Source organism: Salmo trutta, chromosome 2 (assembly GCF_901001165.1).
Source record: "Salmo trutta chromosome 2, fSalTru1.1, whole genome shotgun sequence".
NCBI lineage: Eukaryota > Metazoa > Chordata > Actinopteri > Salmoniformes > Salmonidae > Salmo > Salmo trutta.
The window spans coordinates 63,878,267-63,947,357 of NC_042958.1; the positions used below are offsets into that span (position 1 = coordinate 63,878,267).

General features: G+C 41.6%; 8 protein-coding genes and 1 long non-coding RNA gene across 16 annotated transcripts; 3 read left to right on the top strand and 6 right to left on the bottom strand.

The window, feature by feature from the left end:
• Window positions 1-11,607: 11,607 nt before the first annotated feature.
• LOC115160798 (uncharacterized) lies at window positions 11,608-16,376 on the bottom strand. Of its 4 annotated transcripts, none has more exons than XM_029711233.1 (7): window positions 15,514-16,376; window positions 14,726-14,837; window positions 14,411-14,509; window positions 13,977-14,190; window positions 13,416-13,525; window positions 13,133-13,307; window positions 11,608-11,662 (listed from the first exon to the last, which is right to left on the bottom strand). In XM_029711233.1, the coding sequence occupies exons 2-6, from the start codon at window positions 14,786-14,788 to the stop codon at window positions 13,137-13,139; spliced, it is 657 nt and encodes a 218-aa protein (XP_029567093.1). In that variant the 5' UTR covers window positions 14,789-14,837; window positions 15,514-16,376; the 3' UTR covers window positions 11,608-11,662; window positions 13,133-13,136. The 4 variants fall into 4 exon arrangements, with proteins under 4 accessions (XP_029567093.1, XP_029567102.1, XP_029567083.1 ...); XM_029711242.1 differs by having other exon boundaries at window positions 11,626-11,665; XM_029711223.1 differs by lacking the exon at window positions 11,608-11,662 and having other exon boundaries at window positions 13,039-13,307.
• A 4,015-nt stretch (window positions 16,377-20,391) lies between these two features.
• Window positions 20,392-36,691, top strand: LOC115160833 (beclin-1-like). 2 transcript variants are annotated; one of them, XM_029711303.1, is made up of 2 exons: window positions 20,392-20,647; window positions 36,117-36,691. In XM_029711303.1, the coding sequence occupies exons 1-2, from the start codon at window positions 20,568-20,570 to the stop codon at window positions 36,283-36,285; spliced, it is 249 nt and encodes an 82-aa protein (XP_029567163.1). In that variant the 5' UTR covers window positions 20,392-20,567; the 3' UTR covers window positions 36,286-36,691. The 2 variants fall into 2 exon arrangements, with proteins under 2 accessions (XP_029567163.1, XP_029567170.1); XM_029711310.1 differs by lacking the exon at window positions 20,392-20,647 and adding an exon at window positions 32,543-32,927.
• LOC115160825 (zinc finger C2HC domain-containing protein 1C-like) lies at window positions 20,998-22,202 on the bottom strand. Its single transcript, XM_029711290.1, has 2 exons — window positions 21,744-22,202; window positions 20,998-21,406 (listed from the first exon to the last, which is right to left on the bottom strand). The coding sequence occupies exons 1-2, from the start codon at window positions 22,140-22,142 to the stop codon at window positions 21,188-21,190; spliced, it is 618 nt and encodes a 205-aa protein (XP_029567150.1). The 5' UTR covers window positions 22,143-22,202; the 3' UTR covers window positions 20,998-21,187.
• LOC115160810 (uncharacterized) lies at window positions 25,330-27,953 on the bottom strand. 3 transcript variants are annotated; one of them, XM_029711265.1, is made up of 6 exons: window positions 27,792-27,948; window positions 27,004-27,115; window positions 26,690-26,788; window positions 26,256-26,469; window positions 25,695-25,804; window positions 25,352-25,586 (listed from the first exon to the last, which is right to left on the bottom strand). In XM_029711265.1, the coding sequence occupies exons 2-6, from the start codon at window positions 27,064-27,066 to the stop codon at window positions 25,416-25,418; spliced, it is 657 nt and encodes a 218-aa protein (XP_029567125.1). In that variant the 5' UTR covers window positions 27,067-27,115; window positions 27,792-27,948; the 3' UTR covers window positions 25,352-25,415. The 3 variants fall into 3 exon arrangements, 2 of the variants coding, with proteins under 2 accessions (XP_029567133.1, XP_029567125.1); XR_003869122.1 differs by having other exon boundaries at window positions 25,354-25,586; window positions 25,910-26,469; window positions 26,993-27,115; window positions 27,792-27,953; XM_029711273.1 differs by lacking the exons at window positions 27,004-27,115; window positions 27,792-27,948 and having other exon boundaries at window positions 25,330-25,586; window positions 25,910-26,469; window positions 26,690-26,959.
• On the top strand, window positions 28,097-31,934 carry LOC115160843 (uncharacterized). 2 transcript variants are annotated; one of them, XR_003869126.1, is made up of 3 exons: window positions 28,097-29,200; window positions 29,382-29,444; window positions 29,689-31,934. It is a non-coding gene; the product is annotated as an uncharacterized LOC115160843 (long non-coding RNA). The 2 variants fall into 2 exon arrangements; XR_003869129.1 differs by having other exon boundaries at window positions 28,097-28,839; window positions 29,090-29,444.
• On the bottom strand, window positions 33,123-35,102 carry LOC115160793 (uncharacterized). The gene is made up of 2 exons (XM_029711210.1): window positions 34,024-35,102; window positions 33,123-33,686 (listed from the first exon to the last, which is right to left on the bottom strand). Exons 1-2 carry the CDS (start codon window positions 35,092-35,094, stop codon window positions 33,468-33,470), a joined length of 1,290 nt encoding a protein of 429 aa, XP_029567070.1. The 5' UTR covers window positions 35,095-35,102; the 3' UTR covers window positions 33,123-33,467.
• Window positions 36,692-45,093: 8,402 nt separating the features above from the next.
• LOC115163363 (uncharacterized) lies at window positions 45,094-49,792 on the bottom strand. Its single transcript, XM_029715192.1, has 5 exons — window positions 49,771-49,792; window positions 49,300-49,472; window positions 48,924-49,046; window positions 48,237-48,434; window positions 45,094-45,249 (listed from the first exon to the last, which is right to left on the bottom strand). The coding sequence occupies exons 1-5, from the start codon at window positions 49,790-49,792 to the stop codon at window positions 45,094-45,096; spliced, it is 672 nt and encodes a 223-aa protein (XP_029571052.1).
• A 7,336-nt stretch (window positions 49,793-57,128) lies between these two features.
• Window positions 57,129-58,708, top strand: LOC115160875 (zinc finger C2HC domain-containing protein 1C-like). The gene is made up of 2 exons (XM_029711371.1): window positions 57,129-57,899; window positions 58,237-58,708. The coding sequence occupies exons 1-2, from the start codon at window positions 57,315-57,317 to the stop codon at window positions 58,453-58,455; spliced, it is 804 nt and encodes a 267-aa protein (XP_029567231.1). The 5' UTR covers window positions 57,129-57,314; the 3' UTR covers window positions 58,456-58,708.
• A 616-nt stretch (window positions 58,709-59,324) lies between these two features.
• On the bottom strand, window positions 59,325-63,063 carry LOC115160858 (beclin-1-like). The gene is made up of 9 exons (XM_029711346.1): window positions 62,978-63,063; window positions 62,766-62,899; window positions 62,584-62,648; window positions 62,399-62,457; window positions 62,029-62,256; window positions 60,734-60,928; window positions 60,051-60,197; window positions 59,625-59,774; window positions 59,325-59,431 (listed from the first exon to the last, which is right to left on the bottom strand). Exons 1-9 carry the CDS (start codon window positions 62,980-62,982, stop codon window positions 59,428-59,430), a joined length of 987 nt encoding a protein of 328 aa, XP_029567206.1. The 5' UTR covers window positions 62,983-63,063; the 3' UTR covers window positions 59,325-59,427.
• Window positions 63,064-69,091: the final 6,028 nt, after the last annotated feature.

Genomic DNA, 69,091 nt, shown 5'->3' on the forward strand with positions numbered 1-69,091 from the left:
AACACTCTGACATTAATTTACAAACAAAGCATTTGTGTTTAGTGAGTCCACTAGATCAGAGGCTGTAGGGATGACCGGGGATGTTCTCTTGATAAGTGCGTGAATTGGACCATTTTCCTGACAAAATGTAAGTAGTACTTTTGGCTGTTAGGGAAAATGTATGGAGTAAAAAGTACATTCTTTTCTTTAGGAATGTAGTGAAGTAAAAGTAAAAGTTTCAAAAATATCAATAGTAATGTACAGATACCCACAAAAACTCCTTAAGTAGTACTTTAAAGTAGTTTTACTTAACTACTTTACACCACTGCTGGAGAGGAAGTAAACTGCTCAGGAATTTCACCATGAGGCCAATGGTGACTTTAAAACAGTTACAGAGTTGAATGGCTGTGATGGAGGATGGATCAACAACATTGTAGTTACTCCACAATACTAACCTAATTGACAGAGTGAAAAGAAGGAAGACAGTACAGAATAAAAAATATTCCAGAACATGCATCCTGTTTGCAACAAGGCACTGAAGTAATACTGCAAAACATGTGGCAAAGCAATTCACTTTTTGTCCCTAATACATGCGTTATATTTGGGGCAAATCCAATACAGCACATTACTGAGTACCACGCTCCATATTTTCAAGCATAGTGGTGGCTGCATCATGTTATGGGTATGCTTGTAATAGTTAAGGACTGGGGAGTTTTTCAGGATAAAAAAGAAAGGGAATGGAGCTAAGCACAGGCAAAATCCTAGAGAAAAACCTGGTTCCGTTAGACACTGGGAAATTAATTCACCATTCAGCAGGACAATAACCTACAACACAAGGCCAAATCTATACTGGAGTGTCACGTCCTGGCCAGTATAAGGGTTAATTAGTATTGTAGTTTGGTCAGGACGTGGCAGAGGGTTTTTGTTTTATGTGGTTCAGGGTGGTGCGTTTGTTTAAAGGGTGTTTGATTTAGTATTTCCGGGTGTTTGGTTGATGGTCTATGTTTATGTATTTCTATGTGTAGTCTGGTGAGTGTGTTTCTATGTTGTGTTGATTGGGGTTGGGACTCTCAGTTGAAGGCAGGTGTTGTCTATCTGCCTTTGATTGAGAGTCCCATATATTAGGGTGTGTTTGTGTTTGTTATTGGTGGGTGATTGTTCTGTGTATAGCCTTGTGCCTTACCAGACTGTTTTTGTCGATCGTATTTCGTTTTGTTATTTTTTGTATGTTCATTTTGAAAATAAATAAACCTCGAGATGAGCCTACACGTACCTGCTGCGTTTTGGTCTACCTTGTCAGACGACGATTTCGCATTATCGTCAGAAGACGAAGACAGCCGTGACAGAATCACCCACCAACTATGGACCAAGCAGCAGAGGAAGGAGCAGAGGGACTTCGAGTTGGACTGGCGGGAGAAGTGGACCTGGGAGGAAGTTCTAGACGGGGCCGGACCTTGGCACCAGGCTGGGGATTATCGCCGCCCGCAGTGGGAAATTGAGGCAGCCAAGGCAGAGAGGCGGAGGTACGAGGCCATGGATGCGCTGAGGGAGAAGCACGAGAGGCACCCCCAAGAAATTGTTTTGGGGGGGCACACGGGTAGTTTGGCTAGGCGTAGGAAGAGCCGGAAGCCAGCTACCCGTGGTTATATGGAGGAGCGTATGGGGTGGAGAGCGCTATGTTTCGCTGAGAAGCGCACTATCTCACCCATACGCACGCACAGTCCGGTGCGAGTTATTCCAGCCCCTCGCAGGTGCCGTGCTAGAGCGGGCATCCAGCCTGGTAGGAGGATGCCTGCGCAGCGCATCTGGTCGCCGGTACGCCTCCGAGGACCAGGCTACCCAACTCCCGCTCTACGCACTGCTACCATCAGGCCCCTGCACAGCCCAGTCTGCCCTGTACGAGCACCCCGCTCGTACAGGGCTACTAGTTCCATCCAGCCAAGGCGGGTTGTGCAGGAGGTAAGATCTAGACCGGCTGTGCGCCTCCATAGCCATGGGTTTCCAGCTCCTGTCTCTCGTGCGGACCCGGAAGTGCGTCAACCCAGTCCGACTCGTCCTGTTCCCGCTCCCCGCACTAGCCTTCAAGTGCGTAAACCCAGCCTCACCAGTCAACAGTCGTCAGAGCTGCCCGCCAGTCAACAGTCGTCAGAGCTGCCCGCCAGTCAACAGTCGTCGGAGTTGCCCGCCAGTCAACAGTCGTCGGAGCTGCCCGCCAGTCAACAGTCGTCGGAGCTGCCCGCCAGTCAACAGTCGTCGGAGCTGCCCGCCAGTCAACAGTCGCCGGAGTGGCCAGACTGCGCTGAACTGCCGGAGTGGCCAGACTGCGCTGAACTGCCGGAGTGGCCAGACTGCGCTGAACTTCCGGAGTGGCCAGACTGCGCTGAACTTCCGGAGTGGCCAGACTGCCCTGAACTGCCGGAGTGGCCAGACTGCCCTGAACTGCCGGAGTGGCCAGACTGCCCTGATCTGCCGGAGTGGCCAGACTGCCCTGATCTGCCGGAGTGGCCAGACTGCCCTGATCTGCCGGAGTGGCCAGACTGCCCTGATCTGCCGGAGTGGCCAGACTGCCCTGATCTGCCGGAGTGGCCAGACTGCCCTGATCTGCCGGAGTGGCCAGACTGCCCTGATCTGCCGGAGTGGCCAGACTGCCCTGATCTGCCGGAGTGGCCAGACTGCCCTGAACTGCCGGAGTGGCCAGACTGCCCTGACTGCCGGAGTGGCCAGACTGCCCAGACTGTCCCGAGTGGCCAGACTGCCCAGACTGTCCCGAGTGGCCAGACTGCCCAGACTGTCCCGAGTGGCCAGACTGCCCAGACTGTCCCGAGTGGCCAGACTGCCCAGACTGTCCCGAGTGGCCAGACTGCCCAGACTGTCCCGAGTTGCCAGACTGCCCAGACTGTCCCGAGTTGCCAGACTGCCCAGACTGTCCCGAGTTGCCAGACTGCCCAGAGCTGCCAGACTGCCCAGGCTGTCCCGAGCTGACAGACTGCCCAGACTGCCCCGAGCTGCCAGACTGCACCGAGCTGCCAGACTGCCCCGAGCGGCCAGACTGGCCAGACTGCCCCGAACTGCCAGAGTGGCCCGACTGCCTGGAACGGCCAGAACCGGAGCCACCTCCTGATATAGGTGGGTTGGGGAGGGGGGGTGTAGCACAGTGCCGTCGTTGACGGCAGCCACCCTCCCTTCCCTCCCTTTAGAAAGGGGGACATTTTTTTGTTGTTGTTGTTTGGGGTTGTTGTTTTTTGTTTTTAAGGTGCTTCCGGGGTTAGCACCTTTAAGGGGGGGGTACTGTCACGTCCTGGCCAGTATAAGGGTTAATTAGTATTGTAGTTTGGTCAGGACGTGGCAGAGGGTTTTTGTTTTATGTGGTTCAATGTGGTGCGTTTGTTTAAAGGGTGTTTGATTTAGTATTTCCGGGTGTTTGGTTGATGGTCTATGTTTATGTATTTCTATGTGTAGTCTGGTGAGTGTGTTTCTATGTTGTGTTGATTGGGGTTGGGACTCTCAGTTGAAGGCAGGTGTTGTCTATCTGCCTTTGATTGAGAGTCCCATATATTAGGGTGTGTTTGTGTTTGTTATTGGTGGGTGATTGTTCTGTGTATAGCCTTGTGCCTTAGCAGACTGTTTTTGTCGATCATATTTCGTTTTGTTATTTTTTGTATGTTCATTTTGAAAATAAATAAACCTCAAGATGAGCCTGCCGTACCTGCTGCGTTTTGGTCTACCTTGTCAGACGACGATTTCGCATTATCGTCAGAAGACGAAGACAGCCGTGACATGGAGTTGCTTATGTAACAATTGCTAAACACTATGTTTAAGCTTAAACTCTATTGGACCAGTTAGGTTCACTACTGGAGCAGTAGGGAGAAATGAAAACTACATAACTGAATAATTTAGAAAAAGAATGCCGGCTTGTATTTTGTAAACAAAAATACTTACAAAAAAAATGAATCACCTTGAGGAAATATTGATATGTGAAATTTGTACAATGAGCTCAATATGAATGAAATACATCAATAGTACAATAGACTTAGATACCGGCCATATATCCTGCCTATAGTTTACTAGGGTGCACCCAACTCTATCTTAATCTGAGGGTCTCTCAGATTTCAATGGTCAAAGTTCAATAGCAATACAATAAACATGAATCCACAGAAAAACACAACCCAATTCACAAATACTGACTTATAAACCACTATGAAATGGGTCAAATAAAAAAAAGAATAAAATAAATATATGGCAAGACTTCACAATGGTTGTCTATCAATGATCAACAATCAATTTGACGGGGGAACAAAATGGCGCCGTAGAGAGAACACGGTGTTTCAGCGAGCTCACGCGGTATTCGTAAATTTATATTCTTACATTAATCTCCTAGCTTGAAAAAGTGGTAGAATTGGCTAAATAAGTCACCCTACAATGATTCTTGGCGACTATTTCTCAAAAATCATGCCCAACAGAGCTACTAAGAACTCGACCAAAACCACCATCCCTGTAGAGGTGCAGGAGGAGCTAGCTAACGTTAGCGAATCTAACAACATTGCGGATCCAGGCACAATGGACCTGGTGATTCAAAGGATGACAGATAACATTACTAAAGTGATCGTTGTTAAGATAAGAACGGTCCTGGAAGCAATAGCAGGCCATTCAGCTGAACTACAGAGGGTTGTCAAACGTGTTGATGAGGCGGAAGGAAGAATTGCTACTGTGGAAACTTCAACTACATCCATGGACACTAAGATAAAAGCACTTGAGAAGCAGGTGCGCGAAATGGCGGAGCACATTGACGACTTGGATAATCGAGGACGCAGATGCAATATCCGTGCTGTGGGACTCCCGGAAAATTCTGAAGGGACACGTTCAGTAAAATGTTTTGAGGAATGGATCCCTGGCTACCTACAAATGGACACTAAGGCTGGTCGTGTGAAGCTAGACAGAGCACATCGCTCTCAAGCACCGATACCCAGTCCCAATCAGCGCCCACGACCAGTGGTTATAAAGTTCCACAACTTTACCGACAAGCAGCGCGTCATGGATGCGGCTAGAAACACCGGTTCTGACGGTAGTCAACGTAAAGGTCCAAAGGTCTCATTCTTCAATGATTATTCCACAGCGGTTGTACGAAGGCGCAAAGCGTTTGATGAGGTGAAGGCTCGACTCAAGAGAATGAAGATCGACTACGCACTGCTGTACCCGGCCACATTGAAGATTATGGTCTACGGATCGCCTAAAAAACTCTACACATCTGAAGAGGCTGCTGCGTTTATTGACTCTCTCGGGTAAATAACCTTAAGCTGCACCTCCGCAGCATTGGATAACGTCTTATTTTATTTTGAATCTGATCATGAAACAGTGATGTAAGTTCTCATGTGCTCCTGTTCAGTAATATTCGTATCGGTATTATTTTTCTTGCTAAAGTAACTGCCGCCGTAGCTCAGACTGAGATATGTGTGAACCTATATTGGTGCCCAGGCTTGGTTTTAGGTGGAAGAGCCTCAATCTTCTATTGATTTTAATTTCCACATATATAAAGGATGAGGCTATTGAGTGGCAATGCGGACTTAAGAGTCTACATTGGAAAGTTGAAATCCCCTGCATGTTAGCTAGTGGGAAAACCCCCTTTTGGATTTTTACATGTTTAATTTTGGGGTTTTGTATAGTTCGAGTTCAGGGTTCATATCGTTTGTTTACGCTCAGTGAGATAGAGGAGAGTTCAACACATGGAAAAAGGTACCACCCCATTTTTACAGTAGGATTCAGTCTGAATATTGAATGGTCAAAGCGCAATGGCAGGTAACAGACTACGTGTATGTACTTGGAACATTAGAGGGAGCCATAACCCCATTAAAAGGAAGAAGATACTATCCTTTTTGAAAAAAGAAAATATTGATATTGCCCTGTTACAAGAAACCCATTTGAATGATAAGGAGCATCTGAAATTACAACAAGGGGGGTTTGGTCAAGTGTTTTTCTCATCATTTACATCCAGAAGTAGAGGTGTAGCAATTCTTGTGAAAAAGAACCTACCACTTAAGGTCTTGAAGTGTGTGAAAGATAAATTGGGTCGCTTTGTTATAATTAATGGTACTTTACAAGGGCAGAGCATTTCCATAATGAATATTTACTTCCCCCCTGCCCACCCCCCTGACTTCCTCACTAAGGTATTTCTAGACTTTTCAGAATTAAACTCAGACACTGCAGTGGTCGGAGGGGATTTTAATTGTTTGTTGAACCCCCTTATTGATAAGCTTCCCAGTGGTATAGCCTCACTCTCTCCTCAAGCTAAGTCACTTACAGCCATTTGTGATGATCTGGGGTATGCTGATGTTTGGAGAGCTTTTCATCCCTCCAACAGAGTTCACTTTTTTCTCTGCACCTCATGGATGTTAGACTAGAATAGATTACTTTTTTATGCCCAGGACGTCGCTGCAGTCTGTTTTATCCGCTAGGATAGGAAGCATAGTCATATCTGATCATGCGGAGGTGATCCTGGACATAAAACTCAACGGGGCATTCAATCAGTCAAGACATTGGAGGTTGAATACAACCATTCTTAAAGACCATACATTCACATCATATTTTATTACAGAGTTTAAAGCATTTTTCTCTATTAACTCTCAATCAACAGATAACCCCTCACTCCTTTGGGAAACCTGTAAGGCGTACGCCAGGGGTCTGATTATGTCATACGCAGCCACTAAGAGGCGGAAAAAGCGTGAAAAGCAAAAAACACTAGAGGGTGAATTGGGAACTAAAGAGAAGGACTACATTAAAACTCCCACTCCTGCCCTATTAAAGGAAATATCAGTCATTAGATCAACGCTGGACTCCCTCCTAACACAGGACGCTGAAAAGAAAATGAGATTTGTCAAGCAAAAGCTATATGAACATGGCGATAAGCCAGGAAAGTACTTGGCGTACCTAGCTAAAAAGAGAGCTGACTCACAGTCAATTGCGGCTATTACTGATTCTGATGGCAATCATTTATATGAAAATAAATTGATAAATGACTCATTTAAGACATTTTATGCAAATCTTTACGCCTCAGAACTGCCAAATGACGCACCCAAGTTAATGGAGAACTTCTTTTCTAAGATTGAGCTCCCTACTATCTCCGAAGAACAGAAGTCTCTCCTTAATGCCCCTATTACTGAGGAAGAGATAATGTCCACAATTAAGAATCTGCAAAATGGTAAGGCCCCAGGACCGGACGGGTTTTGTAGTTCTATAAAGAGTTCCATGGCCTGATCCTTGAGCCATTGCGTGATATGTTTAACCACTCATTTTCAAATGACCAGCTCCCCCAAACGCTGTGAGAAGCCAACATATCACTTATTCTCAAAAAGGGAAAATGTCCGGAGTCTTGTTCCTCGTACAGACCAATTTCCCTTCTGAATGTGGATAGAAAATTGCTTTCTAAAATTCTAGCCACAAGATTAGAGGACTCACTGCCACTAATTGTGAAAGGAGACCAAACTGGCTTCATTAAGGGACGTAGGTCATGTAACAATGTCAGACGGCTCCTTAATGTAATTGAAGTCTACCAACAAAGTGCTATGGATGGTCTTGTGCTCTCCCTAGATGCTGAGAAAGCATTTGATCGTGTGGAGTGGTCCTACCTATTCTTTGCTCTAAATAAATTTGGTCTGGGGGACAACTTTATAAAATGGGTGAAAGTTTTATATGATGATCCTCAGGCTGCTGTCCTTACTAATGGACTACGGTCAAATAGCTTCTCTATACACAGAGGTACCAGACAGGGCTGTCCTCTGTCCCCCCTCCTATTTGCACTTGTTATGGAACCACTGGCCGAGGCCATCAGGGTAACGCCTGCTATACAGGGGCTGCTCATTGGTGATGTTCACCATAAAATAAGCTTGTATGCTGATGATGTCCTGATATTTATTTCTAATCCCGAGACTTCAATCACATCTCTGATTAACACTATTGAGTTATTCAGCGAATTCTCAGGCTACAAGATTAACCTAACTAAATCAGAGGCTATGCCACTTGGTAACCTTCACTCTGTACCTAACACTTCTCCCCCTTCCCTTTTAAATGGTCTCCCTCAGGTTTTACGTATCTGGGTATATTTGTAACTCCTAAATTCCAACAAATGTACAAAGCCAATTTTGTTCCCTTGTTTGACACAATAAGACAGGATCTGGAGCGCGATTTCATGGTTGGGTAGAATATCCCTCTTGAAAATGAACATTTTACCTAGGCTACTTTACCCAATCCAAATGATCCCAGTATTACTCTCCAATAAGGTAATAAAGGATGTAAATGGATGGCTAAGTTCCTTTATATGGAGTAAACGCAAGCCAAGACTTAAGATGGCAATATTGCAGCTGCCAAATTCTATGGGTGGCTTGGATCTGCCCAATATCAGGCTCTATCAGTGGTGTGCCCACCTATGTTATATCTCGGACTGGATCACAAATGATGACTCCTCTATTTGGTTAGACATTGAGACTTCTCTTTCAAAATACCCTTTACAGGACCTTTTGTTTTTCACAAGTTTCAAGTCTGTAAAAGATCTCTGTAACAACCCCATTACACTTAACACACTCAAAGTATGGAGGTCAGTCCAACGTTTCCTGGGAAGGTCCAAACTAACCTCTGCTCTTACCCCAATTCTTAACAACCCAGATTTTGTCCCAGGATTGCTGGATGCTGGCTTTAACGTTTGGCTTAATAAGGGCATACGCAGACTAAATGACTTATTTGCGGATAAGATTTTATTGTCATTTGAGCAGATGGTCGAGAAATATCAACTCCCAAAGCAGGACTTTTTCCGTTTCCTACAAGTAAGACACTATATTCTGAAGAGCACCACCTTAATTGGTAACCCTGATATGTCTGTCATTGAAAGAATGCTTTTTTTCCCCACAAAGGAAAATGTCTGTAAGTCTGTTTTATGATGCTTTTAAGGTCCTTTTCCGCTGTCGACACACAGAGGGTGAAACAAGTGTGGGAGAAAGAACTGTCTGTTACCATTGACGAAGAGATGTGGGAGGACATTTGGAAATATGCAAAAACAATATCTATATGTAATCGTACTAGAGCAATTCAATTAAGAATAATACACAGATTGCATATATCCCCAAATCGCAGACATGCATTTAGCCCCGCTTCCTCCTCTCCTCAGTGTCTCAAATGTAAAACTGATACAGGCACCCTAACACATTGTTTATGGTCATGTCCCAAAATACAAAGATATTGGTCTGGTGTTCTGCAAGAGATTGAAAAGATCCTAGGGGTCGATCTAGAATTGGACCCAGTTTCTCTACTGTTAGGTCTCCCTAGTAGGCATGTAACTTCTGTGGGTAAGTGGAGGCTTTACAACATCCTCACCTTCGCAGCGAGGAAAAACATACTTTTACAGTGGATTAGTGATAAGGTTCCCTCTATTAAAGATTGGCATAAGATACTATTTGAATGGGTGCCACTGGAATATCTGACATGTACATTGCACTCTAAGACAGATCAGTTCTACAAAGTATGGGAACCTTACCTAAATTACCTAGAACCTGAAGTATCAGCTATTATGCTGCAAGGATTCTCTTAGAATGGTGATCTATGTATTCCAGAATTACACTGTACGGTCCGTGTGGGGAACTCAACTTCTTGGTTTAAACTGAGCATTTTATTTTATTTTATTTATTTATTATGTCTTTATTGTTATTTTTTTCTGTTTATGTTTGTTTAAAATGTATGTATTGAGAGATGCAATGAGGGGGTGGGGTGAGAGAAGCGGGGAGAGGGAAATGGTGGGTGTGTGTACGTGCGTGCATACATACGGATATGTGTAAGCGAGTGCTGTTTTTTTTTGCCTTGTCTTTGTTGTTGTATCTCTTAATATGGGTGAAAATTGTGAAACTCCAATATAAAATACTGTTACAAAAAAAAAAAAAATCAATTTGACAGAGCTTGAAGATTTTTTTTATAATAATGGGCAAATATCGTACAATCGAGGTGTACAAAACTCTGAGAGGCTTACCCAGAAAGACTCACAGCTGTAATTGCTGCCAAAGGGGATTATGACATGTATTGACTTAGGGGTGTGAATACTTATGTAAATTAGATATTGTATATTTTATTTTCAATAAATGTGCAAAAATTTCAAAAAAACATGTTTTCACATTATCATTATGGGGTCTTATGTGTAGATGAGTGAGAAAAAAATATATTTAATCCATTTTGAATTCAGGCTGTAACACAACAAAATGTGAACTGAGTCAAGTGGTATGAATACATTCTGAAGGCACTGTATCTGCACATATCTGACATAGCACAACATTATCAGGAACACTTTGGGCTTGTGAGGGCTATATTCAGAACTACTGGCAAAAAACAAAACAACAGTACAGAAGAATCATTTGTTAAACAATTTTTTTCTCCGAAAAATCTATTTTATCAATTAAATAATGGTTCTTATTCATTTACAACACAACAGTACAACAACAAATCAAAATATTAATTTACAAACAGAAAAAATAAGTCTTCAAAGGTGGCAGTCTCCATGTGATCTCATTTGGTGATTCAATATCTGCTGCTTTTATTCAATGTCACTTGGTTTAAGAAGTAGTCCTCGATCTTAATCGACACAAACCTCAGTGAGTCCGGAATGTGTGTAGCAGGGCTTCTCGGTTGCCTCGTAGTTGGATGCCTCAGTATTGTGAGATACAACTTCGGCTAGCTTGGTGTCGAATGGGTTCAATGCCACCTGGATGGCAGGCTCAGAGTTAGGCACAAGAAAGTTCTCTGGGATGCTAGGCAGAGGTGGGTCACACTCTCTCAGGCTGACGGCACTCTTTCCGGGTCTCTTTACCGTTTCAGATTTGTCCATGGTGGAGATTGACTCCTTTGACTTGTGCAACTCTTTTGCCGACATGTCAGAAATGTGGGCACACTGTGGTGTGGATGATGCCTGTTTCAAACCAAAGTGTGAAGATATGCTCTCCCGAACTCTGGACACAAGTGTCTGTGGTTCATCGGTGGCTGGTTGTCTTTTCTTCAGCCTGGCAGCGGCCATAGCATCAGATCTCCTTCTAGCCTCCTTGGAGATTCTCACAGCATCATAGAGAACCACTATTACGATGAAGCCATAGAAAAAGAGCCCCAAAATCAGGTTCACCTTCACAAGTGGCTCGGAGTAAGAAGGGTCGGTCAATATGTTGACTCTGGGTTTGATCTTCAGGGTGCTCTTCTGAGCTTTTGGAGCTGAAGCCTGAACATTTTCTTTGAAGACGTCATCGTCACCATGTAATGCTGTTTGCTTGTAAGCCAGTAGATAAGGAATAAGTTTCTCCACAATCTTCTGGGGGACTTTAGCTTTACCTGGGAAAGTATCATCTTTCACCCTCTCAAGTTGTTCCAGCATCTGGTCCACTTGCACCATTTTGGTCAGTTTTGCAACATTGGGGATGTCCTGAACAGGGTGGTCCTTCACTGGCATCAAAGGCTTGTGCTCTGGAACAGAAATCAGGGGCTCCACAAGCTCCGAGGGGTACTTGGCAATTTTTGAGGAATATCCTTTTGTCAACTGGCCCACATTACCTGGAGAAGAATCGTCTTTCACCCGTAAACTCTCAAGTTGTTCCAGCAATGTCTTAAAATTGGTCTCTTTTGTAGCGTCAGGGTTGTTCCGAACAGAGTGGTCCTTCACTGGCATCAAAGTCTTCTGGTCCGAAGACGAAGAAGCCAACACATTTGTAGCAGCAGGCGATAGGAGACAGAAAATAACAGCCAAAAATAACATCTTCATGTTGCACAGCCCACCTTTCTGGGCGAGCTGTGCCATTTTGATGAAAGAAATTGTCTTTCAAAAGTAGGCAGTACAAATTACAAGTCAAACTACTAACTGGTCAGCTGTGCTTTGTAAAAGTGATTTGGGTTTACTGTTCACTGTCAAAGATACATAAGATATGGACCCAACATGATGTAATAGAAGAGTCGATTATGACATCAAGAGTTCCAGAATGTTGACAGTGGACAATCAACAACTCTGTAACCTGCTCTTCATTTTATTCATTAATTCAGATAATTAATGAATCTGTAAGGTCCCTCAGTCGAGCAGTGAATTTCAAGCACAAATTCAAGCACAAAGACCAGGGAGGGTTCCAATGCCTCGCAAAGAAGGGCACCTATTGTTAGATGGGTAAAAATAGAAAAAGCAGACATTGAATATTCCTTTGAGCATGGTGAAGTTATTAATGACACTTTAGATGGTGTATCAATACACCGTCACTACAAAATACAGGCGTCATTCCTAACTTAGTTGCTGGAGAGCAGTGTGGGAAAAGTACTGAAATGTCATACTTGAGTAAAAGTAAAGATACCTTAATAGAAAATGACTCAAGTAAAACTGAAAGTCACCCAGTAAAATACTACATGAGCAAAAGTCTAAAAGTATTTGGTTTAAAATATACTTAAGTTTCAAAAGTAAAAGTATTAATAATTTCAAATTCCTTATATTATGCAAACCAGCCAGCACAATTTATATTTTATTGTTTTATTTACGGATAGCCAGGAGCACACTACAACACTCTGACATTAATTTACAAACAAAGCATTTGTGTTTAGTGAGTCCGCTAGATCAGAGGCTGTAGGGATGACCAGGGATGTTCTCTTGATAAGTGCGTGAATTGGACCATTTTCCTGACAAATTGTAAGTAGTACTTTTGGCTGTCAGGGAAAATGTATGGCGTAAAAAGTACATTATTTTCTTTAGGAATGTAGTGAAGTAAAAGTTTCAAAAATATCAATAGTAGTGACCATTGACCTCATGGTGAAATCCTTGAGCGTTTTCCTTCCTCTCCGGCAACTGAGTTAGGAAGGACACCAATGTCTTGGTACTGACTGGGTATATTGATACACCATCCAAAGTGTAATTATCAACTTCACCATGCTCAAAGGGATATTCAACGTATGTTTGTTTTGTTACCCACCTACCAATAGGTGCACTGCTTTGCGAGGCTTGGGAAAACCTCCCTGGTGTTTGTGGTTGAATCTGTGTTTGAAATTCACTGCTCATCTGAGGGACCTTACAATTATCTGTATGGGCCGGGTACAGAGATGAGGTCGTAATTCAAAAATCCTGTTAAACACTTATCAGATGAGTCCATGCAATTTGTGACTTGTTAAGCACATTTTTACTCCTGAACATCATGCTTGAGATACGTCACGCTGGCATAGATGTCCTCTTTTGGGAAGGTCACCACAGGCATGGTTCCAATGGCCAGTACGCAGTTGGTTTCGCAGATAATCACGACAGGGCTGAAGAGTAGTCTCTCCTGAAGAAAGGTGTTGGGGTCTTCTGCAGACTGACACAAACACAAAGAGAAAAACAAATATGACAACAAAGACAATTCACACTTTTTGTATGTTATGGTTAAGTAATGAAAATTCTAATACATGCACACATTTCTTACCTCAAGGATGTGAAGCATAGCCTCACTTGCATGTCCTAACTTCTTTGGTGGAGCCACAGGTGATGGGAATATATCTGGTAAAGCCTTCATCATAGCGATTGAGTGCTTCACTGTTAAAAACAAAAATAGTTTCATTTGATTTACTGCAGCCAGTTATTTAAACAAAAATGAATCTGTTCATGGGATTCTCCATTGTCAACAGAGCCAGTAATTACCTTTGTCCAGCAGCGGTGGCTTCATGACCTTTTTGAACACTACATAAAACTGTGCCTTGTTGTAAAAGGTCCCCCAGCAGGTCTTCAGTTCAGGTATAAAGCAGTTCCCTCGATCGAGGGATCCGCCGGAGTTCATCCATAACATGACAGACATACAGACATACAGACAACCAGACAGAATTCTCGCGAGCTCACTGTTTTACATTTGCCTGAAGTAGTTTACCCCCGTCCCTGCTATGGCTTCTCACGCTGCTCAGTTCCCACACCGCATCTCATTTGAGATTCGGTCTGGTGTTAACCAGGATAAAGAAGCATAGGCCTACTTAAAATGAATACATTTGCTTACATGATCCAGTTCTCTGAAGCAGAGATACAGGGAAGTATCTTGGTAGGCCTGTCCTGCTCCTTAGTAGCATCAGAGTCGATGAAGGCCCGTCTTGCTTGGAATTCAAGGTCCAGGAGCTGGGAAACATCCTTCTGGTTGGGTCTGGCCTTGGTTTTGTACATCTCCTGTAGAGTTTTATAATGTCTCGCCTGGTTCTGTAGGCTCTCAGTAGTTTCTGATGCCAGAAAACATAACAAACCCGACCAATTAACATTTAAAAATGTAGACTGAAATTAAGACCAGTGATTCCGCTGGTACTACCACCCCAAACCTCTCATTCCACAGGAAACACTGAAGACTAAATAGTCACTTGGTTTCTAGTCCCTCATTTAGAGTAGTAGTAGAAGTTGCATTTATAAGGAAACACTATCCACTATTTCAATTTGTGTACTTACCACCCAACTGTTCAACCTCTGGGGTGCTGCATCTAGATAGTGGGGATCTCTCCAGGTCCCAGAGGAGGTGCCTGGTCTACACAGGTCTGATTCTTCACCCTGTATAAGACATACATTTATTCTATAGTAATTATAAAGGCAAAGAACACCACACTGTAACAACAACCTAACAGCAAACACCAAAACAAGTAGATCTGTAGATACATGTATTGTAATGATGGCCAGGAAATGCTACTTTGATAACAGGAAACACTGTCTGCATGGTTAGATTAAATGTCTCCCAAATGTCAAAATTTAACATGACCTCATTATCACCATGAGTAAATCTCCAAATGGTTCTCCTTCTGAAGAAGTGCTCTGGACCGGGAAAGAGATCATGTAAATCCTCCTTAGAGGCTGGGCAGCATGTCTGTGCTTATATTAGCAGCTGAAAAATACATGAAACCACATGGAAAATAGTTAAGTAATTAGCAACTAAATCATAGTTTATAGACGCAAAGTGTCAGGTTGATATAGGTTATGAGACATTAGCATGCTGTCTTCCCTTTCCAGTTAATGCAGGAATGATTTACCAAGATAGCTCATGTTAGCTAACAAAATGAGTTTACTAGTATATCATGAACGGTTAAGTCAATTACTTTAAACCAAAAGATAGTGCAAGCTAATGAAACTAACGTTAACGCAAAATTGTCTCCCATATTGAAAACCTTAGTTAATCTTTGCTTGCCTAGCTAAGATTGTAGACAATGACTGACACCATCGATAATTTAGCTTCGCCGTCTTTGGCGCCATTTCTATTTATTTTCTATTGTCAATAGAAAGGGCGCCAAAGACGGCGAAGCTAAATAATCGACGGCGTCAGTCATTAGGGCACATTTACACCTCATTAACACTATTTCTGGCAATAAAGCACTCAATCTAACCAAAGTTCAAGTTTTTTCAACGAATGGCCGTTCGTGCAGTTATTAACTGCAAAAAAGGCAACGTTACCTAGTTAAAATTAGCATGCTAACTTGGTTTGCCAACTTTCCAATTCAAATGAACGTTAGCTAACGTTAGCTTGCTAAGGAGAAAGGTAGACGGTATAAACAAATGAACATTACCTTTTAATACTGCGGTTGATATATGGTCCATGCCTGGATATGTCATCCATTCCATCTTCATTCATGGTGTTGTTAGATGACTCAAAGATTTGGACCGTATTTGACTTTTTAGTTTTTTAGGCCTCTCTTATTTAGCTAGATAATGTGATGAACGTACGTCAGTTAAGCAATATCACACGAGAGGGAGTGCTGAATATCAGCACGGCTGTGATTCGGTCGTAGGTACGAGGCCGCAGGCCAAAGATAATAATATTCAGTATAACAGCACGACCTCGAGTGTGATATTGCTTTTATACAACACTTCTACAAGCGCAATTTCTTAGTTAACAGTAATACGCGACAACAGATTATGATTTGTTTATTTATTTCATTATTTATTTGGCTCCGCCAACACACATAGTTCCCCAACTGGTCTGGAACTGGACTGTTGCCAAGCAACACATATACATTTTCCTCCACACTAGCTTGCTACTGCTACTTTGTGTAGGTCTACACGTTACCGTCCTCTCCTGACGACCATTCATCATTTAACTCAAATGTTATTTGTGGAAATATGTTCATATTTGCGGTGCGAAGTTTGTTACAATTTAAGATAGAGAACGATTGTTAATGTAATTAACGGTTATTAGAAGACCTGTAAAGCGGAGTGATACATGTATAGTTAAAAGTCCCAGTGGTGTTGTTCTCTACTCCAATAAATTACTTGGTTTTATTATAAATACTGAACATCATTTTCACTTCTTTCCGCCCTTTTCATCGAAAGCTGTGGGAACGTTTTACTTGCGTTTAGTAACGTTCAAGATGCTTTGACGGTGCGTTATCTGCTGCGTTTTTATTACTTTTTCATTGAAACTGTTATTGAGCCATATCAATAGATTTCACAGTGGCAGCCCTGATTTCTGGCTGCTCTGTGGTATTGACGGATGCACTGAGGAATATAGTGTACAATTCCTTCCATCATGTAAAGAGAAACCACCTTCAACACCTACTTGATTGCACCCGACCAGATGAACAGCCATCGGAGGAAAGCCAAGCACCACCGGAACAAGTAGCTAGCTTGCATTTTTTTTGTTCTCTGGATTTAAAAAAATAATTTAATGAACAGACGATACACGGACCAAAATCATACTGTCCATTAGGCTATTCGATCATTGTAGCCATAATGACTCTTATGGCTAAAGCTGGGTTGATGTGAAAATAATCGATGATAAATAGGAACAAAACACTTAAATAGCACTATTGGTGACACTAAATACAATTTCAAATAATCATCTGTTTCTTTGATGTGTGGTACACAGGACAACAGTCTTCTAGCTAACTCCAGCATCACTGATCAGCAACTCCATCCATCTGACTCAGATGATGGGCAAAGGGGCATTGACCAACATGGAGCTGTCACAGTGCAACAGGTAAGTTACTCGGTTGGTGGCAATCTACTGAAATGTACCATATTTTTTTAAGTACTTAGATTTACTAATAGCATTCATAGTAAGTCTTCGCAACCACTTCTCCTGTCACAAACATTATACTTGTCATGAACTTGTAATGTCCAGCCTCAGGATACTACATTCAATGTCAACATTCTTTTAGAATCTGACAACACATGCCACTGCTTTTGTGATAAATACCAGAGCCAAGCATCTTCTCTCACAGGTAAGATGCTTTTTCTGAGCAGAGCATTTGGTTTGTTACATTATGCAGATCATTTTGTAGTGGTTCAGTGATGGTTGAGTTCATTCTCAGTGCTAGGTTGTCTACCTTACTATTGTTGACCCCTTATGTCCTTATGTTAATGAATATGTCATAAGAAAATGTGAATATCATAGGTATACATGATGGTGTGTTCCAACCTCCATGATTGATGACATCCCCACCTCTCTCACTGTCTCATTTTCAGAAAGGTGTGAATGACATTGTTGCTGGGGTACAGCAGTATCAATCATCACTATTGGACAACCTCAGGAAGCAGATGGAGGCAGTGCTAAAGAAGCATTCAGGAAGCACATCAGGTCAACTTGAAAAAGATGCAATGGATATATTTGACAATTTCATTGACCCTTTTGCTGGCGTTGCAACATTTAGACAGGACAGTGTTATTAAGAAGCTGTTTGGATGCAGAGGAAATTCCAATTGGTGGAACCATATGCAGGATGAAATGTGGAGGATCAAAAGACATTTTCATCAAAGACAAATTATTTTATTATGTACCATTAGTCAAAAGTCTAGAGCAGTTCTTATCACACCCAAGGATTCTGTCTATGGTTGAAAAGGGACCCCAGATGTGCAGGGCAAGTTTTTTTCATGACATTGTTGATGGTGCTCTTCTAAAATCACATCCCTTATTTTCAGAGAAACCAAATGCATTGCAGATTGTTCTGTACACGGATGAAATAGAGATCTGTAATCCACTAGGATCCTTTGCATCAAAAAACAAGTTGTTAATGGTGTACTACACCCTAGGAAATATAAATCCAAAATACAGGTCTAAACTGGCTGCTATCAGGCTACTTGCCATGGCTAGATCAGCAGACCTCTGTCAATCTGGTGTAGATGTAATATTGAATAGAATCATGGAAGACATGGATGCATTCATTGTACAGTGGGGTTAAAATGCTAACTATTAACGGCGAGAAAACGATATATGGTGCCATGGTCTCTCTGGAGACACCCTGGCACAACATGAACTAGCAGGGTTCAGAGGGTGTGGGCTTTGCCTACTGTAAGTGCAGACACTGAGTGTTCTTTTGAGGACATGCAGTCACACTTCAATGAGGATGCATATACTGAAAGGACATTGGAGAAGCATGTCAGACAGTGTGATGAAATAGAAAAGGCACAGACTGACTTGCTTCGCAACAGCCTGAGAACAACATATGGGATCAATAGAAGGAGCAAGTTAGTTGAATTCTCAGCCTTTGATATCATACAACAAACTCCGCAAGACATTATGCATGTAATTATGGAGGGCATAGCCCCAATGTATTTTGAATCATCTTGTTGTGTCATGACAGATTGATCTGGACTCAGTGAATTCTGCTATTCTTGGTTTCTCTTATTCCCCTCTAGATGTTAGCGATCGGCCATCCCCAATTTCTGTTAGTACATTAACGTCAAGTGATGGAAAACTAAAACAGTCATCTGGGCAAATGCTTGTCCTGCTAAGGATATTGCCATTCGGTTTGGAGAGTTTGGAAGTCAATGCATATATACGACTGACAATTGAGCTAATAGAGATTGTACAGATAGTATTTGCACCTGTTCTTTCCATTGTGACCGTGTCTAGGTTGAAGTTACTCATTGTAAATCATTTGAAGTATTGGAAGGAGCTTTTTCCAGACCGCAATGTTACACCTAAACAGCATTATATGATACATTTGCCATCACAGATAAAGTCATTGGGTCCAATGGTTAGACATATGTGTATGCGGTTCGAGTCTAAACATTGTTTCTTTAAACAATGGGCTTCCAAGCTCAATTTAAAAAAATATTTGCAAGTCTTTGATCAATCAGAACCAAATATATGAAAGCTGCCAAAATGTTGACAGTTCAATGCGCCCAGTTTTTTCAAATGAAAGGGAGATGGGACCTGTATCAGAGGTTAAAGATCTACAATATTTACGTGGAAAATTGAGGGACTTCCTAGGTTTCAATGAAGTAAACCATGCTGTATCACTCAAATGGCTTGTAATCAATACAAATAAAATACATAAATCAGAAGTCCATGATCTTTGCCAAAGTACTGAATGGTAATATGCAGAATTTGGACTGGTCAAAAACATATTTCTTGTTGATTCTAGGCTTTATTTTTTGGAATATCAACCATTTCAAACTATACACTTTGATAGAAACATCATGTCTTATCAAGTTGAGGTCCCACACTTTGCACAGGCCACTGAGTTAGTGGATGCTGAAAAGCTGGTTGATTTTACCTCTCATTACACAATTAGCAACAAGAGCCAAACTTATGTACAAGTCAAATACCATCTTGGGGAAGTAATAGAATTGTACAACACTTCAAATGACTCAGTGTGTTCCCCAGATATGAAAAGTGTACTGTCTTTGTTCTGTACTGTATTTTGTCTACATGATTGCTGTGCTGTGTGTATGATTTACAATAAAACTGAATTCCATTTGGTCATTATCTGTTCTTAATATGTGAAGAGATGAAAAGGATAAGATGCTTGAAATAAGAAATTCTGACTTTGACAAAGCAGTTCTGTACTTGTCAGTGTTGATGAAACAGCTTTATAATTCTGGTATTTTTAGTTTTGAGCATTAAGTTACTCAGAACCAATAACACAATCTCAGTAACAAGTTATATTATCTTAAGATAATTAAGGACAAAAAAGCTTGAAACAAGTGAAATGCTCCAACATACAAACTGGCTGATAAGAAGAAATATCTTGTCAGACCAAAAACAAGTATATATTGCCAGTATTTAAGATATTTAATCTTACTTAGATTTCAATTTTTGCAGTGCAGACGCGTCTTAACATCAACTGTTCAGAGGAGACTGCGTGAATCAGGCCTTCATAGTCGAATTGCTGCAAAGAAACCACTGCTAAAGGACACCAATAAGAAAAAGAGACTTGCTTGGGCCAAGAAACACGAGAAATGGACATTAGACCGGTGGAAATCTATCCTTTGGTCTGTTGAGTCCAAATTTGAGATTTGGTTCCAACCGCCGTGTCTTTGTGAGACGAGGAGTAGGTGAACGGATGATCTCTGCATGTTTGGTTCCCAAACGTGAAGCATGGATGAGGAGGTGTGATGGTTGTTACCAACAAGTGAGGTCTCAAACTAACAGGTCCAGTACATGAACACACTTACCACTGGCTACTATATGGAGACAAACAAACCTTTTTTAATGAGCTGTGAAAAAAAGAGTGAACTATTTTCCAATGCTCATTAGACTGGCCGAAGCCAACCCCAGTGAATAGGCCATGTTGTATATGGTACATTCCACTCTCTCTTTCTTCTTGCGTGTGTAGGAGCTACCACTGTACTGTACAGGGGGCCTGCGCTTCTTCTGGGACAACAAGTTTGACCATGCCATGGTGGCCTTCCTGGACTGTGTGCAGCAGTTCAAGGAGGAGGTGGAGAAGGGAGACACGGGATTCTGCCTGCCCTACAGGTCAGTCAACTAGTCTAGCAGATATCATAGAATTATAATTGTAATCATCCATGGATTATGTCGACAGTCCAAGGATAAAGCTGTCAAAAGCTGACCAACTTCAGTTATTTGTGTAAATTTGGTAAGTTATACAACTAAATTAATTAGTTGATCTTTCTTTTTTAAAACGCATGAAACAAAATCACTCCTTTTAATATTCAGATTTCACAAATATGTTCCCTTGTTTCTTAATATTTAATTTATTCTATTTTCCTGCACTAGTAACACATCTGACAGAATGATTTAGATGAGTGTTTGGATTTGATTTTATTGAGGTGTTTTATACAGGTGTTTCTGTAGATTTGAGGAACTGCAGAACACTGTTGGTTTAGACGTTTCTGGATACAATACTGCCTCCTAGTAGTACTGCCTCTTATTGGAACCCTCACAGATTCCAAGGTAGAAGTCCTCATTTGGGCAGCAGGTGGTTTATCAGTCACTGTATGTCTGTCTGTTCAATACAAAATAAGAAAGAGTGACAGACTCAGGTCCCTTGGTGCATCACACCACGGATCGCTTCACGTAGCCAGCCAGTACAGTGCCTTTGAGACGGTGCATGGTGGAGTCATAGACCCCTCGTCTAGAGCTCTTGGAGGAGAGCTTGGCATAGATCTCACTGTGTTTCTCCAGGCGGCTAGGATCAAAGCACCGGCCGCAGTGCTCACACTGCTTCAGCTTGGAGTTGACTGCACTCATCCCAAATCGGCGTTTCAACACCACCTGAATGAATGGATGTTATCAGATGGGCCAAATAATGGGCAGCTGGGCAACAAAGACAAGATATACAATATGTACAAACCAGATGAGGCTGGAGGGAGGAGCTCATTATAATGGGCTCATTGTAATGGCTGGAATAGAACAAAAGGAATGGTATTACACACATCAATCACATGGAAACCACGTTTGATTCCGATCAATTCATTTCATTCCAGCCATTACAACGATCCTATCCTCCTATAACTCCTCCCATCAGCCTCCTCTGATACAAACGCACGTGATCACCAACACTACACTAGATCAGCAGTTAGCATTGCTTTGGAATGTCAAGCTACTTTACCTGTCTGTCCTCCTTTTTCTCTTCCATGTTCAAACCCTTCTTGACTTCCTTTGGCTTGCTAACAGTGTATCTCGTGGCTGTCTCCTTTGGCTTACTTGCCACACTGCTTTCTTCTTCATTTCTCCTCACCGCTTTAATCCTTTCTTCCTCTTCTTCCTCTTCTTCGTTATCTCTTATCATCTCCCATAGGTCAGAATCCACCTTCATCAGGCAGATCTCCTGGATGAACTTCTCCACCTTTTTTCTCAACCGCACTTTCGCGTTTTTCTCCTCCAAAGCCTGAGCATCCATCTTGGCCCCACTTTTAATCAGTTTCAATTCTTGGGTGACACTGATCAGCTTGGCCTTCATATATGCCATCACCTGCTCAGCCTCTGAGTTAAAGACGTCCCATACCATCTCATCGGGGCATGGCGGTAGATCCTGTACAGTTAGGGTCTGAGTCTTGATCTGAACGTGTTTCTTCACAACCTGCCTTCTGTAAGCAGGGACGAGGGCTGCCCTCTGGTCTGACTGGCTGGAATGGCTTCTTCTTGGCATTAGATATTGTATATTTTATTTTCAATAAATGTGCAAAAATTTCAAAAAAACATGTTTTCACATTATCATTATGGGGTCTTATGTGTAGATGAGTGAGAAAAATATATATTTAATCCATTTTGAATTCAGGCTGTAACACAACAAAATGTGAATTGAGTCAAGTGGTATGAATACATTCTGAAGGCACTGTATCTGCACATATCTGACATAGCACAACATTTTCAGGGACACTTTGGGCTTGTGAGGGCTATATTCAGAACTACTGGCAAAAAACTATACAACAGTACAGAAGAATCATTTGTTAAACTATTTTTTTCTCCGAAAAATCTATTTTATCAATTAAATAATGTTTCTTATTCATGTACAACAACAAATCAAAATACCCAAAAATGACTTAAAACATACATTTTAAATGCAATATATTTTTATTACTATTCTAAAGTAATTATAATCATTTACAAACAGAAAAAATAAGTCTTCAAAGGTGGCAGTCTCCATGTGATCTCATTTGGTGATTCAATATCTGCTGCTTTTATTCAATGTCACTTGGTTTAAGAAGTAGTCCTCGGTCTTAATCGACACAAACCTCAGTGAGTCCGGAATGTGTGTAGCAGGGCTTCTCGGTTGCCTCGTAGTTGGATGCCTCAGTATTGTGAGATACAACTTCGGCTAGCTTGGTGTCGAATGGGTTCAATGCCACCTGGATGGCAGGCTCAGAGTCAGGCACAAGAAAGTTCTCTGGGATGCTAGGCAGAGGTGGCTCACACTCTCTCAGGCTGACGGCACTCTTTCCGGGTCTCTTTACCGTTTCAGATTTGTCCTTGTTGGAGGTTGACTCCTTTGACTTGTGCAACTCTTTTGCCGAATTGTCAGAAATGTGGGCACACTGTGGTGTGGATGATGCCTGTTTCAAACCAAAGTGTGAAGATATGCTCTCCCGAACTCTGGACACCAGTGTCTGTGGTTCATCGGTGGCTGGTTGTCTTTTCTTCAGCCTGGCAGCGGCCATAGCATCAGATCTCCTTCTAGCCTCCTTGGAGATTCTCACAGCATCATAGAGAACCACTATTACGATGAAGCCATAGAAAAAGATCCCCAAAATCAGGTTCACCTTCACAAGTGGCTCGGAGTAAGAAGGGTCGGTCAATATGTTGACTCTGGGTTTGATCTTCAGGGTGCTCTTCTGAGCTTTTGGAGCTGAAGCCTGAACATTTTCTTTGAAGACGTCATCGTCACCATGTAATGCTGTTTGCTTGTAAGCCAGTAGATAAGGAATAAGTTTCTCCACAATCTTCTGGGGGACTTTAGCTTTACCTGTGAAAGTATCATCTTTCACCCTCTCAAGTTGTTCCAGCATCTGGTCCACTTGCACCATTTTGGTCAGTTTTGCAACATTGGGGATGTCCTGAACAGGGTGGTCCTTCACTGGCATCAAAGGCTTGTGCTCTGGAACAGAAATCAGGGGCTCCACAAGCTCCGAGGGGTACTTGGCAATTTTGGAGGAATATCCTTTTGTCAACTGGCCCACATTACCTGGAGAAGAATCGTCTTTCACCCGTAAACTCTCAAGTTGTTCCAGCAATGTCTTAAAATTGGTCTCTTTTGTAGCGTCAGGGTTGTTCCGAACAGAGTGGTCCTTCACTGGCATCAAAGTCTTCTGGTCCGAAGACGAAGAAGCCAACACATTTGTAGCAGCAGGCGATAGGAGACAGAAAATAACAGCCAAAAATAACATCTTCATGTTGCACAGCCCACCTTTCTGGGCGAGCTGTGCCATTTTGATGAAAGAAATTGTCTTTCAAAAGTAGGCAGTACAAATTACAAGTCAAACTACTAACTGGTCAGCTGTGCTTTGTAAAAGTGATTTGGGTTTACTGTTCACTGTCAAAGATACATAAGATATGGACCCAACATGATGTAATAGAAGAGTCGATTATGACATCAAGAGTTCCAGAATTTTGACAGTGGACAATCAACAACTCTGTAACCTGCTCTTCATTTTATTCATTAATTCAGATAATTAATGAATCTGTAAGGTCCCTCAGTCGAGCAGTGAATTTCAAGCACAAATTCAAGCACAAAGACCAGGGAGGGTTCCAATGCCTCGCAAAGATGGGCACCTATTGTTAGATGGGTAAAAATAGAAAAAGCAGACATTGAATATTCCTTTGAGCATGGTGAAGTTATTAATGACACTTTAGATGGTGTATCAATACACCGTCACTACAAAATACAGGCGTCATTCCTAACTTAGTTGCTGGAGAGCAGTGTGGGAAAAGTACTGAAACGTCATACTTGAGTAAAAGTAAAGATACCTTAATAGAAAATGACTCAAGTATAACTGAAAGTCACCCAGTAAAATACTACATGAGCAAAAGTCTAAAAGTATTTGGTTTAAAATATACTTAAGTTTCAAAAGTAAAAGTATTAATAATTTCAAATTCCTTATTATGCAAACCAGCCAGCACAATTTATATTTTATTGTTTTATTTACGGATAGCCAGGAGCACACTACAACACTCTGACATTAATTTACAAACAAAGCATTTGTGTTTAGTGAGTCCGCTAGATCAGAGGCTGTAGGGATGACCAGGGATGTTCTCTTGATAAGTGCGTGAATTGGACCATTTTCCTGACAAATTGTAAGTAGTACTTTTGGCTGTCAGGGAAAATGTATGGAGTAAAAAGTACATTATTTTCTTTAGGAATGTAGTGAAGTAAAAGTAAAAGTTTCAAAAATATCAATAGTAGTGACCATTGACCTCATGGTGAAATCCTTGAGCGTTTTCCTTCCTCTCCGGCAACTGAGTTAGGAAGGACACCAATGTCTTGGTACTGACTGGGTATATTGATACACCATCCAAAGTGTAATTATCAACTTCACCATGCTCAAAGGGATATTCAACGTATGTTTGTTTTGTTACCCACCTACCAATAGGTGCACTGCTTTGCGAGGCTTGGGAAAACCTCCCTGGTGTTTGTGGTTGAATCTGTGTTTGAAATTCACTGCTCATCTGAGGGACCTTACAATTATCTGTATGGGCCGGGTACAGAGATGAGGTCGTAATTCAAAAATCCTGTTAAACACTTATCAGATGAGTCCATGCAATTTGTGACTTGTTAAGCACATTTTTACTCCTGAACATCATGCTTGAGATACGTCACGCTGGCATAGATGTCCTCTTTTGGGAAGGTCACCACAGGCATGGTTCCAATGGCCAGTACGCAGTTGGTTTCGCAGATAATCACGACAGGGCTGAAGAGTAGTCTCTCCTGAAGAAAGGTGTTGGGGTCTTCTGCAGACTGACACAAACACAAAGAGAAAAACAAATATGACAACAAAGACAATTCACACTTTTTGTATGTTATGGTTAAGTAATGAAAATTCTAATACATGCACACATTTCTTACCTCAAGGATGTGAAGCATAGCCTCACTTGCATGTCCTAACTTCTTTGGTGGAGCCACAGGTGATGGGAATATATCTGGTAAAGCCTTCATCATAGCGATTGAGTGCTTCACTGTTAAAAACAAAAATAGTTTCATTTGATTTACTGCAGCCAGTTATTTAAACAAAAATGAATCTGTTCATGGGATTCTCCATTGTCAACAGAGCCAGTAATTACCTTTGTCCAGCAGCGGTGGCTTCATGACCTTTTTGAACACTACATAAAACTGTGCCTTGTTGTAAAAGGTCCCCCAGCAGGTCTTCAGTTCAGGTATAAAGCAGTTCCCTCGATCGAGGGATCCGCCGGAGTTCATCCATAACATGACAGACATACAGACATACAGACAACCAGACCGAATTATCGCGAGCTCACTGTTTTACATTTGCCTGAAGTAGTTTACCCCCGTCCCTGCTATGGCTTCTCACGCTGCTCAGTTCCCACACCGCATCTCATTTGAGATTCGGTCTGGTGTTAACCAGGATAAAGAAGCATAGGCCTACTTAAAATGAATACATTTGCTTACATGATCCAGTTCTCTGAAGCAGAGATACAGGGAAGTATCTTGGTAGGCCTGTCCTGCTCCTTAGTAGCATCAGAGTCGATGAAGGCCCGTCTTGCTTGGAATTCAAGGTCCAGGAGCTGGGAAACATCCTTCTGGTTGGGTCTGGCCTTGGTTTTGTACATCTCCTGTAGAGTTTTATAATGTCTCGCCTGGTTCTGTAGGCTCTCAGTAGTTTCTGATGCCAGAAAACATAACAAACCCGACCAATTAACATTTAAAAATGTAGACTGAAATTAAGACCAGTGATTCCGCTGGTACTACCACCCCAAACCTCTCATTCCACAGGAAACACTGAAGACTAAATAGTCACTTGGTTTCTAGTCCCTCATTTAGAGTAGTAGTAGAAGTTGCATTTATAAGGAAACACTATCCACTATTTCAATTTGTGTACTTACCACCCAACTGTTCAACCTCTGGGGTGCTGCATCTAGATAGTGGGGATCTCTCCAGGTCCCAGAGGAGGTGCCTGGTCTACACAGGTCTGATTCTTCACCCTGTATAAGACATACATTTATTCTATAGTAATTATAAAGGCAAAGAACACCACACTGTAACAACAACCTAACAGCAAACACCAAAACAAGTAGATCTGTAGATACATGTATTGTAATGATGGCCAGGAAATGCTACTTTGATAACAGGAAACACTGTCTGCATGGTTAGATTAAATGTCTCCCAAATGTCAAAATTAACATGACCTCATTATCACCATGAGTAAATCTCCAAATGGTTCTCCTTCTGAAGAAGTGCTCTGGACCGGGAAAGAGATCATGTAAATCCTCCTTAGAGGCTGGGCAGCATGTCTGTGCTTATATTAGCAGCTGAAAAATACATGAAACCACATGGAAAATAGTTAAGTAATTAGCAACTAAATCATAGTTTATAGACGCAAAGTGTCAGGTTGATATAGGTTATGAGACATTAGCATGCTGTCTTCCCTTTCCAGTTAATGCAGGAATGATTTACCAAGATAGCTCATGTTAGCTAACAAAATGAGTTTACTAGTATATCATGAACGGTTAAGTCAATTACTTTAAACCAAAAGATAGTGCAAGCTAATGAAACTAACGTTAACGCTAAATTGTCTCCCATATTGAAAACCTTAGTTAATCTTTGCTTGCCTAGCTAAGATTGTAGACAATGACTGACACCATCGATAATTTAGCTTCGCCGTCTTTGGCGCCATTTCTATTTATTTTCTATTGTCAATAGAAAGGGCGCCAAAGACGGCGAAGCTAAATAATCGACGGCGTCAGTCATTAGGGCACATTTACACCTCATTAACACTATTTCTGGCAATAAAGCACTCAATCTAACCAAAGTTCAAGTTTTTTCAACGAATGGCCGTTCGTGCAGTTATTAACTGCAAAAAAGGCAACGTTACCTAGTTAAAATTAGCATGCTAACTTGGTTTGCCAACTTTCCAATTCAAATGAACGTTAGCTAACGTTAGCTTGCTAAGGAGAAAGGTAGACGGTATAAACAAATGAACATTACCTTTTAATACTGCGGTTGATATATGGTCCATGCCTGGATATGTCATCCATTCCATCTTCATTCATGGTGTTGTTAGATGACTCAAAGATTTGGACCGTATTTGACTTTTTAGTTTTTTAGGCCTCTCTTATTTAGCTAGATAATGTGATGAACGTACGTCAGTTAAGCAATATCACACGAGAGGGAGTGCTGAATATCAGCACGGCTGTGATTCGGTCGTAGGTACGAGGCCGCAGGCCAAAGATAATAATATTCAGTATAACAGCACGACCTCGAGTGTGATATTGCTTTTATACAACACTTCTACAAGCGCAATTTCTTAGTTAACAGTAATACGCGACAACAGATTATGATTTGTTTATTTATTTCATTATTTATTTGGCTCCGCCAACACACATAGTTCCCCAACTGGTCTGGAACTGGACTGTTGCCAAGCAACACATATACATTTTCCTCCACACTAGCTTGCTACTGCTACTTTGTGTAGGTCTACACGTTACCGTCCTCTCCTGACGACCATTCATCATTTAACTCAAATGTTATTTGTGGAAATATGTTCATATTTGCGGTGCGAAGTTTGTTACAATTTAAGATAGAGAACGATTGTTAATGTAATTAACGGTTATTAGAACACCTGTAAAGCGGAGTGATACATGTATAGTTAAAAGTCCCAGTGGTGTTGTTCTCTACTCCAATAAATTACTTGGTTTTATTATAAATACTGAACATCATTTTCACTTCTTTCCGCCCTTTTCATCGAAAGCTGTGGGAACGTTTTACTTGCGTTTAGTAACGTTCAAGATGCTTTGACGGTGCGTTATCTGCTGCGTTTTTATTACTTTTTCATTGAAACTGTTATTGAGCCATATCAATAGATTTCACAGTGGCAGCCCTGATTTCTGGCTGCTCTGTGGTATTGACGGATGCACTGAGGAATATAGTGTACAATTCCTTCCATCATGTAAAGAGAAACCACCTTCAACACCTACTTGATTGCACCCGACCAGATGAACAGCCATCGGAGGAAAGCCAAGCACCACCGGAACAAGTAGCTAGCTTGCATTTTTTTTGTTCTCTGGATTTAAAAAAATAATTTAATGAACAGACGATACACGGACCAAAATCATACTGTCCATTAGGCTATTCGATCATTGTAGCCATAATGACTCTTATGGCTAAAGCTGGGTTGATGTGAAAATAATCGATGATAAATAGGAACAAAACACTTAAATAGCACTATTGGTGACACTAAATACAATTTCAAATAATCATCTGTTTCTTTGATGTGTGGTACACAGGACAACAGTCTTCTAGCTAACTCCAGCATCACTGATCAGCAACTCCATCCATCTGACTCAGATGATGGGCAAAGGGGCATTGACCAACATGGAGCTGTCACAGTGCAACAGGTAAGTTACTCGGTTGGTGGCAATCTACTGAAATGTACCATATTTTTTTAAGTACTTAGATTTACTAATAGCATTCATAGTCAGTCTTCGCAACCACTTCTCCTGTCACAAACATTATACTTGTCATGAACTTGTAATGTCCAGCCTCAGGATACTACATTCAATGTCAACATTCTTTTAGAATCTGACAACACATGCCACTGCTTTTGTGATAAATACCAGAGCCAAGCATCTTCTCTCACAGGTAAGATGCTTTTTCTGAGCAGAGCATTTGGTTTGTTACATTATGCAGATCATTTTGTAGTGGTTCAGTGATGGTTGAGTTCATTCTCAGTGCTAGGTTGTCTACCTTACTATTGTTGACCCCTTATGTCCTTATGTTAATGAATATGTCATAAGAAAATCTGAATATCATAGGTATACATGATGGTGTGTTCCAACCTCCATGATTGATGACATCCCCACCTCTCTCACTGTCTCATTTTCAGAAAGGTGTGAATGACATTGTTGCTGGGGTACAGCAGTATCAATCATCACTATTGGACAACCTCAGGAAGCAGATGGAGGCAGTGCTAAAGAAGCATTCAGGAAGCACATCAGGTCAACTTGAAAAAGATGCAATGGATATATTTGACAATTTCATTGACCCTTTTGCTGGCGTTGCAACATTTAGACAGGACAGTGTTATTAAGAAGCTGTTTGGATGCAGAGGAAATTCCAATTGGTGGAACCATATGCAGGATGAAATGTGGAGGATCAAAAGACATTTTCATCAAAGACAAATTATTTTATTATGTACCATTAGTCAAAAGTCTAGAGCAGTTCTTATCACACCCAAGGATTCTGTCTATGGTTGAAAAGGGACCCCAGATGTGCAGGGCAAGTTTTTTTCATGACATTGTTGATGGTGCTCTTCTAAAATCACATCCCTTATTTTCAGAGAAACCAAATGCATTGCAGATTGTTCTGTACACGGATGAAATAGAGATCTGTAATCCACTAGGATCCTTTGCATCAAAAAACAAGTTGTTAATGGTGTACTACACCCTAGGAAATATAAATCCAAAATACAGGTCTAAACTGGCTGCTATCAGGCTACTTGCCATGGCTAGATCAGCAGACCTCTGTCAATCTGGTGTAGATGTAATATTGAATAGAATCATGGAAGACATGGATGCATTCATTGTACAGTGGGGTTAAAATGCTAACTATTAACGGCGAGAAAACGATATATGGTGCCATGGTCTCTCTCTGGAGACACCCTGGCACAACATGAACTAGCAGGGTTCAGAGGGTGTGGGCTTTGCCTACTGTAAGTGCAGACACTGAGTGTTCTTTTGAGGACATGCAGTCACACTTCAATGAGGATGCATATACTGAAAGGACATTGGAGAAGCATGTCAGACAGTGTGATGAAATAGAAAAGGCACAGACTGACTTGCTTCGCAACAGCCTGAGAACAACATATGGGATCAATAGAAGGAGCAAGTTAGTTGAATTCTCAGCCTTTGATATCATACAACAAACTCCGCAAGACATTATGCATGTAATTATGGAGGGCATAGCCCCAATGTATTTTGAATCATCTTGTTGTGTCATGACAGATTGATCTGGACTCAGTGAATTCTGCTATTCTTGGTTTCTCTTATTCCCCTCTAGATGTTAGCGATCGGCCATCCCCAATTTCTGTTAGTACATTAACGTCAAGTGATGGAAAACTAAAACAGTCATCTGGGCAAATGCTTGTCCTGCTAAGGATATTGCCATTCGGTTTGGAGAGTTTGGAAGTCAATGCATATATACGACTGACAATTGAGCTAATAGAGATTGTACAGATAGTATTTGCACCTGTTCTTTCCATTGTGACCGTGTCTAGGTTGAAGTTACTCATTGTAAATCATTTGAAGTATTGGAAGGAGCTTTTTCCAGACCGCAATGTTACACCTAAACAGCATTATATGATACATTTGCCATCACAGATAAAGTCATTGGGTCCAATGGTTAGACATATGTGTATGCGGTTCGAGTCTAAACATTGTTTCTTTAAACAATGGGCTTCCAAGCTCAATTAAAAAAAATATTTGCAAGTCTTTGATCAATCAGAACCAAATATATGAAAGCTGCCAAAATGTTGACAGTTCAATGCACCCAGTTTTTTCAAATGAAAGGGAGATGGGACCTGTATCAGAGGTTAAAGATCTACAATATTTACGTGGAAAATTGAGGGACTTCCTAGGTTTCAATGAAGTAAACCATGCTGTATCACTCAAATGGCTTGTAATCAATACAAATAAAATACATAAATCAGAAGTCCATGATCTTTGCCAAAGTACTGAATGGTAATATGCAGAATTTGGACTGGTCAAAAACATATTTCTTGTTGATTCTAGGCTTTATTTTTTGGAATATCAACCATTTCAAACTATACACTTTGATAGAAACATCATGTCTTATCAAGTTGAGGTCCCACACTTTGCACAGGCCACTGAGTTAGTGGATGCTGAAAAGCTGGTTGATTTTACCTCTCATTACACAATTAGCAACAAGAGCCAAACTTATGTACAAGTCAAATACCATCTTGGGGAAGTAATAGAATTGTACAACACTTCAAATGACTCAGTGTGTTCCCCAGATATGAAAAGTGTACTGTCTTTGTTCTGTACTGTATTTTGTCTACATGATTGCTGTGCTGTGTGTATGATTTACAATAAAACTGAATTCCATTTGGTCATTATCTGTTCTTAATATGTGAAGAGATGAAAAGGATAAGATGCTTGAAATAAGAAATTCTGACTTTGACAAAGCAGTTCTGTACTTGTCAGTGTTGATGAAACAGCTTTATAATTCTGGTATTTTTAGTTTTGAGCATTAAGTTACTCAGAACCAATAACACAATCTCAGTAACAAGTTATATTATCTTAAGATAATTAAGGACAAAAAAGCTTGAAACAAGTGAAATGCTCCAACATACAAACTGGCTGATAAGAAGAAATATCTTGTCAGACCAAAAACAAGTATATATTGCCAGTATTTAAGATATTTAATCTTACTTAGATTTCAATTTTTGCAGTGCAGACGCGTCTTAACATCAACTGTTCAGAGGAGACTGCGTGAATCAGGCCTTCATAGTCGAATTGCTGCAAAGAAACCACTGCTAAAGGACACCAATAAGAAAAAGAGACTTGCTTGGGCCAAGAAACACGAGAAATGGACATTAGACCGGTGGAAATCTATCCTTTGGTCTGTTGAGTCCAAATTTGAGATTTGGTTCCAACCGCCGTGTCTTTGTGAGACGAGGAGTAGGTGAACGGATGATCTCTGCATGTTTGGTTCCCAAACGTGAAGCATGGATGAGGAGGTGTGATGGTTGTTACCAACAAGTGAGGTCTCGAACTAACAGGTCCAGTACATGAACACACTTACCACTGGCTACTATATGGAGACAAACAAACCTTTTTTAATAAGCTGTGAAAAAAAGAGTGAACTATTTTCCAATGCTCATTAGACTGGCCGAAGCCAACCCCAGTGAATAGGCCATGTTGTATATGGTACATTCCACTCTCTCTTTCTTCTTGCGTGTGTAGGAGCTACCACTGTACTGTACAGGGGGCCTGCGCTTCTTCTGGGACAACAAGTTTGACCATGCCATGGTGGCCTTCCTGGACTGTGTGCAGCAGTTCAAGGAGGAGGTGGAGAAGGGAGACACGGGATTCTGCCTGCACTACAGGTCAGTCAACTAGTCTAGCAGATATCATAGAATTATAATTGTAATCATCTATGGATTATGTCGACAGTCCAAGGATAAAGCTGTCAAAAGCTGACCAACTTCAGTTATTTGTGTAAATTTGGTAAGTTATACAACTAAATTAATTAGTTGATCTTTCTTTTTTAAAACGCATGAAACAAAATCCCTCCTTTTAATATTCAGATTTGACAAATACGTTCCCTTGTTTCTTAATATTTAATTTATTCTATTTTCCTGCACTAGTAACACATCTGACAGAATGATTTAGATGAGTGTTTGGATTTGATTTTATTGAGGTGTTTTATACAGGTGTTTCTGTAGATTTGAGGAACTGCAGAACACTGTTGGTTTAGATGTTTCTGGATACAATACTGCCTCCTAGTAGTACTGCCTCTTATTGGAACCCTCACAGATTCCAAGGTAGAAGTCCTCATTTGGGCAGCAGGTGGTTTATCAGTCACTGTATGTCTGTCTGTTCAATACAAAATAAGAAAGAGTGACAGACTCAGGTCCCTTGGTGCATCACACCACGGATCGCTTCACGTAGCCAGCCAGTACAGTGCCTTTGAGACGGTGCATGGTGGAGTCATAGACCCCTCGTCTAGAGCTCTTGGAGGAGAGCTTGGCATAGATCTCACTGTGTTTCTCCAGGCGGCTAGGATCAAAGCACCGGCCGCAGTGCTCACACTGCTTCAGCTTGGAGTTGACTGCACTCATCCCAAATCGACGTTTCAACACCACCTGAATGAATGGATGTTATCAGATGGGCCAAATAATGGGCAGCTGGGCAACAAAGACAAGATATACAATATGTACAAACCAGATGAGGCTGGTGGGAGGAGCTCATTATAATGGGCTCATTGTAATGGCTGGAATAGAACAAAAGGAATGGTATCACACACATCAATCACATGGAAACCACGTTTGATTCCGATCAATTCATTTCATTCCAGCCATTACAACGATCCTATCCTCCTATAACTCCTCCCATCAGCCTCCTCTGATACAAACGCACGTGATCACCAACACTACACTAGATCAGCAGTTAGCATTGCTTTGGAATGTCAAGCTACTTTACCTGTCTGTCCTCCTTTTTCTCTTCCATGTTCAAACCCTTCTTGACTTCCTTTGGCTTGCTAACAGTGTATCTCGTGGCTGTCTGCTTTGGCTTACTTGCCGCACTGCTTTCTTCTCCATTTCTCCTCACCTCTTTAATCCTTTCTTCCTCTTCTTCCTCTTCTTCGTTATCTCTTATCATCTCCCATAGGTCAGAATCCACCTTCATCAGGCAGATCTCCTGGATGAACTTCTCCACCTTTTTTCTCAACTGCACTTTCGCGTTTTTCTCCTCCAAAGCCTGAGCATCCATCTTGGCCCCACTCTTAATCAGTTTCAGTTCTTGGGTGACACTGATCAGCTTGGCCTTCATATATGCCATCACCTGCTCAGCCTCTGAGTTAAAGACGTCCCATACCATCTCATCGGGGCATGGCGGTAGATCCTGTACAGTTAGTGTCTGAGTCTTGAACTGAACGTGTTTCTTCACAACCCGCCTTCTGTACTTTGAAGCAGCAGGATGAGGGCTGCCCTCTGGTCTGACTGGCTGGAATGGCTTCTTCTTGGCATCATTGTTTGGCACAGTGACTCTGGCTCTAATGGGAGGCAGTGGAATCTTGGCGACCATATTGGCTCCATGGACTGCCTTCAATGGCTTGGCACTATGGAGGTAGATGTCTTTCACCACACAGGTTTGATCCCTCTTGGTACGGATGGGTTGCAGTGGCTTCCGTATGGGAGGAACAGTAGCCTTCCCTGACTGCTGAGGTGTTGAAGCTACATGCAGTCCTTGACTCTTCCCATTGCAGATGGACCTCTTCTTCTGCAGTACTGGGATTCTGGAGGGAGGATGTGGTTTCTTTTCCACAGCCTTCAAACTGGCAAGTCGCTGCAGAGCACCCTTTCTTTCTTCAGTCAACTCCAGTACTGGGATTCTGGAGGTGTTTAAACTGTTTTGTTTGATCGCCGGAAGCTTCTCAGTGGCCTTGGGTTGAGATGGCAGGGCAGGCTGAACGGAGTTGCTACTGGCAGCTCCAAGGTTCCCTGTTAAAGCATTATGTTCCTGTAGCGGCTGCAAGAATCTCCTCATCATCAAGGAGATTGACAGTGGCCTTTCTAACCCTCGTTCTGCAACTAAGTTTTCATCTAGTAGCACTTTCTATATTTTATGGTGATCTACTGTGTTAACTATATCTCAGGAGGAATCTGCTTGATTGTCTTGGATACTAGTGTTCTATTTTCAGCAGTCAGACACCAGAATGTTCAAACAGAACATTTGGAATTTATTGATCAGTTGTGACATCATAATTGGTTCACAAATAATGAGACTTCTAGAATCTCACACACTTATGTGGATGTGATGTCATAATAGACCATAATATGCAGCCCAAAATGGTGAATGTGACCTATCTGTGTTAAACTGCTTGCCCTCATCTCATATTTAAACATGCCACTTTTCTTTGAGGTGAAACATATTACTGAACTCTGAATTGTCAATTTAAAGACATTTTGCCAATTTATTCATTACTAAATTTAGCTAACATAGTTAGTTCAGAGATTCTTACCTTTGCCTCAGCAGTCTCGTCCAGATCATCATGGCATTTGTAGTTCTTTATGATAGCCACATTAGCAGCCAATTAGCATTTCATTTTTGGGGGCTAAATACCGGCAAATATATTGATAAGTCACCTTGTCCTACAGATATTTACACGGTTATCGAAACGTCACACAAGGGTAAGCCTACATGAAACACATCCCTAATTTTAAGTGTTTCAAAAAATTTCTATGGGGAAAAACCGATGGTGAAAAAACAGTTGGAACCATTTCCTTGTTTGACCGCTATGTTTTATGGGTATTATGACACATACTGTGGTATGACACATTACAGAAATAACTGGAGTTGGTCAGCTTTTGACAGCTTAATCCTTTGCCTCCAACTAGTCACTAGCATGAGACATCTGCAGATGAGTTTGTCTTAGCGTCCTGGCCTTAGATTTTTTTTTTTTAAATGTGGTGTTAGCAGCTGTAGATGTTTCACCAGTTTCTTTCATACCCTTCAAGAAATAAACACTTGGGGGTTTGAGTTTTAATGCACCTTTTTCTTTTATGGGTCAGGATGGATGTCGAGAAGGGCAAGATTGAGGACACAGGAGGCAGCGGCGGCTCCTACTCCATCAAGACCCAGTTCAACTCAGAGGAGCAGTGGACCAAGGCGCTCAAATTCATGTTGACCAACCTCAAGTGGGGCCTGGCGTGGGTGTCGTCTCAGTTTTACAACCGATAGATGAGGACTCACCCTGGGTGTGCCCCTTGACCCTTCTAAAACCACCATTTCGTCACAATGTGTGACTCTCAAAAATTCTTATACAATGCTCTCCTTGCTTCCCTATGATGTTTTGAGAGGGTGGGGAGAAGACTGGAGGAAGGACTTTTGAGATTCACCACTGGTGTGAGTTCAAATTCAATAAGTCTTGTTTCCTTGTTTGATTTCCATATTGACCGTTTGAAAGGACAAGATAAAAACTTAAATTATACACATTGAAGTCCACCTAGACTCGTAGGTGTTATGAAGGGAGATATCTGAGACTTTTGGAGCACATTCCAGGATTGAGTCCTAATAGTAGCTAAGTGGCTTCTGGTTGTGTCTTTTCCTTCATATGCACATATCTTATGACACTGGATAGGTGAAAGCTGTTGAGAAGCCGCACCACCTTGACCTGTTCAATTCTTAAAGATCAGTACACATGAAGGGAAGGAGAGAAGGACACGTTGAACTACTGAGATGCAGCACTGGAATGGGTTCTTATGTATCACATGCTTCTTACTTTGCTCCAGAAGCAAAACTGGGGAGTCACGAATCTGGTTTTCTGACTATTTTCTTCAATTGGTTTGTGTCTTTGTGGTTCAACTACACTCTAGCCACAGAATAATGTACATGTATGTTTAATTGTTTTTCTTTTACTGTGCTGACGAGGTAAAGATGGTTTAAGTTCACCATGCATTGGAACAGCATTGGAACGTTTGCCTTGTCTGTTCTGTCTCCCCACTCGCACCAAGTGTCTCCCGAAAGCTTTGGCGTCAGGATTATGCTGTGCTTTTGTTCATTGGCAAATTCAACAAGGCAATCGTTTTACTACATGTGACTCCTTGGTGTGGATATAAATGTAGACAAGGAGGCTTGTGGCAGTATTTAATGCCTAAATCACTGTATGATTTGGTTTTCAGGTTCATTACATTTATGAACATGTCAATAATGGACCCACACAGAACGCCTTATGTAAAAGGATATTTCCAATTCTAACATTTGTATAAAAAAAGGTCATAAAAGTGTATAGATAGATCGATTGATTTATTGATTACGTAAGTATTCAACCTCTTGAGTCAATACATGTTAATTCGGGCTGAGAGTCTTTCTGGGTAAGTCTCTAAATGCTTTGCACACCAGGATTGCATGTTAGTCTTCAAGCTCTGTCAAGTTGGTTGTTGATCATTGCTACAAAGCCATTTAAGTTTTGCCATAGAATTTCAAGCCGATTTAAGTCAAAACTAACTAGGCGCTCTGGAACATTCAATGTTGCCTTGGTAAGCAACTCCAGTGTGTATTTGGCCTTGTGTTTTAGGTCATTGTTCTGCTAAAAGTTGAATATCTCCCAGTGTCTGTAAAGCAGACTGAACCAGGTTTTCCTCTAGGATTTTGCCTGTGCTTAGCGCTATTCTGTTTTTTCATCATAAACATCTTTGCCGATGACAGGCATGTAGCCACCACCATGCTTGAAAATTTGAAGAGTGGTACTCAGTTATTTGTTGTTGGATTTGCTCCGAATATAAGGCTTTGTATTCAGGACATAAAGTCAATTTCATTGCCACATTCTTTTCAGTGCCTTCAGTGCCTTATTGCAACCAGGATGAATGTTTTTGAATATTTTTATTCTGTACAAACTTCCTTTCCACTATGTCATTCAGGTTAGTATTGTGAAGTAACTACAATGTAGTTGATCCATCCTCAGTTTTCTATCACTGTCACAGGCATCGATGAACGATGACCAAAATGCAGCGGGTATAGTGCTCATCTTTCTTCTTTGTTTAGAAAAGAACACTCAAAACCAAATAAACAGACGACGAAACAGTTCCATAAGGCACACAGGCTATACAGAAAATAACCACCCACACAACCCAAAGGAAAACAGGCTGCCTAAGTATGGCTTCCAATCAGAGACCACGAAAGACACCTGCCTCTGATTGGAAACCACACTCGCCCAGGGGCGAAAATCTGATATCAACTTTGGGGGGGACAATTACATGAAATTTTCTCAAGAGCAATTCCTGAGGGGGACACCAAAAGTAGTGCTGTAACACATAGCCTACATTGTAATATGGTAATATTGAGGAACCAAAGAAATAAGATGTTTTCCGTACTCCTAACTACCGGTACCCAAAACTACACAACTACTCACAACCGCAATACCATTGCCTTTAACAAATCGTAGTTCAGTCACCAGTTTAAGTTGAGAGTGGGGGTATCCATGGCATTTTCCAATTATGTTCCTATTTTACAAGTCAAAAAAATTGAGAACCTTTCATAATGTTGCCAAACAAAGACTCAACAAACTTACCTGAGACTCCGTCTCTGCCAGTCTGTCCCTGCATATCTGTCCCCAACTCTGCTGTCTGTGTGCCATCTGTTGCCTGCTCTGCCTAATGACATCATTCTGAAACATTTCCATTAGAATTTCATTTATTTCTTATGAACATTTTATCAACTAGTCTTTGAGATATTAGGCTACTAGGGTTCTTACTTTGCGTTTTGGTGTACTGAAAAATACTCTGATGTCCGTCTTTTATTTTTCTGCCATTTTTCTACCTGGCTGGCTGGCTACACACACACAGTATGTAGGTTATTTACAGTAGGAGATGGGCTTCTATCATCTTATCTTTTATCATTCTATTTGGGCTTCGATCTAAAAGGTAGCTAGCAAATGTGAAACGGATTAAAATGACAAGAGTTGACAGCTGTATGAGTTCACCATTTACACAACATATGCTGCAACCTTTTGTAATTTTAATATTTTGTTTCATATTGGCTGGCTTCCAACAATAGCTGAATTGCAAAGCTAGCGAGCACCAATTCAGTTTCAGTGGTGTTTGCTATAATCTTTGCTACCCGGGTTAAATAAAATAAATAAATTAAAGTTCCCTTGCGACAATTTAGCTTTTGCAACGAGACCATTAAATATATTTAAGACAATGGTAGAAGAGAGTGTAGTTCTGTTCAGTTTGGACTTCAGTTTATCGCAAACCTTATCACAGGGACTTTGAAGCACTAACTTACATCATCTGCATGCTGATCTTGGAATAAATTGACGATAGCAAAGATTCCATCTTTGACAAGGCCACATAAATGGAATAGGTACTAGCTAGCTTAATAGTTAATATTTGCGCGCTAGCTCTGCATATTCAGCTAGTGTGTGTGCGCGATTGACTGGATTAACCTCACGTCAGTTACGTTCATTGAGTGCCTTTCAGACAGTGGCTATGACCCCTCTGTTACCTTGCCAGTGGAGCAAACCATTGTGAGGAAAAGGGTGGGGGCGGTCGCAATCTTTTGAAACTTAAAAACGCGCTATTAAGTGTCTATAATCAGCACAATTGCTTTCATTGCGTATTTGTCACGTAGAGTAGGCCAGAAGGCTAAACTGGAAAACCTAACCTCTATAAAAAATAAAAAGATGGCGGAGCCGCAAAAGTTCTTCTGTGCAAAGGTGTTTATTTACATAGTGATTCCGGAACAAAAACAACAGTACTGCCATCAAACGTATACCTTATGGGACAGCTTAAAAACAAAGATGCCCCACCCACAGCTCAATCCAAAATGCCTCTCAATGAACTGAAAGAGAGGCTCCTTTTGTAGGGGTAGCCCCTCCCCTCAGAACAATTAACACTAATTAATTAAGCAATTACCTATTCAACCTACAGTTTCCATTTATCTACACATACCAAAATATATACATTGCAACACTTTATGAAACAACATCACAATATAACATTTACAAAATGACACTACTGACAGTGTCTTCCAATATGCCCATTTACATTAATGAGCCATTCCGGACAGGCACTACAAAGTAAGCCCAATTCCCTTAGCTCGGGTCCTTATCCAGCATACCCCGAAGCTACAGCGATGGAGAGAGAGAGGAACAGAACAAACAATGCACTCATCCATAACATCTAAGTATAATAAATATTGCTTATATTAAATATGAACACTTGTCTGTTTATTTCTTTTTGAGTGTTCTTTTCTAAACAAAGAAGAAAGATGAGCACTATACCCGCTGCATTTTGGTCATCGTTCATCGATGCCTGTGACAGTGATAGAAAACTGAGGATGGATCAACTACATTGTAGTTACTTCACAATACTAACCTGAATGACATAGTGGAAAGGAAGTTTGTACAGAATAAAAATATTCAAAAACATTCATCCTGGTTGCAATAAGGCACTGAAGGCACTGAAAAGAATGTGGCAATGAAATTGACTTTATGTCCTGAATACAAAGCCTTATATTCGGAGCAAATCCAACAACAAATAACTGAGTACCACTCTTCAAATTTTCAAGCATGGTGGTGGCTACATGCCTGTCATCGGCAAAGATGTTTATGATGAAAAAACAGAATAGCGCTAAGCACAGGCAAAATCCTAGAGGAAAACCTGGTTCAGTCTGCTTTACAGACACTGGGAGATATTCAACTTTTAGCAGAACAATGACCTAAAACACAAGGCCAAATACACACTGGAGTTGCTTACCAAGGCAACATTGAATGTTCCAGAGCGCCCTAGTTAGTTTTGACTTAAATCGGCTTGAAATTCTATGGCAAAACTTAAATGGCTTTGTAGCAATGATCAACAACCAACTTGACAGAGCTTGAAGACTAACATGCAATCCTGGTGTGCAAAGCATTTAGAGACTTACCCAGAAAGACTCTCAGCCCGAATTAACATGTATTGACTCAAGAGGTTGAATACTTACGTAATCAATAAATCAATCGATCTATCTATACATTTTTATGACCTTTTTTTATACAAATGTTAGAATTGGAAATATCCTTTTACATAAGGCGTTCTGTGTGGGTCCATTATTGACATGTTCATAAATGTAATGAACCTGAAAACCAAATCATACAGTGATTTAGGCATTAAATACTGCCACAAGCCTCCTTGTCTACATTTAAATCCACACCAAGAAGTCACTTGTAGTAAAAGGATTGCCTTGTTGAATTTGCCAATGAACAAAAGCACAGCATAATCCTGACGCCAAAGCTTTCGGGAGACACTTGGTGCACCCTGCGAGTGGGGAGACAGAACAGACAAGGCAAACGTTCCAATGCTGTTCCAATGCATGGTGAACTTAAACCATCTTTACCTCGTCAGCACAGTAAAAGAAAAACAATTAAAACATACATGTACATTATTCTGTGGCTAGAGTGTAGTTGAACCACAAAGACACAAACCAATTGAAGAAAAATAGTCAGAAAACCAGATTCGTGACTCCCCAGTTTTGCTTCTGGAGCAAAGTAAGAAGCATGTGATACATAAGAACCCATTCCAGTGCTGCATCTCAGTAGTTCAACGTGTCCTTCTCTCCTTCCCTTCATGTGTACTGATCTTTAAGAATTGAACAGGTCAATTGGAAACAACAGCTTTCACCTATCCAGTGTCATAAGATATGTGCATATGAAGGAAAAGACACAACCAGAAGCCACTTAGCTACTATTAGGACTCAATCCTGGAATGTGCTCCAAAAGTCTCAGATATCTCCCTTCATAACACCTACAAGTCTAGGTGGACTTGAATGTGTATAATTTAACAGTTGTTAATCTTGTCCTTTCAAATGGTCAATATAGAAATCAAACAAGGAAACAAGACTTCTTCGATTGGAACTCACACCAGTGGTGAATCTCAAAAGTCCTTCCTCCAGTCTTCTCCCCACCCTCTCAAAACATCATGGGGAAGCAAGGAGAGCATTGTTTTTTTTTATCTAAGGCCAGTATGCTAGGACAAAATCATCTGCAGATTTCTCATGCTAGTGACTAGTTGGAGGCAAATGATCGTGCAGAGACAAAGGATTAAGCTGTCAAAAGCTGACCAACTCCAGTTATTTGTGTAAGTACAATAGAGTACCACAGTATGAGTCATAATACCCATAATACATAGCGGTCAAACAAGAAATGGTTCCAACCGTCTTTCCACCATAGGACATTTTAGAAACACTTAAAATAAGGGATGTGTTTCATGAAGGTTTACCCTTGTGTGATGTTTCAATAACCGTGTAAATATCTGTAGGACAAGGTTACTTATCAATTTAGTCACTTGCATTTAGCCCCCAAAAATGAAATGCTAATTAGCTGCTAATGTGGCTATCATAAAGAACTACAAACGCCATGATGATCTGGACGCGACTGCTGAGGCAAAGGTAAGAACTAACTATGTTAGCTAAATATAGTCATTAATAAATTGGCAAAATGTCTTTAAATTGACAATTCAGAGAGTTCAGTAATATGTTTCACCTCAAAGAAAAGTGGCATGTTTAAATATGAGATGAGGGCAAGCAGTTCAACACAGGTAGGTCACATTTACCATTTTGGGCAGTATATAAATGATCTATTATGACATCACATCCACATAAGTTTGTGAGATTCCAGAAGTCTCATTATTTGTGAACCAATTATGATGTCACAACTGATCAATAAATTCCAAATGTTCTGTTTGAACATTCTGGCGTCTGATTGCTGAAAATAGAACACTAGTATCCAAGACAATCTAGCAGATTCCTCCTGAGATATAGTTAACACAGTAGATCACCATAAAATATAGAAAGTGCTACTAGACTACAACTTAGTTGTAGAACGAGGTTAGAAGAAGGCCACTGTCAATCTCCTTGATGATGAGGAGATTCTTGCAGCCGCTAATGGAATATAATGCTTTAACAGGGAACCTTGGAGCTGCCAGTAGCAACTCTGTTCAGCCTGCCCTGCCATCTCAACCCAAGACCACTGAGAAGCTTCTAGCGCTCAAACAAAACAGTTTAAACACCTCCAGAATCCCAGTACTGGAGTTGACTGAAGAAAGAAAGGGTGCTCTGCAGCGACTTGCCAGTTTGAAGGCTGTGGAAAAGAAACCACATCCCCCCTCCAGAATCCCAGTACTGCAGAAGAAGAGGTCCATCTGCAATGGGAAGAGTCAAGGACTGCATGTAGCTCCAACATCTCAGCAGTCAGGGAAGGCTACTGTTCCTTCCATCCGGAAGCCACTGCAACCCATCCGTACCAAGAGGGATCAAACCTACGTGGTGAAAGACATCTACCTCCATAGTGCCAAGCCAATGAAGGCAGTCCATGGAGCCAACATGGTCGCCAAGATGCCACCGCCTCCCATTAGAGCCAGAGTCACTGTGCCAAACAGTGATGCCAAGAAGAAGCCATTCCAGCCAGTCAGACCAGAGGGCAGCCCTCGTCCTGCTGCTTCAAAGTACAGAAGGCAGGTTGTGAAGAAACACATTCAGTTCAAGACTCAGACACTAACTGTACAGGATCTACCGCCATGCCCCGATGAGATGGTATGGGACGTCTTTAACTCAGAGGCTGAGCAGGTGATGGCATATATGAAGGCCAAGCTGATCAGTGTCACCCAAGAATTGAAACTGATTAAGAGTGGGGCCAAGATGGATGCTCAGGCTTTGGAGGAGAAAAACGCAAAAGTGCGGTTGAGAAAAAAGGTGGAGAAGTTCATCCAGGAGATCTGCCTGATGAAGGTGGATTCTGACCTATGGGAGATGATTAGAGATAACGAAGAAGAGGAAGAAGAGGAAGAAAGGATTAAAGAGGTGAGGAGAAATGGAGAAGTAAGCAGTGTGGCAAGTAAGCTAAAGCAGACAGCCACAAGATACACTGTGAGCAAGCCAAAGAAAGTCAAGAAGGGTTTGAACATGGAAGACAAAAAGGAGGACAGACAGGTAAAGTAGCTTGACATTCCAAAGCCATGCTAACTGTTGATCTAGTGTAGTGTTGGTGATCACGTGTGTTTGTATCAGAGGAGGCTGATGGGAGGAGTTATAGGAGGATAGGATCGTTGTAATGGCTGGAATGAAATGAATTGATCGGAATCAAACGAGGTTTCCATGTGATTGATGTGTGTGATACCGTTCCTTTTGTTCTATTCCAGCCATTACAATGAGCCCATTATAATGAGCTCCTCCCTCCAGCCTCATCTGGTTTGTACATATTGTATATCTTGTCTTTGTTGCCCAGCTGCCCCTTATTTGGCCCATCTGATAACATCCATTCATTCAGGTGGTGTTGAAACGTCGATTTGGGATGAGTGCAGCCAACTCCAAGCTGAAGCAGTGTGAGCACTGCGGCCGGTGCTTTGATCCTAGTCGCCTGGAGAAACACAGCGAGATCTGTGCCAAGCTCTCCTCCAAGAGCTCTAGATGGGGGGTCTATGACTCCACCATGCACCGTCTCAAAGGCACTGTACTGGCTGGCTACGTGAAGCGATCCGTGGTGTGATGCACCAAGGGACCTGAGTCTGTCGCTCTTTTGTATTTTGTATTGAACAGACAGACATGCAGTGACTGATAAACCACCAGCTGCCCAAATGAGGACTTCTACCTTGGAATCTGTGAGGGTTCCAATAAGAGGCAGTACTACTAGGAGGCAGGCAATATTGTATCCAGAAACGTCTAAACCAACAGTGTTCAGCAGTTCCTCAAAGCTACAGAAACACCTGTATAAAACACCTCAATAAAATCAAATCCAAATACTCATCTGAATCATTCTGCAGATGTGTTACTAGTGCAGGAAAGTAGAATAAATGAAATATTAAGAAACAAGGGAATGCATTTGTCAAATCTGAATAGGAAAAGGAGTGATTTTTTATGATTTGGAAAAATGAATAAAGATATACTAATTAATTGAGTTGTATAACTTACCAAATTTACACAATTAACTGAAGTTGGTCAGCTTTTGACAGCTTAATCCTTGGTCTCTCGGCGTAATCCATAGATGATTACAATTATAATTGAATGATGTCTGCTAGACTAGTTGATTGACCTGTAGGGCAGGCAGAATCCCGTGTCTCCCTTTTCCACCTCCTCCTTGAACCGCTGCACACAGTCCAGGAAGGCCACCATGGCATGGTCAAACTTGTTGTCCCAGAAGAAGCGCAGGCCCCCTGTACAGTACAGTGGTAGCTCCTACACACATAAGAAGAAAGGGAGAGTGGAATGTACCATATACAACATGGCCTATTCACTGGGGTTGGCTTGGGCCAGTCTGATGAGCATTGGAAAATAGTTCACTCTTTTTTTCATTAAAAAAGGTTTGTTTGTCTCCATACACACTGCAAAAATTAAAATCTAAGTAAAATTAAATATCTTAAATCAAGGCAATATATGCTTGTTTTTTGTCTGACAAGATATTTCTTATCAGCCAGTTTTTATGTTGGAGCATTTCACTTGTTTCAAGCTTTTTTGTCCTTAATTATCTTAAGATAATATAACTTGTTACTGAGATTGTGTTACTGGTTCTGAGTAACTTAATGCTCAAAACTAGAATTACCAGAATTATAAAGCTGTTTCATCAACACTGAGAAGTACAAAACTGCTTTGTCAAAGTCAGATTTCTTATTTCAAGCATCTTATCCTTTTCATCTCTTCACATATGTCACGTCCTGGCCAGTATAAGGGTTAATTGTTATTGTAGTTTGGCCAGGACGTGGCAGAGGGTATTCGTTTTATGTGGTTCGGGGTGGTGTGTTTGTTGAAGGGGCATTTGATTTAAGTATTCCGGGGTGTTTGGGCAATGTTTGATTTTCATGTATTCTATGTTTAGTCTAGTGTGCCAGTTTCTATGTTTGATTAATTGGGGTTGGGACTCTCAGTTGAAGGCAGGTGTTGTCTATTTGCCTTTGATTGAGAGTCCCATATATTAGGGTGTGTTTGTGATTTGTGGGAGATTGTTCCGTGTATAGCGTCAAGCCTTACAGGACTGTTTATTGTCGGTGTGTTTCTTTTTGTATACGTGTTTATTTTGGGTTTGCCTTCTTTCCTCATAATAAAGAAGATGAGTATACACATACCTGCTGCGTTTTGGTCTCATCACTACGACAATCGTGTCAACATATTAAGAACAGACAATGACCAAATGGAATTCACTGCTTTGTCAATCTTACACACAGCAATCATGTATACAAAATACAGTGCAGAACAAAGACAGTACACTTTTCATATCTGGGGAACACACTGAGTCATTTGAACTGTTGTACAATTCTATTACTTCCCCAAGATGGTATTTGACTTGTACATAAGTTTGGCTCTTGTTGCTAATTGTGTAATGAGAGGTAAAACCAACCAGCTTTTCAGCATCCACTAACTCAGTGGCCTGTGCAAAGTGAGGGACCTCAACTTGATAAGCCATGATGTTTCTATCAAAGCGTATAGTTTGAAATGGTTGATATTCCAAAAAATAAAGCCTAGAATCAACAAGAAATATGTTTTTGACCAGTCCAAATTCTGGCATATTACCATTCAGTACTTTGGCAAAGATCATGGACTTCTGAGTTATGTGTTTTATTTGAATTGATTACAAGCCATTTGAGTGATAAAGCATGGTTTACTTCATTGAAACCTAGGAAGTCCCTCAATTTTCCACGTAAATATTGTAGATCTTTAACCTCTGATACAGGTCCCATCTCCCTTTCATTTGAAAAAATGGGGTGCATTGAACTGTCAACATTTTGGCAGCTTTCATATATTTGGTTCTGATTGATCAAAGACTTGCAAATATTTTTTTACATTGAGCTTGGAAGCCCATTGTTTAAAGAAACAATGTTTAGACTCGAACCGCATACACATATGTCTAACCATTGGACCCAATGACTTTATCTGTGATGGCAAATGTATCATATAATGCTGTTTAGGTGTAACATTGCGGTCTGGAAAAAGCTACTTCCAATGCTTCAAATGATTTACAATGAGTAACTTCAACCTAGACACGGTCACAATGGAAAGAACAGGTGCAAATACTATCTGTACAATCTCTATTAGCTCAATTGTCAGTCGTATATATGCATTGACTTCCAAACTCTCCAAAACGAATGGCAATATCCTTAGCAGGACAAGCATTTGCCCAGATGACTGTTTTAGTTTTCCATCACTCGACGTTAATGTACTAACAGAAATTGGGGATGGCCGATCGCTAACATCTAGAGGGGAATAAGGGAAACCAAGAATAGCAGAATTCACTGAGTCCAGATCAATCTGTCCTGACACCACAAGACGATTCAAAATACATTGGGGCTATGCCCTCCAGAATTACATGCATAATGTCTTGCGGAGTTTGTTGTATGATATCAAAGGCTGAGAATTCAACTAACTTGCTCCTTCTATTCATCCCATATGTTGTTCTCAGGCTGTTGCGAAGCAAGTCAGTCTGTGCCTTTTCTATTTCATCACACTGTCTGACATGCTTCTCCAATGTCCTTTCAGTATATGCATCCTCATTGAAGTGTGACTGCATGTCCTCAAAAGAACACTCAGTGTCTGCACTTACTGTAGGCAAAGCCCACACCCTCTGAACCCTGCTAGTTCATGTTGTGCCAGGGTGTCTCCAGAGAGAGAGACCATGGCACCATATATCGTTTTATCGCCGTTAATAGTTAGCATTTTAACTCCACTGTACAATGAATGCATCCATGTCTTCCATGATTCTATTCAATATTACATCTACACCAGATTGACGGAGGTCTGCTGATCTAGCCATGGCAAGTAGCCTGATAGCAGCCAGTTTAGACCTGTATTTTGGATTTATATTTCCTAGGGTGTAGTACACCATTAACAACTTGTTTTTTGATGCAAAGGATCCTAGTGGATTACAGATCTCTATTTCATCCGTGTACAGAACAATCTGCAATGCATTTGGTTTCTCTGAAAATAAGGGATATGATTTTAGAAGAGCATCATCAACAATGTCATGAAAAAAACTTGCCCTGCACATCTGGGGTCCCTTTTCAACCATAGACAAAATCGTTGGGTGTGATAAGAACTGCTCTAGACTTTTGACTAATGGTACATAATAAAATAATTTGTCTTTGATGAAAATGTCTTTTGATCCTCCACAATTCATCCTGCATATGGTTCCAGCAATTGGAATTTCCTCTGCGTCCAAACAGCTTCTTAATAACACTGTCCCGTCTAAATGTTGTTGCAACGCCAGCAAAGGTTTCAATGAAATTGTCAAATATATCCATTGCATCATTTTCAAGTTGACCTGATGTGCTTCCTGAATGCTTCTTTAGCACTGCCTCCATCTGCTTCCTGAGGTTGTCCAATAGTGATGATTGATACTGCTGTACCCCAGCAACAATGTCATTCACACCTTTCTGAAAATGAGATAGTGAGAGAGGTGGGGATGTCATCAATCATGGAGGTTGGAACACACCATCATGTATACCTATGATATTCACATTTTCTTATGACATATTCATTAACATAAGGACATAAGGGATCAACAATAGTAAGGTGGACAACCTAGCACTGAGAATGAACTCAACCATCACTGAACCACTACAAAATGCTCTGCATAATGTAACAAACCAAATGCTCTGTTCAGAAAAAGCATCTTACCTGTGAGAGACGATGCTTGGCTCTGGTATTTATCACAAAAGCAGTGGCATGTGTTGTCAGATTCAAAAATAAATGTTGACATTGAATGTAGTATCCTGAGGCTGGACATTACTAGTTCATGACAAGTATAATGTTTATGACAGGAGAAGTGGTTGTGAAGACTGACTATGAATGCTATTAGTAAATCTAAGTACTTAAAAAAATATGGTCAATTTCAGTAGATTGCCACCAACGGAGTAACTTACTTGTTGCACTGTTACAGCTCCATGTTGGTCAATGCCCCTTTGCCCATCATCTGAGTCAGATGGATGGAGTTGCTGATCAGTGATGCTGGAGTTAGCTAGAAGACTATCGGGTTGAATGTTGTCCTGTGTACCACACATCAAAGAAACAGATGATTATTTGAAATTGTATTTAGTGTCACCAATAGTGCTATTTAAGTGTTTTGTTCCTATTTATCATCGATTATTTCACATTAACCCAGCTTTAGCCATAAGAGTCATTATGGCTAAAATGACCGAATAGCCTAATGGACAGTATGACTTTGGTCCGTGTATCGTCTGTTCATTAAATTATTTTTTTAAATCCAGAGAACAAAAAAAATGCTAGCTAGCTACTTACTTGTTCCGGTGGTGCTTGGCTTTCCTCCGATGGCTGTTCATCTGGTCGGGTGCAATCAAGTAGGTGTTGAAGGTGGTTTCTCTTTACATGATGGAAGGAATTGTACACTATATTCCTCAGTGCATCCGTCAATACCACAGAGCAGCCAGAAATCAGGGCTGCGACTGTGAAATCTATTGATGACTCAATAACAGTTTCAATTAAAAAGTAATAAAAACGCAGCAGATAACGCACCGTCAAAGCATCTTGAACGTTACTAAACGCAAGTAAAACGTTCCCACTGCTTTCGATGAAAAGGGCGGAAAGAAGTGAAAATGATGTTCAGTATTTATAATAAAACCAAGTAATTTATTGGAGTAGAGAACAACACCACTGGGACTTTTAACTATACATGTATCACTCCGCTTTACAGGTGTTCTAATAACCGTTAATTACATTAACAATCGTTCTCTATCTTAAATTGTAACAAACTTCGCACCGCAAATATGAACATATTTCCACAAATAACATTTGAGTTAAATGATGAATGGTCGTCAGGAGAGGACGGTAACGTGTAGACCTACACAAAGTAGCAGTATCAAGCTAGTGTGGAGGAAAATGTATATGTGTTGCTTGGCAACAGTCCAGTCCCAGACCAGTTGGGGAACTATGTGTGTTGGCGGAGCCAAATAAATGAGGAAATAAATAAACAAATCATAATCTGTTGTCGCGTATTACTGTTAACTAAGAAATTGCGCTTGTAGAAGTGTTGTATAAAAGCAATATCACACTCGAGGTCGTGCTGTTATACTGAATATTATTATCTTTGGCCTGCGGCCTCGTACCTACGACCGAATCACAGCCGTGCTGATATTCAGCACTCCCTCTCGTGTGATATTGCTTAACTGACGTACGTTCATCACATTATCTAGCTAAATAAGGGAGGCCTAAAAAACTAAAAAGTCAAATACGGTCCAAATCTTTCATTCATCTAACAACACCATGAATGAAGATGGAATGGATGACATATCCAGGCATGGACCATATATCATCCGCAGTATTAAAAGGTAATGTTAATTTGTTTATACCGTCTACCTTTCTCCTTAGCAAGCTAACGTTCATTTGAATTGGAAAGTTGGCAAACCAAGTTAGCATGCTAATTTTAACTAGGTAACGTTGCCTTTTTGCAGTTAATAACTGCACGAACGGCCATTCGTTGAAAAAACTTTAACTTTGGTTAGATTGAGAGTGCTTTATTGCCAGAAATAGTGTTAATGAGGTGTAAATGTGCCCTTTCTATTGACAATAGAAAATCTGTACAAATGGCGCCAAAGACGGGGAAGCTAAATTATCGATGGTGTCAGTCATTGTCTACAATCTTAGCTAGGCAAGCAAAGATTAACTAAGGTTTTCAATATGGGAGACAATTTAGCGTTAACGTTAGTTTCATTACCTTGCACTATATTTTGGTTTAAAGTAATTGACGTCAACGTTAATGATATACAGGTAGTCACATTTTGTTTGCTAACATTAGCTAGCTTGGTAAATCATTCCTGCATTAACTGGAAAGGGAAGACAGTATGCTAATGTCTCATAACCTATATCAACCTGACACTTTGCGTTTACTTAACTATTTACCATGTGGTTAAATGTGTTCTTCGGCTGCTAATATAAGCACAGACATGCTGCCCAGCCTCTAAGGAGGATTTACATGATCTCTTTCCCGGTCCAGAGCACTTCTTCAGAAGGAGAACCATTTGGAGATTTACTCATGGTGAAAATGAGGTCATGTTAGATTTTGACATTTGGGAGACATTTAATCTAACCATGCAGACAGTGTTTCCTGTTATCAAAGTAGCATTTCCTGGCAATCATTACAATACAGGTATCTACAGATGTACTTGTTTTGGTGTTTGCTGTTAGGTTGTTGTTACAGTGTGGTGTTCTTTGCCTTTATAATTACTATAGAATAAATGTATGTCTTATACAGGGTGAAGAATTTGTGTGGACTAGGCATCTCTCCTCTGGGACCTGTGATTTCAGCCCCACTCCCACCTCCTTCCACTCTTCACCCCCCCTTCCTCCACCCTCCTGTCCCCTCCATCCCCCCACCCCTCTCCAAACCCAAGAGACCAACATGGTTCCACCAGAACCGTACAGCTTGTCAGCCCACAGTATGTCTTATACACAGACACAGAGTTGGAGCAATCAAGAAGCTCCTTTTTTGAAAATCAGCGTGCTGGACAAAGACTATATCCTTTCCAAAGATCTTCGCTGTCGATTAATCAGGAACAGAGTAACAAGCATGATTTCCATTAAGAGAGCGGCAGGGGATGACTTCCAGTATCCATGCAGCCGTGAACTCACTGTAATGGCGAAGCGTCTCATAGAGTACTACCCAATGCTGCGGGACAGATCTACAACCAGTGGAGCTGAGTGGGTAAGTCACTACTCAGGTATTCAACACATGTTTCCAAACACAGCACTGTTGGATACCTGGCAGCCAAAGTGCAAACATCTGACACTCAAAATAGGAGGGATGTGCTTCATCCAGATCAATCAGGGCAACATGTGTCTGCTTGTATCGTTTAATTTCTGGATTCGGTTTAATGTGATTTATAACAAACAATTTTGTTGTTTTTTAGGAATCTGTGAAGAAGCAGCTTTTGAAAAGGATTCGGAATGTGACAACCCCCAAAAAGAAGCAGGGAGCGACCCTTTCAAGAAAGAGGCCACGAAGCCTTAGATTTCAGAGCAGCCAGGAGATGTCCACTGATGAGACTGATGAATCCACCTCCTCAACCCTGATCTTGGAGAGATCCTCACTATCTAGATGCAGCACCCCAGAGGTTGAACAGTTGGGTGGTAAGTACACAAATTGAAATAGTGGATAGTGTTTCCTTATAAATGCAACTTCTACTACTACTCTAAATGAGGGACTAGAAACCAAGTGACTATTTAGTCTTCAGTGTTTCCTGTGGAATGAGAGGTTTGGGGTGGTAGTACCAGCGGAATCACTGGTCTTAATTTCAGTCTACATTTTTAAATGTTAATTGGTGGGGTTTGTGATGTTTTCTGGCATCAGAAACTACTGAGAGGCCTACAGAACCAGGCGAGACATTATAAAACTCTACAGGATATGTACAATACCAAGGCCAGACCCAACCAGAAGGATGTTTCCCAGCTCCTGGACCTTGAATTCCAAGCAAGACGGGCCTTCATCGACTCTGATGCTACTAAGGAGCAGGACAGTTATACCAAGATACTTCAAGCGTATCCCTGCTTCAGAGAACTGGATCATGTAAGCAAATGTATTAATTTTAAGTAGGCCTATGCTTCTTTATCCTGGTTAACACCAGACCGAATCTCAAATGAGATGCGGTGTGGGAACTGAGCAGCATGAGAAGCCTTAGCAGGGACGGGGGTAAACTACTTTGGGCAAATGTAAAACAGTGAGCTCGCGAGAATTCAGTCTGGTAGTAACCAGGCTAATGCTTCCTATGCCTCCAGCTAGATAGACAGACAGTCTTACACTGTCTGTCTGTTTGTCTGTGTCAGGTTATGGATGGCAGGGTAGCCTAGTGGTTAGAGTGTTGGACTATTAACCGAAAAGTTGCAAGTTCAAATCCCCGAGCTGACGAGGTACAAATCTGTCGTTCTGCCCCTGAACAAGGCAGTTTACCCACTGTTCGTAGGACGTCATTGAAAATAAGAATTTGTTCTTAACTGACTTGCCTAGTTAAATACCTGTGAGTCCATATGCTGGTGCGGTTGGCCCTGGGTTCCTCCTAATTCAAGACAATGCTAGACCTCATGTGGCTGGAGTGTGTCAGCAGTTCCTGCAAGAGGAAGGCATTGATGCTATGGACTGGCCTGCCCGTTCCCCAGACCTGAATCCAATTGAGCACATCTGGGACATCATGTCTCGCACCATCCACCAACGCCACGTTGCACCACAGACTGTCCAGGAGTTGGCGGATGCTTTAGTCCAGGTCTGGGAGGAGATCCCTCAGGAGACCATCCGCCACCTCATCAGGAGCATGCCCAGGCGTTGTAGAGAGGTCATACAGGCACGTGGAGGCCACACACACTACTGAGCCTCATTTTGACTTGTTTTAAGGACATTACATCAAAGTTGGATCAGCCTGTGGTTTTCCACTTTAATTTTGAGTGTGACTCCAAATCCAGACCTCCATGGGTTGATAAATTGGATTTATTGATTTTTTTTGTGTGATTTTGTTGTCAGCACATTCAACTATGTAAAGAAAAAAGTATTTAATAAGATTATTTCTTTCATTCAGATCTAGGATGTGTTGTTTAAGTGTTCCCTTTATTTTTTTGAGCAGTATATTTATAAAAAAAAAAGATTTTAAACACCTTTATTTAACTAAGCAAGTCAGATTAAGAACACATTCTTATTTTCAATGACGGCCTAGGAACGGGGGTTAACTGCCTTGTTCAGGGGGGGATTTGTTTTTGCAACCTTCCGGTTACTAGTCCAACGCTCTAACCACCTGCCTTACATTGCACTCCTGTTAATTTCTCATCGAATCACAGCCTACTTCGACAAACGGGTGAAGATTCAACAAGCGCATTTGCGAAAAAAGCACTGTCGTTGTACCAATGTACCTAACCATTAACATCAATGCCATTCTTTAAAATCAATACACAAGTATATATTTTTAAACCTGCATATTTAGTTAATATTGCCTGCTTACATGAAATTGTGTCATTGCTCTTGCGTTCATTGCACGCAGAGTCAGGGTATATGCAACAGTTTAGGCCGCCTTGCTCGTTGCGAACTAATTTGCCAGAATTCTGCATAATTATGACATAACATTGAAGGTTGTGCAATGTAACAGGAATATTTAGACTTAGGGATGCCACCCGTTAGATAAAATACGGACCGGTTCCGTATTTCACTGAAAGAATAAACGTTTTGTTTTCGAGATGATAGTTTCCAGATTCGACCATATTAATGACCTAAGGCTCGTATTTCTGTGTGTTTATTATATTATAATTAAGTCTATGATTTGATAGAGCAGTCTGACTGAGCGGTGGTAGGCACCAGCAGGCTCGTAAGCATTCATTCAAACAGCACTTCCGTATGTTTTGCCAGCAGCTCTTCGCTCTTCGCTGTTTATGACTTCAAGCCTATCAACTCCCAAGATTAGGCTGGTGTAACCGATGTGAAATGGCTAGCTAGTTAGCGGTTGCGCGCTAATAGCGGTTCAAACGTCACTGGCTCTGAGACTTGGAGTAGTTGTTCCCCTTGCTCTACATGGGTAACGCTGCTTCGAGGGTGGCTGTTGTCGATGCGTACCTGGTTTGAGCCCAGGTAGGAGCGAGGAGAGGGACAGAAGCTATACTGTTACACTGGCAATACTAAAGTGCCTATAAGAACATCCAATAGTCAAAGGTATATGAAATACAACTCGTATAGAGAGAAATAGTCCTATAATTCCTATAATAACTACAACCTAAAACTTCTTACCTGGGAATATTGAAGACTCATGTTAAAAGGAACCACCAGCTTTCATATGTTCCCATGTTCTGAACAAGGCACTTAAACGTTAGCTTTCTTACATGGCACGTATTGCACTTTTACTTTCTTCTTCAACACTTTGTTTTTGCATTATTTAAACCAAATTGAACATGTTTCATTATTTATTTGAGGCTAAATTAATTTTATTGATGTATATATTACCGTAAATTCCGGACTATAAGCCACAACTTTTTTACCAGCTTTGAACCTCGCGGCTTAAACAATGACGTGGCTAATATATGGATTTTTCCCGCTTTCAAATAAATAAATAAAAAAACACATTCTGTGATGTGCTCAGTTTTTTGGCGGCATGAAGCTTTCATTAGACCAATGAAATTGCCGAACGGGTTAAGGTCAAACAACTTTTTTGTTTACTGTTTAGATTAAATCGAGCGCTCTCAAACTTCCCATCATTCTGATTACGGTAGTCATTTTGTCACCTTCATCATGGCAAAGACACAGAGAAATGCATATGATGCAGCTTTCAAGTTGAAGGCGATTGATCTGGCTGTTGGAAAAGGAAATAGAGCTGCTGCACAGGAGCTTGGTCTTAATGAGTCGATGATAAGACGGTGCAAAAAGACAACTAAAGCTTACTGCAAATTTTGTAATTTTTTGTTACAAGCCGTGTTTCGTTAAAGCCTATTAATTTTGTTACAAGCCGTGTTTCGTTAAAGCCTGTGTAAAGTTCATTTGTTTCAATGTACCGGTAGGCACCTGCGGCTTATAGACATGTGCGGCTTATTTATGTTCAAAATAATACTTTTTTTGAAATTCAGTGGGTGCGGCTTATATTCAGGTGCGCTTAATAGTCCGGAAATTACGGTAAGTTAAAATAAGTGTTCATTCAGTATTGTTGTAATTGTCATTATTACAACAACAAAAAAACGGCAGATTAATCGGTATCAGCTTTTTTGGTCCTCCAATAATCGGTATCGGCGGTGACAAATCATAATCGGTCGACCTCTAGTACACACACACACACTCCTGCCACAAAGAAGAGAAAGACCTTGCTTGGCCTGTCCAGTGGGCTGCATCACAGGCTCATAGGAAAATGGACTGAAGTCACAGTGTGTTGTGTGTGTGCATACCTGTTTTCGGGAAACCAAACAGCTCAAATCAAATTGCATTTGTCACATATATGTGTTTAGCAGATGTTATTGCGGGTGTAGCGAAATGCTTGTAAGCTAGAAGCATGGCAGCCCTATCTGTCGGCACCATTTTCCTACATATCCATTCCATTTGATGTTTTGAGAGTAAGGCTTTTTTAAAATTCTTGCTTGAGTTGTATCATAAGTTGAACTCTATATATTTCCCAATAATATAATAAATTGTCCCCCCTTTTTTTGAAGGGCTCAAATGAAGGGGGAATTTCTGTTTTTGATGACCAAAGTTGAAGGCATGCCTGGCTGATGCAACACTGTTACGTTTTACACACGTCTAACTGTCAAGTGATAGAAAGAAGTCATTTTCACTAGGATTATCACTTTCACTGATTTGATCAGATTTAAATATTTTCTTGTATTTTGCCCCCAAAAATGAAATGCTAATTTGCTGCTAATGTGGCTATCAAAGAACTACATATGCCATGATGATCTGGACGAGACTGCAGAGGCAAAGGTAAGAATCTCTGGATTAATTATCTAATGTTAGCTAAATTTAGTCATGAATAAATTGTCAAAATGTCTTTAAATTGACAATTCAGAGTTCAGTAATATGTTTCACCTCAAAGGAAAGTGGCATGTTTAAATATGAGATGAGGGCAAGCAGTTCAATGCATGTAGGTAACATTCACCATTTTGGGCCGTATATTATGGTCTATTATGACATAACATCCACATAAGTGTGAGATTCTAGAAGTCTCATTGTGAACCAATTATGATGTCACAACTGATCAATAAATTCCAAATGTTCTGTTTGAACATTCTGGTGTCTGATTGCTGAAAATAGAACACTAGTATCCAAGACAATCAAGCAGATTCCTCCTGAGATATAGTTAACACAGTAGATCACCATAAAATATAGAAAGTGCTACTAGACGAAAACTTAGTTGCAGAACGAGGTTAGAAGGCCACTGTTAATCTCCTTGATGATGAGGCGATTATTGCAGCCGCTAATGGAAGATAATGCTTTAACAGGGAACCTTGGAACTTCCAGTAGCAACTCCATTCAGCCTGCCCTGCCATCTCAACCCAAGGCCACTGAGAAGCTTCCAGCGCTCAAACAAAACAGTTTAAATACCTCCAGAATCCCAGTACTGGAGTTGACTGAAGAAAGAAAGGGTGCTCTGCAGCGACTTGCCAGTTTGAAGGCTGTGGAAAAGAAACCACATCCTCCCTCCAGAATCCCAGTACTGCAGAAGAAGAAGGCTACTGTTCCTTCCATCCGGAAGCCACTGCAACCCATCCGTACCAAGAGGGATCAAACATGCGTGGTGAAAGACATCTACCTCCATAGTGCCAAGCCATTGAAGGCAGTCCATGGAGCCAATATGGTCGCCAAGATGCCACTGCCTCCCATTAGAGCCAGAGTCACTGTGCCAAACAGTGATGCCAAGAAGAAGCCATTCCAGCCAGTCAGACCAGAGGGCAGCCCTCGTCCTGCTTACAGAAGGCAGGTTGTGAAGAATAACGTTCAGTTCAAGACTCAGACCCTAACTGTACAGGATCTACCGCCGTGCCCCGATGAGATGGTATGGGACGTCTTTAACTCAGAGGCTGAGCAGGTGATGGCATATATGAAGGCCAAGCTGATTAGTGTTACCCAAGAACTGAAACTGATTAAGAGTGGGGCCAAGATGGATGCTCAGGCTTTGGAGGAGAAAAATGCAAAAGTGCGGTTGAGAAAAAAGGTGGAGAAGTTCATCCAGGAGATCTGCCTGATGAAGGTGGATTCTGACCTATGGGAGATAAGAGATAACGAAGAAGAGGAAGAAAGGATTAAAGAGGTGAGGAGAAATGGAGAAGAAAGCAGTGTGGCAAGTAAGCCAAAGGAGACAGCCACAAGATACACTGTGAGCAAGCCAAAGGAAGTCAAGAAGGGTTTGAACGTGGAAGAGAAAAAGGAGGACAGACGGGTAAAGTAGCTTGACATTCCAAAGCCATGCTAACTGTTGATCTAGTGTAGTGTTGGTGATCACGTACGTTTGTATCAGAGGAGGCTGATGGCATGAGTTATAGGAGGATAGGATCGTTGTAATGGCTGGAATGAAATGAATTGATCGGAATCAAACGAGGTTTCCATGTGATTGATGTGTGTGATATCGTTCCTTTTGTTCTATTCCAGCCATTACAATGAGCCCATTACAATGAGCTCCTCTCACCAGCCTCATCTGGTTTGTACATGTTGTATATCTTGTCTTTGTTGCCCAGCTGCCCATTATTTGGCCCATCTGATAACATCCATTCATTCAGGTGGTGTTGAAACGTCGATTTGGGATGAGTGCAGCCAACTCCAAGCTGAAGCAGTGTGAGCACTGCGGCCGGTGCTTTGATCCTAGTCGCCTGGAGAAACACAGCGAGATCTGTGCCAAGCTCTCCTCCAAGAGCTCTAGACGGGGGGTCTATGACTCCACCAAGCACCGTCTCAAAGGCACTGTACTGGCTGGCTACGTGAAGCGATCCGTGGTGTGATGCACCAAGGGACCTGAGTCTGTCACTCTTTTGTGTTTTGGATTGAACAGACAGACATACAGTGACTGATAAACCACCTGCTGCCCAAATTAGGACTTCTACCTTGGAATCTGTGAGGGTTCCAATAAGAGGCAGTACTACTAGGAGGCAGTATTGTATCCAGAAACGTCTAAACCAACACTGTTCAGCAGTTCCTCAAATCTACAGAAACACCTGTATAAAACACCTCAATAAAATCAAATCCAAACACTCATCTAAATCATTCTGTCAGATGTGTTACTAGTGCAGGAAAGTAGAATAAATGAAATATTAAGAAACAAGGGAACGTATTTGTCAAATCTGAATATTAAAAGGAGTGATTTTTTTTTCATGAATTGGAAAAATGAAGAAAGGAACTAATTATTTTAGTGTTACACAAATAACTGAAGTTGGTCAGCTTTTGACAGCTCAATCCTTGGACTCTCGGCATAATCCATAGATGATTACAATTCGATGATGTCTGCTAGACTAGTTGACTGACCTGTAGGGAAGGCAGAATCCCGTGTCTCCCTTCTCCACCTCCTTGAACTGCTGCACACAGTCCAGGAAGGCCACCATGGCATGGTCAAACTTGTTGTCCCAGAAGAAGCGCAGGCCCCATGAACAATACAGTGGTAGCTCCTACACACACAAGAAGAGAGAGAGTGAGTGGAATGTACCATATACAACATGGCCTATTCACTGGGGTGGGGTTGGCTTGGGCCAGTCTAATGAGTATTGCAAAATAATATTAAAAAGGATAGTTCACTATTCCCCCCCCCCCCCACAGCTCATATATATATATATATATATAGCTTGTCTCCATATAGTCGCCAGCAGAAAGTGTGCTCCTGTGCCTTTTAGTGTGAGACCTCACTTGCTGGTAACAAGCATTACCTTGGACTTGTCTGTAAGTGACTCCAGGTACGAGTGGTTTCCATATGGGACCAGGCGTTATCTATAGAGAGAGAGAGGTTCAAGAAATCCAGCAAGATATTTTAAATGACATATTGTACAATGTATCATGTTTATTTGGATATGATAAAATATCTGATTAAAATACAGTTACTTCTTTGGCAATTTAACATATTACATGGCGTAGAAGGGTGTCTATAGAGAGAGGTTCTCCTTGTGTGCGTGTCATGTCTGACCTCTGGAAGCGTAGCCCCATCTTGTTGGCGAGGGCGTGGAGCAGTAGCACGGTCTGACCCCAGGCGGCGTTGATCTCGTTCCACTCGACGGGGACACTGGGTAGTTGGCCCAGACGGAAGTTATTGATGGTGCCAAACTGGCCACTGTGCCTGGGGACCAGAGACAAAGTTATTATAAGCACTAAAACCTATCAATGTAAAAGATACCGTTCAAAATTCTATGTTTAGACAAGATGAGGGGTGAGAGACAAGAGGCAGCCGTTCATTCTAAACGCAAGCGTGCAAACGCCACCACTTCAAACAGAGATTAAGTCGCTAAACTGACATACATTGGGTCAATAATTCATGCGTGTGTTTGTTTGTGCACGTCTGTGTATTTTAGTGCATGTATAAGCATCTGTAATACGTCGGAGTATGTGTCCTTACCAGATGTGGAAGGTGGCGTTGAAGACGTTGGTCTTCTTCAGGCGGTCCAGTTGGATCTGGCAGTATCGCATCTGGTTGTCCACACTCTTCAGCTCGTCATCCAGCTCCAGCTGCTGCCGCTTGAACTCACTGTACTCCTTCTGGTACCTGGAGCACACAGACACACATCACTCACACAGGCCAGGGGAGGATAAGGGATTCATTTGTGAAATTGAATTATATTGTGCATAGGAGTAGGTGTTGATTTGGTGTCTCCCTCTTTTTCCTCATCCCATTCTCCTGTCTTGCAATATACCAGCGTTTCCCAAACTCGGTCCTCAGGTTCCCAAGAGGTGCACGTTTTGGAGTTTGCCATAACACTACACGGTTGATTCAAATTGTCAAAGCTTGATGATTAGTTGATTAGGCTGTGTAGCGCTAGGCCAAAAACCAAAACGAGCACCCCCAAGTTTTGGAAACCCTGCGTTATACAGTCTCAAAATTTGAGTTCCAAGTAGGGTGACCGGTGTCCCATTCATTTCTTTACTAAGTGCATAATGTTGAGACAGCGGACTTCCAAAGCTCATTTTACACTGTAATCCGTGTGAGACAGGATGACAGCCGCCACAGCCAAAGTGCTTTGAACTTAGAAATACAACAGCCAAAATTCCTCAGGAGGTGGAGGAAAGACAGCCATTACTCACTGCAGTTCCTCAGAGTCTAGCTGCTGGGAGTGGCTGCGTCCCTGGACCAGGTCCTCGGCCACCTCAGCCCTCTGCTCTTCCACCGCCTCCAGCTCCCCCACCAGTGACGACTCCTCCTCGCCCAGTTTCTGGAGCTCCAGCAACAGGCTGTCCTCCTCCTCCTCCTTCAGCTGGGACAGCAGTTCCAGGCAGTTCCTAGTAGAGGACACACACCGTAGTCAGACAAGGAAAACACACACACGCGCAAAGAAAAAGACACATGAAAAAACACGAAACAAACATAGACCCCTTTCCCGGGCGTGTCATGTAAAGTTGCGTGCACAGTTCGTCATCAGAAACCTCTGTTTACCTAGCAGTGGATACAAGCACATGCAACTTCAAAATGCAGCACGTGTAAGTTAACGAACGCGAATTCAGATGTTATCGTCCACAACGTCGCAGATGTCAGAGGATCGATCACCTAGCAAGCCAGCGAGGCAAGATAAAATATCCCAAATAGAGCTGGATAAAGCCAGAAGAATAAGAACTTGTTTTACATAGCTATAGCCCTCGGTCTTCTGTGTTTTCACTCACTCACTGTTAAGTTTGTCAAGGTCCCTACTTCAACGTTAGCCATCTGATGGTTTCTCTGGATTGATGGCTTCTACGGTTGTGGCTAGATGGGAGTACAGCATTTTAGCCTAACCCTTTAATTAACATAATTCTCCTAACCTGCTACGTAAATTATAATAACCTGCTAAGTAAATTCTCAATCTAGCTAGCCACAGCCGTAGAAGGGAAAGGGGGATACCTAGTCAACTGAATGCGTTCAACTGAAATGTGAATCAGAGAGGTGTGGGGGGGGCTACCATAATCGACATCCACGTCTCTCGGCACCAGGGGAACAGTGGGCTAACTGCCTTGCTCAGGGAAAGCTCGGGGATTCAATCCAGCTCTAACCACGGGGCTACCTGCCACCTATCAAGCCACCAGTTCTAAGAAACCATCAGTGTCACCACACCGGGATGCGCGCACGTCAATCGAACGTGAACAACAAAATTGCCCTACACATACACAGGCATCAAAAACACGCTCATATCCACACAAATGATTCATGCATGCAAATAAGTGATCCTCTTTTGACACACAATATTGCTCCAGGCAACAAAATATTGGTGTAAACTAAGTCCGAGTGGGTCTCCCTGCCTAAGAAAATATTTCTAGGGCAAATCCTGCTTTGTGTTACATAGTGTAGTACACTTTGACTACCCACTAGTTCTGTAATGTTAGTGTAGTTGCAGTGTATGACTACTCACTTGTAGTTCTGGCACTCGTTCTCTGTGATGTTGAGCTGCGTGTCCAGGTGGTCTAGCAGGGTGTCTGTACACTCCTCGCACAGCGGGTGGTCTACGTCGGTCTGGCCTGACATGATGTCAAACAGATCGCTGGTCACCTTCAGCCTCCGACTGAGGTTCTCCATGGTGCCTCCGTCCGACGCTTCTCCAATCAGAGTGAAGCTGTTGGCGCTCTCTGTGGACATCATCCTATGCACGCGCACACACACACACACGAAACTATGTAGGCATCATCCTAGACCTAGAGGGTATGATAGTTCAAGTTGCGAGCAGGGCATTACACTGTGTAGGCCAAGCAGATTGGAAGATAGTAAGTTAGACATGATGCTACCTTGCAGGAGGGATGTATTTTCTTGCGACTCCATCTTGCTTTGTTTCCACAAAGGTTTCCTGGAAGAAGAGAGGAAAATCAGAACCCTTTCAGGTGTTCTAAACTCAATTTCTATTAAGGATATTGCTGTGAAACCTGGTTTCAAAACCATCTTTCCATTGGATTGAACCAACCCAGTGTCTCACCTCTGGAGCACTTTCCGCCTTATTGCTTTCTGTCTGCTTGCTTGGTGTCACTGTGACCAGAGGAGCTGATGGGACAGAAGACACACAGACTCACAACGCTGATCTCCGTCTCTTCCTCTGTAGCTCTCTCCAAAGCATGTGCACACACCCACGCTCTCAAACATACACTCGGGTAAACATACCAATAAGTTCCTGGATGGTGACACGGTCGAGCACATTGAAGGATGTATCCAGCTTTAGAGGCTGACTGCAGCGCTGACACACGAAGCTGACCTGCATGGTGGTACTAGAGGACTTGGAGCCCTCCATAGCAACACTGGAAACAGAATTAACAGTGTTAGCCTGCGGGCAAACTACTCGTGACTGGTGGTTTTGCTAGCACAGTTTAGCTTACCCCATTCATAGACGCCAACTACTTTAGCGCCTATTGACGACAGTATCTACTGACGGGGTGAATTTTGTTAAGAACCCCGATGCTTGTTCCTAACATTAACATGCATCGCTTGCAGTATTGTTTTGGAAACATAAGCTACATACCCTTCATATCAGCGAGAAATAATTGTCAAAAAACAAAAGGTAAAAGGCTACACCTATTATAGCGTTAGGGTTACCACACGGCCATATTCCCATGTTACAGCGTTTGTTGACGGAAAACAGACAGTAGACTGACTATCTGTGTTAATAAACTATCTGCGTCTCCGAACACCTGTATGTAAAGGGAAGAGGACGCCACAAACGTGGGGTGTAATCATTAGTCCAAATAGATGCAAAACTTCAGTAGAACCTCAGTTCTTTTTGACAAATTCAGGTAGGTCCCATCCCAGTTTCGTTCCGTTTAAGAAACTTTTTGCAATAGAATCAGCGAAATGAATACATCCATGCAATGTTGTCATTGAAAAGTATTGTCGGCAGCAACTGCGTTAAAACCGGTTAAAACAATGTACAACTGTGATATTATTTTTGATGTGATATGGAAGTAGAGGTATTTATAGAACTGTACCGCAATTGAAAATCGATTAACGTTTACATTCTGGCTTCCAGAGCCAATTCGCCTTTAAACAGAACATGTACGGTCCGACCTTGGACTATAATAAATAATGTTAGGCTCCTTTAGAACATGATTGGGCTAATGTTAGCTAACCGTTGCTAGCTGGCTAAAATACGGTACTAAGGGTTGTTGTCACGCGCCAAAATAGTTGCGGGAAAACTAAACTGAATCCAGGAGAGAAAAAAGATACAAAAGTACTGTAAAGTTTGATTATTTTCTTCATTCACTCAGTATTTGTGTCAGGTGTAGTGTCATAATATGTATTTGCTCTATTGGTGATCTTATTGAAATCAAACAGTCTTGTCATTCATTACATTATTATGCCTGTCTCCACTCAAACTCAAGTTGCGTAATTGGCGCTAGTTAGCCACAGCAACAACATTGTGTAACGTTAGTGCCCAGCCTGCAGTTGTTGTTAGCAAGCTAGCATGCAAGGACACTGACACACTAGTCTTAATATTTTTTATATATTTGGCAAATTTTATCAACTCTTTACGAATAACAATAGATTGCTATTAGTTAACGTTACAACACTAACGAATGTAGGGCTCGATTAAATCAGATTTGCTTCTTTAGCCAACATCAGCATAGGGGTTGTTTTTGACGTGTTGGAGGTGGAACCGTTTATGGCACGTTCAAAACAACTGGGAACTTGGAAGAAAACGAGCTCCGACTGGGAATAATCGTTTTGAATGGTCATCCAACTCGGGAACTCTGGCCTATTTTTAGTGCTCCGACTTTCCGACCTGAAGATCACTGATGTCATAATTTGACCTCGTATTTTTCCGAGTTTTCAGTTGTTTTGAACGCGGCATTAGACCTGTCAAATCCACAAGTGGCTCCCGGAATTATACCTGGAGTGGACATAGCCATTGGCTGCAGAGAGTTGCAAAAACAGAAATCTTGTTTACACAAATTCGAACACTGGGGCCTGTTGCACAAAACTAGGATAAGGGATTAAGCCAGGATATGTTGGTGATCCTGGCTCAATTGATCCGTAATCCGGTTGCACTAAAGATGGATAGGGGGCAGGAGGATATGTTATGGTATAAATTACCATGGAGGTTTATTCTGTGGAGCTAGCCTGCTCCAGACCAGGCTAAATTCCAGGATCTATTTAATCTCATCCCTAATGTCAGTCAGCAGTCACCACAAATGGAAACCAATAGTTATTTCACTGCTCACTATACATTGTTATCACATATAACTAGACCCACTGTCATTATTTAAACGTTTGTGATCATTAATTTCAATGATTTTGGATAAAAAATAATTTTTAGATTATGTTGCTATCATTAGATAATTTACAGTTTCCCATAGACTATAAGGCTATATATAAAATGATAGAATATTAGGGCCACAGAGGGGGAAAAAAACACAAGTAATAATATTGTAACCGGTTGTTTTAAAGGAGGACAGTTGTTAAAATGACAGATGTGGGGCATTTCGTGAAATTGTACTTCAGTATGGTTTCATAAACAAAGACATGCTGATGTGCCAGAATATTAAGTATCACATTGTCATAAGTATCAAAACTGTAAAAACAATATGTAGCTTTTCTGCAGAAAGAACCAGCCTCATAAATTTATGACTTTATCCTTTTTCTTCAGTGTGGCCCTAGTACTCTGTCATATAAACAAATACACATTCCATATGAATATAAAAACACAATGTGTAACATTATGTTCCTTTATTGAATAAGGACAAAACAAAGCAGGTAAACCATCAGCTCCTTTCGAAACTGAAGTCACAGTGACTACAAGATGGAAAGCACAGAATCCAAGCATATTATACAAAATGATACATACACATTCAAAGGTCTGTATATAACACACCCTGCATGTCTGCACACTAAAATAAATGCAGGACAAATCCATACACATCAACTGAACAGACAAATGAATGGATGCAGTAGCCTCCCTGCAGCCTTGTATTACACACAGTATACCGCACAAACATCATAAGACGCCAAATTCGTAAAAAAACGAACCCAAAAAAAACCAAATTCCTCTGCCACCGCAGGACATATTTAACCAAAATTGAAAGCACACATACTAACTAAAATAATTCAACACATATTGGTCCCTCAGCAGCCGACCACTGTCGTCATCAGGGAAGATTGCCGGATTGTCCCAGTCCATGGCTGGTGGCACTCTGGGGGCCCTCTCCTTCCTCAGGCAGGCCACATTGTGGAGGACAGCACAAGCCACAGTAATATCACATGCCCTAACAGGGCTGACCCTTAATTTGTGAAGGCAGTGAAAGCGTGCCTTCAGGAGGCCAAAGGTCATTTCAACTCTGGCCCTGGTCCTGGCATGGGCATGGTTGTAGGCCTGCTGTGCTTCCTGGGGGTCTGTGAAAGGTGTCAGGAGAAAAGGCTGGCAGCCATACCCCCTGTCTCCCAGCAACACACCAGAGAATTCACCTGTCAACACAAAATCTCATCATTACTACCTCATAAACACAGTGATATTCTTGACACAGCCATGATGGTTATAAATAGGGGTTGTGTGGCTTACCTTGTGATAGGCACTGATAGATTTCAGAGGCCCGAAAGATTCTGGAGTCATGGACTGAGCCAGGCCATTTTGCCACAACATTGCTGATCACACAGTCAGCATTGCAGACCATCTGAAATCATAAGATGAGGAATATTACACCAATCAATGCACATCACTGGCAATGCAGAGTGTTCGTCAATGGACAATATCAAAAAGTTATGTTCACCTGAACATTAATGCTGTGAAAGGATTTCCTATTCACAAAATCGGCCTCATGGGCACCTGAGGGGGCTTTTATCCTTATGTGTGTGCAGTCCACTGCACCAATGACATTGGGGAAACCTGTCACACAAAGTAATGAGTATCCTACTATGTGTTAACAGTTGTCCTGTAATTTGTAGATCCTCTTACCTGCAATCCTATAGAACTCCTCTTTGATGTCACAGAGTCTTCTGTGGCCAGGGAAGGAGATGAAGACATCTGCTAATGCTTTGATAGCCAGACACACACTCCTTATTGTGCGGCAAATTGTGGCCTTGTTCAGCTGTTCTGCATCCCCCACTGAGTACAGGAAGGCTCCACTAGCAAAAAAGCGCAAGGCCACACAAACCATTTGCTCCACACTCAGTGCATGGCTCCGTGCAGTGCGGTGCTTAATCCTGGGACCCAGTAGTCTGCATAGATACCTGATGCCATCTGCAGAAAACCTGTATCTTTCATATAGATGGTCATCAGGGAAGGCCAGTGGGTCCAACCGGTCCCTGAAGACCCTTTCTCGCTTGAAGGCTCTCCTCAGCACAAGTGCTTCTTCATCCACCACATCTCGCACGAATGGGCATGCCATTGTCAGAGCAGAAAGGAACACACAATTTTGGGCCTTCATATAGGCTAGTGGCCACACCTGGTGCTGGGGGGGTGGGCAAAAGAGGGCGATGCCTTATAACGATGACTTGGTTGTACTGATTGCTGGGAAAATAAAAAAAAACTTAGAAAGATGCCACCGTCCTGTGTGCTCACAATAAGAGCTCATATGTCATGGCTCACTTGACTTTACGAGAATATACCTAATTTTTATTTTGAGCTGTGTCATCTTCTTGGAGCTGGGGGAGGAAAGAAAAATAATGATTAATACATTTGTGTTACAGTTAGCATACAGTGTACATTGAAGGCATATCTCACCTCCCTCTCAAGTTTTTTTATTTCAAGGTCCAGTTTCCTAATTGTCCTCTTTTTTATTTCGGACTCCAGTGCAAGATTTTCCATCTTTTTCTTCTTGTACTGAATGTCTATGTCTGCCAGTTCTATTTGGCGCCGGAGGTGGTTGCCATACAACTTTCTGATAGCTTGTGAGCTCTGTGAACACAATACAATTAGCGCAGCTGGAATTTGGCAGGATGTGGTGTCCTTTTATTAATACGCACTATGTTGCCAGGCTGGTTTTCCCACTGTATAGCATCTGGGTCCTGTAAAAGAAATTAGATTTTTTGATTTTGATGAGGACTCCTCACCATTGTAGAGTAAATAGTACTTTCACAGTCTTAACATGATACCTCATGCCTTCTGGAATCCAGAGAGATGGTCTCCTCCTCATCATCGTCTCCATCATGTGCTGTTGCTGCTGCACTGGGGCCTTCACCCTATCACATTTAATCGGATTCATATTGAAGCTAGTAGACAAGACATGCCAGGCCTACAGTATGCCTTTGATGGAGTACTCACTGGATCAGCATCGTCTGGTGCTTGTGCTGGTGGCTCTAACAGGAACACAGTGCTGCCAGACACTGCAAGGCAATAGGTAAACCAAAGTCAGACAGTCCAAATTGATTCAATATGAATGTGGTTGTATCCCATGTAGAGATGGAAGGACATACCTTGAATGAAGCGGGTGGCATCTTGGGAGGAACCTATGCTCGTCTCTTTCCCCCCAGGGATCCCCTCTAAGACGGGCCTGCCTTTATTTAGCTCCAAGGCCATGTCCTCTGCTGGGGTAAGGTCAGCCTTTGGTGACCCACCACCCGTGCCTTGTCTGTGGGTATTCTTTTTCACTGCTAAAACAGTACAGACAATGTGTGAGCAGGCACCTTCTGGGTACAATATATGCTTGTGCTTTGTTAAATATTAGTCAGGGACCATACCATTCTGCAGAATGTTCTTGTATTTGATTTTGACCTGCTGCCATGTCCGTTTTGGCCCGTTCATGTTTAATCTACACACACACACACACACACACACATTTAATGGAGTCACACTGCAAAAAATTACTTGGTATTTTTGTCTTGTTTTCAGTAAAAATATCAAAAAATCTATCATAGCTTTATACAGTGTGATGGAGTTACTTTACACAATTTCACTCATATCTGCAGTGCATTTCAATTAAAAATTTAACCGTTTCATAATTACAGTACAACTGCATTTTTGGAGATGTGAATTAAATATTTGAATTGTAATTGTGATGTTTCAGCGGAGCGGTGACTGTGTAATTGTGCACTACTTACGCATTCAGGCGGTCTGCAATACTTTGCCACGCTTTTTCTCTTTGCTTTATCACTGTGGCGGTGTTGCCTTTCTTCTTAATTATATCTTTTACCTCCTCGTATGCCTCCATGAGGATTTGTGCTTCCGACGGGGAAAAGTACGCGGCTCTAGTTGCCATGGTAAATCAGTTAATCTGTGATCTGTGGCGGGGTCTATTTGAGTGAGCCGTGAGCGCGCACCTATCCAGGATTGGTTTCACCTGGCTTAATGAATCCGTGTCTGCTCATCCTGGCTTGGTCTTTGTGCAACCAATTAAGCCTGGACGCACATGTTTTGGCTTCATTGAGCTCAGCTGAGTCATTTATCCCGGATGTCTTAATTCTACTTTTGTGCAACAGGCCCCTGGAATGTGAGATGTAATCTTCACCTGGATTAGGATGATACAAACGTCATTATTTAGTTTCATGATTTTTCAATTTGAGCA

Coding starts and splice junctions, on each gene's coding strand:
- LOC115160875 (XM_029711371.1), top strand. CDS start 57,315: ATGGTCGCCAAGATGCCACTGCCTCCCATTAGAGCCAGAGTCACTGTG. Junction 57,900..58,236: donor AGAAAAAGGAGGACAGACGG/GTAAAGTAGCTT, acceptor CCATTCATTCAG/GTGGTGTTGAAACGTCGATT.
- LOC115160798 (XM_029711233.1), bottom strand. CDS start 14,788: ATGATCTCTTTCCCGGTCCAGAGCACTTCTTCAGAAGGAGAACCATTT. Junction 13,526..13,976: donor GCTTCAGAGAACTGGATCAT/GTAAGCAAATGT, acceptor TGTTTTTAACAG/TGAAGCACTCAATCGCTATG. Junction 13,308..13,415: donor CTATGCTTCACATCCTTGAG/GTAAGAAATGTG, acceptor TGTTTGTGTCAG/TCTGCAGAAGACCCCAACAC.
- LOC115160793 (XM_029711210.1), bottom strand. CDS start 35,094: ATGATGAGGAGATTCTTGCAGCCGCTACAGGAACATAATGCTTTAACA. Junction 33,687..34,023: donor AGAAAAAGGAGGACAGACAG/GTAAAGTAGCTT, acceptor CCATTCATTCAG/GTGGTGTTGAAACGTCGATT.
- LOC115160858 (XM_029711346.1), bottom strand. Junction 62,649..62,765: donor CACCATCCAGGAACTTATTG/GTATGTTTACCC, acceptor CTGTCCCATCAG/CTCCTCTGGTCACAGTGACA. Junction 60,198..60,733: donor CTAGACTCTGAGGAACTGCA/GTGAGTAATGGC, acceptor TGTGTGCTCCAG/GTACCAGAAGGAGTACAGTG.
- LOC115160825 (XM_029711290.1), bottom strand. CDS start 22,142: ATGGTATGGGACGTCTTTAACTCAGAGGCTGAGCAGGTGATGGCATAT. Junction 21,407..21,743: donor AGAAAAAGGAGGACAGACAG/GTAAAGTAGCTT, acceptor CCATTCATTCAG/GTGGTGTTGAAACGCCGATT.
- LOC115160810 (XM_029711265.1), bottom strand. CDS start 27,066: ATGATCTCTTTCCCGGTCCAGAGCACTTCTTCAGAAGGAGAACCATTT. Junction 26,470..26,689: donor AGAGGTTGAACAGTTGGGTG/GTAAGTACACAA, acceptor TTCTGGCATCAG/AAACTACTGAGAGCCTACAG. Junction 25,805..26,255: donor GCTTCAGAGAACTGGATCAT/GTAAGCAAATGT, acceptor TGTTTTTAACAG/TGAAGCACTCAATCGCTATG.
- LOC115160833 (XM_029711303.1), top strand. CDS start 20,568: ATGGTGGCCTTCCTGGACTGTGTGCAGCAGTTCAAGGAGGAGGTGGAG. Junction 20,648..36,116: donor GGATTCTGCCTGCCCTACAG/GTCAGTCAACTA, acceptor TTTATGGGTCAG/GATGGATGTCGAGAAGGGCA.
- LOC115163363 (XM_029715192.1), bottom strand. CDS start 49,792: ATGTTCATATTTGCGGTGCGAA. Junction 49,473..49,770: donor GTTCATATTTGCGGTGCGAA/GTTTGTTACAAT, acceptor AGTCATCAATAG/ATTTCACAGTCGCAGCCCTG. Junction 45,250..48,236: donor CAACATTTAGACGGGACAGT/GTTATTAAGAAG, acceptor TTATGTGTGTAG/GAGCTACCACTGTACTGTAC.